The sequence below is a fragment of the Epinephelus fuscoguttatus genome, linkage group LG22 (assembly GCF_011397635.1).
Source record: "Epinephelus fuscoguttatus linkage group LG22, E.fuscoguttatus.final_Chr_v1".
In the NCBI taxonomy this organism is placed as follows: Eukaryota; Metazoa; Chordata; class Actinopteri; order Perciformes; family Serranidae; genus Epinephelus; species Epinephelus fuscoguttatus.
The window spans coordinates 29,612,226-29,684,314 of NC_064773.1; the positions used below are offsets into that span (position 1 = coordinate 29,612,226).

The 72,089-nt window shown below is 42.1% G+C and overlaps 1 protein-coding gene and 1 long non-coding RNA gene across 2 annotated transcripts; one reads left to right on the top strand and one right to left on the bottom strand.

The window, feature by feature from the left end:
- Window positions 1-1,434: 1,434 nt before the first annotated feature.
- Window positions 1,435-60,523, bottom strand: LOC125883207 (alpha-N-acetylgalactosaminide alpha-2,6-sialyltransferase 1-like). Its single transcript, XM_049567425.1, has 8 exons — window positions 60,374-60,523; window positions 59,888-60,050; window positions 16,998-17,160; window positions 3,821-3,959; window positions 3,625-3,728; window positions 3,084-3,167; window positions 2,398-2,497; window positions 1,435-1,635 (listed from the first exon to the last, which is right to left on the bottom strand). Exons 1-8 carry the CDS (start codon window positions 60,521-60,523, stop codon window positions 1,435-1,437), a joined length of 1,104 nt encoding a protein of 367 aa, XP_049423382.1.
- On the top strand, window positions 43,989-47,837 carry LOC125882497 (uncharacterized). The gene is made up of 3 exons (XR_007448339.1): window positions 43,989-44,882; window positions 47,336-47,474; window positions 47,767-47,837. It is a non-coding gene; the product is annotated as an uncharacterized LOC125882497 (long non-coding RNA).
- Window positions 60,524-72,089: the final 11,566 nt, after the last annotated feature.

The following is a 72,089-nucleotide window of genomic DNA, read 5'->3' on the forward strand; positions in this document are numbered from 1 at the left end:
TCGTGAGCTTGAAACAGACCAGAAACCAACAGATCAACACCAACTGCATTCCATCAAAATGAAAAACATGGCAAAATGAGACAACATGAAACCATCCTACAAAGGACATATTTTTGCTCATTTCTGCTTGTGTATGATGATATCAGTGATGGTGCCTAGAGGCAGGAGATCGATAAAAGTTAAATTGATTCAAAGACGATCTGTGACCAGTGATCATGTAAAATGCTGTTGAAGCGAACTGCCTTGAAGTAAAAGTCATTGTTAACCCTAACCCAAAACTAGAAATACCACCACCCTTGAATGCCTCAACCAACATGTTGCAGAAAAAAAAAATAGTCTCAGACCTCAGATGTTATACATGGAATAAGCCGGAGGCAATCTTCCAGTTTGCCCAAGTGCTGCGATTAACAATGGCACCATTGTTGCCTTCACTCCCCAAATCTTTTCTAGCTCCTCTTTCAGCTCTTGGTATTTTTCCAGCTTCTTGTGTTCCTTCTTCCTGATGTTGCTGTCGCTCTGGATAGCTACATCTAACACCACTGTAGAGCCGCTGCTCCTTCACGTCAAAAAGGGGTCAGTTGAGGTGGTACAGGCATCTGATCAGGTTGCCTCCTAGGTGCCTTCCGCTGGAGGTGTTTCGGGCATGTCCTACTGGTAGGAGGCCCCGGGGTAGACCCAGAACACACTGGAGGGATTATATACTGTATCTCATCTGGCCTGGGAACACGTTGGGGTCCCCCAGGAGGAGCTGGAAAGCGTTGCTGGGGAGAGGGACGTCTGGGGTGCTTTGCTTGACCTGTTGCCCCCGTGACCCAGCCCCAGATAAGCGGAAGAAAATGGATGGATGGATGGATGGATGGATGGATGGAAGGTTCCCATTTGCCTGCGGGACCCCAAGACCCCCTCGGTTCTGAACATATAGATATACATATCTTTTTTTTTTTTATTATTTTATCAGTCGGCCTGCACCATATTTTATTACAGTGCAACATACGATGGCCAAATGAAACCTAATTGTCCAGCTCCTTAATTTCATAGATGATAACATTGGATATTTTAATACTACACTGACCGCCAAACCACTGTTAGCATATATATATTTAACTGTTATACTGTTTTCCACCTCTAGTCAATCAATTTTAAGTGATAACAGTTGTAAAGTTTTCTGTTTCTACTTAATATTAAAACTAATTACGAAAAACTACTAATATTATTAACATCACGGTTCAGTTTCCAGTGCTGTTACACTTTGTCTACAGAGAGGTGTTAGATGTATTTTGTCCACCACATTTATATCAATGAGAGTCAAATGAATATTAGAATATATAGGAAAGTCTTCCTAAGGTGTAGAAACGTCAGTCACATACTGTCTCACATGGTTTGGGTAAACTGACCTAGATTCTTGATGCCATCCTCAGTCTATCAGTATCAGTGTTACTTCGGCTTTTCTGTCCCTTTTTCTGAGTCCGGTCCTTGATAGAGCCTCAGTATTTTGCTGTCATGTAGTTTTTTCCAAGTCTTCATCTCCAGGATATAGTCGTGATTGGCGTAGAAAACAACACGAGTTTTATCTTTCTGATAGTAGTAGTTATTGTATTTCTTGTAGTCCTCAGTCATGAATCCGTATGCACTCACCTGAAAACGACAAAACAGAGAACAGGGACAATTGCAAATAACTCACACCAAGACATGATTTGTTAAAAGAAAAGTTTGGCATCTTATAGAAATGTGCTTGTTCAATTTTATGCTGAGAGTTAGACAAGAACATCGGTCTTCTCATCTTACAAAATATCACATGGTGGACACGAAATGTTTTAAAATTAATTTTTAGCAACATGAAAACTATGCCAATGCTAAGTCGACAATCACAGTTTCACAAACCCTGTTAATGTGGTTAACGGTAGAATACAATCACAGTTAGGTTAATGGTAGGAAAGATTACGTTTTTGATCAAAATCAAACAAAGACGTAATTGAGGTAAACTTACCTACTTTGTGTCACTAGGTAAAGTACCTGTGTAAAGCTCTTTGTGTAGTTACGTAAAGTAGATCACATCACATCTACCTCTGCTTTCACATGGGACACAAACAGTGATCTCCTGGTTGAAAGTCCGTGTTTGTGTGACCAATCCACCACACTGTTTGCCCATGATCAGGGACTTTTTCACTCTTCATACCAATTTATGTGTCCACCAAGACAAAAGAGCTTCACTGACTTTACATTGGATTTGTTTTTGTGTTGCCAGCTTGTAATTTCAACACATTTTGTGCCCACCACTACGTAATATGCTGCAGATTTCATTTCTGAGACCGGGCTGATACTGAATGCATCATGTTTATGGAGGCATGAACTACAGCATAGACGACATGTGGAGAAGTTTAAGTAATATTAACTTACAGTGTCACAGGTTTGCAGAGCCAGGAAGACAGTGAATGCCCCGTTGGTTGGTCTGACTATTGCCCAGTGTGAACTATTCAGAGAACGAGACTTTAAGAACCTGTGGGTAATAAACAGTGTGATATAATGATCATATGAACTTATATATTATAAGTCTTTCACATATAAGATGAGACAAACAACAACTTCCAAAGTGACCATTAAGTCAAAACAGCTTTATTTAAGGAAGTGCTTTTAGTTTGAGATTCCCTGTCGACTCTTGATTATATTTATTTTTTATATTTATCTCTTGCTTTTATTATAATTATTTGTAATGTTCTAACCAAACCCTAACCACAGCGTTGCCACATCATAAAACACTGAGACAAGAACATTTTGCAGCAGCATGCAAAATCTAGTATTTCCATCAAGCCACGACCTCATTCCTGCAGCACTTGCATGCTGTTTTGTGAAGCACTTTGGGCTGCACCTCCACATGAAAATGTAACATACATAAAGTTATTTCAGAGGTACTCAGATCTTGTAAATAAGTAAAAGTATAAATACAACAGTTTGGAAACACTTACTTCAAAATTGTACTTAAGTGCAGCACATGACTAAATGTATGTTACATTCCACCACTGGTTATTATCATTGTTGTCATGAACCATAAAGAGTGAAAGAGTTGGGTAGGATTGTGAGGGGACCTGTTTTTGATGTATCTGAGGAAATCCTGGTGCAGAACATAGAAGCGGGACTCGTTGTACTGCCCAGAGTAGTACGTCCTTGGCCTGCGGGGTTAAAATAAGACAGTCAATGGCGATAATGAAAAAAAAGTTGCAAAGCTGGCTTTTTTTATCTCCTGTCTGTACGGTGCAGATAATACATTTGGCTGGAGCTTCAACCAAAATCATGCATTGTAAGAATTTCCCTTCTAGTATGATTAAACTGCCTGATTTTTTTTTTTTTGTGACTTCCTGTCTGAGCCACAAAAGGGGCATATAGTGTATGTTTAATATGACTTGTAACCTCCACAAAATGTACCAACTGATGCCCTTTTTCATTATTTTAGTAACTCATGAGTCAGATTTGATTAAAGTCTAACTGTCATCAGGTCACCATGTTTATGGAGACACACTTCCAGGCCCAATCTGATATGTTCCAGCACTGGATATACTGTGTATGTGTTTTAGTGTTTGGGTGTACGTGCTTCCTTCTACTAATAATATATAGAGAGTTGATACTAACTTATTGTTTTTATATGAGCCATTAGTAATCATTTCTCCTCTCAGAAGACCTACGAGCCAATTGTAATCCCTCCTCGCCTCAGGTATCATCACGTATTTTATACCCTGCCAAAAGGAAGAGGATGACAGGTGAGTGTGTATGTGTGAGGTATAAATTACAAATTACAATATTACATATTACATTCAAGCTTTAATACCTCATCATGAGGGGCACCTTTGTATCCGTACTTCCTGGATATTATTAGCGAAGATGTGATGGAGTGTGCTGTGTGAACATACACAGAAGTTCTGTTTCCCACGTCCTCCTCGTAACCTTTGGTGACAGCACTGTTCATCCTGCCGCACAAACAGATCCAAATGTGACAGTGACCATCACAAATTAATTTCAGTTAGCAGAAACTAATTTGTGATACCCACAAAGAATCTGAATCAAGTTTACTGTAAGCTCAAGCATGACAGCGGCTGTCAGTAGCTCTCAGTTTACTTACTTACTTACTTACTCAGTGTACTACATGCAAAAGGCAAATGGGTAAAAATAAATTCATTGAAAGTGACATAAATCTGTCTAATGCAAAAGCATAGTTATTGTGATAACTGCACAGAAACTTAAAGGCTGTTTAACAAAACAAACTGCCATTTTGACATGGCTGAGGTAAAAGTTCATGAGTGTGAAGACCTGTGGGAAAAAACTCTTGTTTCAGCTCACAGTCATCCGTCTGAAATGCCTGCTGAAGGAGAGGTCACATTATTTGGTGGCTGGGCAGAAGGGTCTTTGATGATCTGCTTTGTAGTTCAAAGGGTGGGAACACCCTGGACAGGCAGGGCGGCACGGACTTTCTATTCAGTTGAGTTATGATTGTGTAATGTCTTTGTTGCATTTGGAGGCTGGTCCAAATGAGGCTGTAAGAGCTGAGCAGACGACAGAATAACTGTTGTGTAGAACTGGATGAACTGCTCTAGGTTGGTTGAACAACATTGAATGTGTGTAGGAAAGCAAGTCATTACTTTGAGTGGTTGTGAGGATGGTTGGATGTACTGCCAAATTCAGGGAAACAACATTAGAGGCAGCTTTTGGTAGTTAAATGAACATTACGTTCACAGGCAACAGCTCTGGTGGACATTCCCCCAGTCAGCCTGCCAACAGCACACCTCCTCAAAACTTGGGGCATCTGTTGCATTGCGTTGTGTGATCAAAATGCACATCATAGAGTGGCCTTTTACTGTGACCATCCCAAGGTGCAGCTGTGTGGTAATGATGCTGTTTAATCAGCATCTTGATACGACACACCTGTCAGGTGCCCGGATTATTTTGAAAAAGAAGAAGTGATCACCAGGGCTGCCCCCTAGTGGTCAAGCAGAAAGGTCAAAAGTCGGCAAGATTTCATTAGTCGCTTAGGTGCAGAATCCTATGTGACTGGACCATGTTGGAATTTAATTTGAAAAGACAGACACAGGAAGTGGCCACGCTCAGCAGTCAGACAGGAGTCACGTTACAATCCAGTCACAGCCGACAGATATCTTTCCCTTCTTCTGTAAATATTCAGTCTGATAAATACGGAAATGTTGATGATGTTAGTGCAGGGCTACCCAGAGCTTTACATCTGTCCCACGGACAATAGGCCTACACACTTATAAACAGCTCCTGGAAGAAGATCAGCTCTGCACTCAGGATTTCAGGTAAATAGGCTATACGGTGCTTGTTAAGGTTGCTGAGCAACCCTAGACAAAACCAGCCACCATGCTCTTGAAAGCTAACGCAAAAAAAGCACAAGAGTAGCACTTAGCGCCCGACCTGGTGTTTTCCAGGCAGTTAAAGACGCAGCGTGTGTACGGCCTCTAATTTCCAGGGCTGGTACCTGCGGTTATTCCACAGGCTAGTTAATAACATTACTGGCAGGAAATCCAAAGATCATTTTGAGAAGGTGAAGGACAAACCCAAGGTGATATGTAAACTCATCTTCATTGGTAGACTACAAACATGACATATCATCTAAAACATGAAATGGCTACATGTCCAAAATATATAATTTAACAATTAAATTAATATCATAAACATGTGGGTGACTAGTCGACTAATGGCCCTAATGACAACTAGGTTGACTAAGAATATTGTTAGTTGTGGGCATTTTTTAACAAACATTTTAACAAATTTGCTACCAAAATTTAAGATAAATTCATCTTTGAGTGCATAAAAAGTCTGAGATCTTTAACTTAAACCTGTAGGTAAAACAAAAGTGTTGCATTTTATATTAAATTGCTGAGCTTTCAGTCTATTCGACCTTTGAAGGTCGAATAGACTGAAAGTGAGACACTGCATAGATGTAAGTGTGCGGAAATCTTCCTCTATCGTTAAAGTCCAAGTTGAATTGCAAGTGGTTTTCAATTTTGTCAAGTCTTAAGTTATCAAAGTTGTGACTCGAGTCTGACTTGAGTCTATAGCCCCGTTTCCACCAAGCAGTACGGTACGGTTCAGTTCGGGACACTGTTTTTCTGTTTTTACTGTGAAAAGTTATGGATGGTACGCGCGCTGGCCACCTGGCACTCAATATGCTGCTGTAGTGGTTTGTTTTCCAGACATGTGAGTATCTTTGAGCAGTGAAAGTTATTATTTATTTCTTTTTACTTGTCGGCAGTGATTTGTTTTCCACAGAGCTCTACGTGCGAGCATTTGACTCGCATTTGCGACTTAAAATAGTTTTGTGCGAGCAAAATAAATCATTCAGGAGCTCGCTGTGTGAGTACAGATTTCAACCAGCAGCAGAAACGAAAGGTGAATCCTGCCGGTTGTGGGTTGAATGGGGGTCACAGACAGGAATACGGCGGTCAAATAGCATAAGATAACGGCTTACCGGCGTCAAGAAGTCCGACTCCAGGTCCAGTAGCATAATTTCCTTTTTTTCCTTTTTCGTTGGCGTCATGACGGCCCAGTAGTACCTGGACAACCGAGCCATGGCGGCACACAGGTATGTGGCGTGTCAGAGGAGAAACGAGCTGTTCACATTTCTCTCTTTGTGGCAGGTAACACCCACAAACCTCACCGCACTTTAGGGACTGTTCTTTACTTATGAAGGGACTGTTCTTTTCTTGTCAGGGGAGGAGGGTAGTTGGTTGATTTTTATTTTATTTATTTATTTTATTTTGATCCCCCCTATGTTAATCACTTATTGATGCTGTTTTTGAAGTATGAATAAGTCAATAAGTAATTTATTCCATTGAAATATCACTGATGTATTATAGAAAAGTGATCTATCTTTTTATAAATGACAAAAGGCACATCTGCCTCTTTTTTGCTGTGGTATCGTGATACTACTCAGAACCGTGATACTTTCACTGGTATCGTACCGTGGGTTCCAATTTTGGTACCGTGACAACACTATCTCACACACACACACAGATGCACTCTCTCTCTTCTAATATGAGATAAAAGAACAACTGAACCTTATTTACCTTAGTGAAAGGGTATTCATTTGAATGCAACCATAAGCCAAAATTCTTTAAACTTATTTTTTTGTTACTATGAAATGCACTTTTTCAGTTTGTTTACATAGACAAGTCTAACATGTTCAGTGCAATTATTTTCTATATATATTTATTTTTTTGAACTTCTGGAATTAACTTTTTCAGTTTGTAATCCCGATGCATGTATTTGCATCAGTTCAAGGGGCCTTTATTTTTATATCAGTAAGTAATGCACCTTATTTAAATTGATGTTCATTTGAGATATTAAATAGTTTTTTTGTTTGATATCTTTTCGAAAATGTTTGAGATGCTTGCCAATAATTATCAGTTATCAGTTATCGGTATCAGCCTTTAGGAGCTGAAAGTTATCAGTTATTGGTATCGGTTTAAAAGAAAAGTTATCTTGCATCCCTAGCACAAATGAAATATTTTGAGGTTCGCCTGAAAAAAAAAAAGCATTTTTAGGATGAGTATCTTTGGAATGATGCAGCAGCAGCTCTAAACCTCTATCAAATCATAGTACAATATGTAAACATTAACTCTGCAAAGGTTGATTCTGATAAAGTGAAGCAGAACAATATTAGAGAGGTTTTAGTACAGAAAATTCAGGCGAGCTCTCCAAAATTACACCATGTTTGCATGTGATTTTTGTTATGTACAATCCTATTTCTTCAATCAATCAATCAATTTTATTTATAAAGCCCAATATCACAAATCACAATTTGCCTCACAGGGCTGTACAGCATACGACATCCCTCTGTCCTTATGACCCTCGCAGCAGATAAGGAAAAACTCCCCAAAAAAACCCTTTAACGGGGAAAAAAAAGGTAGAAACCTCAGGAAGAGCAACTGAGGAGGGAACCCTCTTCCAGGACGGACAGACGAGCAATAGATGTCGTACAGAACAGATCAACATGATAAATTAAAAGTAATCCGTATGACACAATGAGACAGAAAGAGAGAGAGAGAGAGAGAGAGAGAGAGAGAGAGAGAGAGAGAGAGAGAGAGAGAGAGATGCAGGACAGACGGTAATGACAGTAGCTTACAACAACATTATTGAAAGTAATAATATTATAGTAGATTCTTTCATTTTTTGTTTCTGTAAATCCCTACTGATGTTTAGGGTATACACATACAACTGTCTGTTCTGTTTTTTTACTCTATTTCCCACTCCAAACTGACCAATATGCACCTACTACATTTGAACCTGTTTCTATTCTGAGCTTTGGAGGCCCGTATCTTGCGACGGCTTGGCCGATTTGATTGATTAACACCTCGTTTGATTCGTTGGAGCCATGTAATGACGCTATACCCACCAAAACGAGATCAGCAGATCAGCAACGCGTTGTGGGGAGATGTCGGCTGCTGTGAGTGGTCATTGTTTTTGTTCCCCCAGAACCTTTTTCCCGCCCGGACTCATTTGAATGAGTGATTTGGAGTATACATGTGGAAAGAGTGGAGTCTCAGCTTTCATTTGAGATGAACGGTGTGTGTTTTGAATAACGTGGTCGAGTTAGAGCCCTAAATATACAGAGTGGGTTGGGATATTGGTGCTGCTGGAGTTAGTTGTTGTTGTTGTTGTTTATTTAGTTGATGTTAAAACTGAGTTTGGGGCATGTAAAATGTTTTTTACAGCCTTATAGCTGAGGTTCTGCTGTTAAATTTGATGGGCAACATCACTATATTCTTCTGATCAGTGTATTGATACACACCAGGCCTTTAGTAGCAGCTCTAGAGGTCCCCCAGTTGGGGGCTCAACAGGGTTTAACTTAGAGCGTTCAGAGCGTGAAGCGGCAGCCAAAGGTGCCAGCGTCCTCTCAAACTTCATGAGCTCTTTACTGTGACATCTGTGCAGTGAGGGAAGAGGAACCTGTAGAGAGATAAAAATGCCAAAATTGTTTGGTCCCCGTGGGTGATAGGGGCCTACCAAGTTGTGAGAATGATCCCTTTAGCCCCTGGACTAATAGGGCCCCATTCTATTTGTTTGTTTGAAGTTCTGGCTGCACTAGTTACCTGTCAGGGGCTGGTGACATCAGATGGTCAGGTGAATAATCTAATAACCTACTTTTATGATGACATTCTTTGGCACATATAAATGCAATTTTGGGGTGATTGGCTTATTTCATAATAATGGTAAACACATACATACATGCCTTTTGGTTTTGTTATTCCTTATTCCATGTCTGCCTATAATTCATATGTGTTTAGGTGTATACATTTTTTAAAGGGAGCAAGGTACTGATGAAATCTTTGCTGCATTGTGTGCAGCAACTGTCTGTGAACATTCAGTCCAAATTTGGTCACATTCTGATAATTATTTCCCGAGATTCATGTGCTAAGGCCCATGCCCTTTCAGTGAGCCAGATGTGCATGCGCTGGTATCCTGATGGTTCAGGGGTTACTCTCCTGCCAAATCCATCCTTCCTGCCAAAGAGAGTGTCTTCCTCACATGTAAATGAAGCCATCGAGTTGGTGGCATTTAATCCATCGGGTTCTTCTCAGAGGCACTTCATATTATAGATGTGTTTTCTTGATATTGGTCCAGTTAATACATACTGAGACATGTTTTGTACTTTTTTCTCTTCTATGAGATGTTTTTCTGTGATTACCAGGATTCTGCTTGGTGCTCTGGTGATTGCCTAATGCCATGCAGCTGTGTGATTGGGAGTGGAGGTTATTTCTGCATGCCTCACCCTGCTTTTCTGTCTTTTCACACACTGAGGAAGACATTGTCAAAACCGGTCTGTGTGTGTTTAATCGCCTGTACCAGTTAGGTATTAAAAGTTGGTAACAAAGGAAAGGACACCAAGTGTTGCTGGCTTTTTCTTGTTTATACAGATTGCTAAGTAAACATACACAAAATAAATAGACGTAATTGCTGGCTTCATAGCTAGGTGTGTTCTCTAAAATTGATCAGACATAATTCTGATGTGAGGTAAGAAGTATAATTACACTAATGATGATTATAATAGTTAGAACCAACAGGTGCCTGCTGACAAAAAACAGACAGCTGACAGAAACAGCATTTACTGCACTATGACAGATTTATCCACTCTTTCCAAATCCTGCCTTGAAGCTGCATCTACAGTTTACAGTCCTCAGTTTGAAGCTCAAACACTCACTTTGTAGCCTGCATTAGTGTGCAGAAAAAAGTCGTATGAACTCGACACCTTCTCCTCCACTCACCAATAGGCTCGCATATTCTCGTCCTCAATGCTGCTTTAACCAGCTGCTACATGCGTTGTCTCCTGTATGACTTTACAGGGATCGTTGTAAACAGTAAGTATAGTGGCTGTTGATCAAGACTTGATCTAATGTGATCACAGAATGGATGGCAACAAAAGCAATGAAATTGTTATTATTGAAGTTAAGTTTCCTTTAACCGTCTCACCAGAAGCTATGAATCTAAAACTAACATCAGTGTTGTGACTGACCCTCAAACAGAATTGCTTGTACCATAGTGACCAGGATTCTGCTTGGTGCTCTGGTAATTGCCTAATGCCATGCAGCTGTGTGATTGGGAGTGGAGGTTATTTCTGCATGCCTCACCCTGCTTTTCTGTCTTTTCACACACTGAGGAAGACATTGTCAAAACCAGTCTGTGTGTGTTTAATTGCCTGTACCAGTTAGGTATTAAAAGTTGGTAACAAAGGACACCAAGTGTTGCTGGCTTTTTCTTGTTTATACTGTTGTTCTGTGGCCGAGCACCTCCAGACATTTTTCTTCTTTTTTGAGAGTGCGTGTTGTCTTTCTTCATTGATTTACTTAGCAACCTGAGCATTCAACAACCTGGAACTGATTATTTATATAGTTATAGCATCTCTTCCTTTAACATTTTATTTTCCTACTTCCACCTGTACGCTGCCTCCAGATTAAATAAGATACAGCATCTTAGCAGTGTTGTCACGACACCCGCATTTCTAACTTTGATAACTTGAAAAATATTGATATGCGATACCATTTATGATATCATGGGGAAAAATGACATTAAGGAGATACAAGTTTAAAAAAAAAAAAAAGAATAAAAAGATAAATATAAGGAGACTGTAATATGACGACGACAACTTTCCTTTTCTTGGTAGCATGGAAAAGCAGAATGACAATGACCTCAGTGGAAACAAAGCTTTTATTTACTTTAATTTCACAGATAAGAAACAATAAATTGTGAAGACAATAAAGCCTCCACAAAAATAGTATTATAAGTCTTGTGTGTGATTTATCCTGTCTTCATATGAGCAAAGGAAATCTCTGCTCATCGCTAGGCTAATTTATACAATGTAAAATGCCATAGGCTTGTGCTAGTAACATTAGCATGTAATATTTGTTTGGAAAACGTGTTTAGTATAAGACAGTTGTTTTGTCGGTGAACCTTGTGAGTTGTATTGGAGCCGAATTTTGTAACGTTACCTTTGCTAAATGTTGCTGTTGTTCCTGGCTTCATATGAGTAGAGGAAAAAGTCTCCTAACCGCTAGGCTAATTTATGCAATGTAAAATGCCATAGGCTTGTGCTAATAATGTTAGCATGTTGTATTTGTGGAGAAAATGTGTCCAGATAAAGACAAGTGTTTGTCTGTGAATGCTGCGAGTCATAGTGAAGCTGATTACAACTGTTTACAGTAGGGATGTCCCGATCACATTTTTTTGCCCCCACGTCCGAGTCCGAGTCATTTGATTCTGAGTATCTGCCGATACCGAGTCCCGATCCGATACTTCAGCAATGCATTAATAAGAAGAAGAAAAAAAAGAGAACACATCCAAGTTGTCCTTTAAGTTTTTTTATTTAAATGACAGTATCCAACATGATACCTTTTTTATATGGCTCTTTTATTAAGTTTTGTTAGTGCAGCATTGGTTCAAACCAAGTAAACAAAATAAAATCTCTTTGTAGCTTTTCAGTGGTGCAGCACAAAATAACCATGTAAACAAATTCAATTTAAATAAATCTTTTTTAGATAAACAAACTAGATGATGTCTGTAAAATAAAATCTCAATAATTCCACATAGTGCAGCATTGTAGAAGTACAACTAAAGCACCTTACTCCACCTCCAAGAGGTAGCTTTACATTCAGTCACAAGTCAGAAAATAAAATCCCATTTAGGCTTAGTGCAGAATTAGACTAACTAGTCTAGTATTAAAATGAGCAACAGAAATGTCAATTCAAAGTGGTGTAGCAGCTTAATTTTAACATGAAATAAAAGATTTCCAGCTTATTGGAATAACACCATTCAAGTATAAAACATCAACATGAATATAAAATTGCAAGGCACTGGTTTGTTATCACCTCTTAAATGTGCTCTATATTGAGCTCAACTCTTACTCTCACTCTACGGCTTCAAAATGAAGTGGATGTTTTGTTTTTTTTAAGAAAATCAGCATCTCTACCTTGTCAGGGGAGAGCCGATTCCTTTTCTCATCAAGGATGTTTGACACTGCACTAAAGAGTCTCTCACTGTCCACTGAGGTGCAGGGGGCACAGAGAAATTTGGTTGCAACAGCAGCCAGTGAGGGGAACTGTGTAGCATGTGTTTTCCAGTAGTCTAGTGGATTGCTTTTCCTAGGGATGGTTTGCTCTGAGAGGTAGGTCTGCACCTGGACATCTGCTGATGTGTACTCACGGATTGGGCCTCTGACTGACACTCTTCTAAGATCTCGTCTAAGACGCTGCCCAGGCTGCTTCTTGCTTCTTGACGAGGTGCCTTGCTCACAGGCTCTGCTGCCTCTGGCTCTTTACTGGCGGCCCTGTTCTCCTCTATCTTCATCACCTCCTGGATGAGGGATTCTTTAGCAAGCCTCAGGTTGTCTGACTTTGTGAAGTATCTAAAAAAAGATAAATGTAACAATGACCCACAATTTAAAAAAAATGTAAGGCAAGACACCACATAGCACAGCAGTTAAGTCGGGGAACTGCCTTACATCTACTTAATTGAATAAAAATCATCTAACCATTAACAGAGCTAAATCTAAATTTAAGAAAAAAAAATAGACATTGGCTTGAATAATTTATACTGGTGGTGACTTATGTGATTTATTATAAAATAAAAATGATTATCATAGCATTCAAATGGTACATTTACTGTACTTGCCTGTCTTTGTATCTTGGATCCACTAAAGTAGCGATGCTGTACAGTGGCTCCTTTTCTACCTCAGCAAAGCGGGTCTCCACTGCCTCTAAAAGAGTACTTTTCATGGTTCTGACACCCTGGTCAGTGGTTTGCTCCTGAGACAGGACATGTCTGAGGGCTGTTGAGAGAATGATTGGATGGATAAATGGTTTACTTAGAACAATATAAAATAAAATAAAAATTGTAATTCTTTAATTAAAAAAAAATAGAAAATAAAACTCAAAAATAACCTGTAATGGCAGGGATTACATCCGCTGCAGTTGCAGTCTCCTTGCTCACATCCCTGGTCAGTTCTTCAAAGGGAGCTAACACTTCAGCTGTCTTCTCCATCAGGGTCCACTGGTTAGCTGTCAGTGTGGCAGGGAGGTTGTGGTCAGCTGCATAGACACTGAGAGCCCGCTTTTGCTCCAGAATGCTCTGTAGCATGTAAAGGCTACTGTTCCATCGAACCTGCACATCCTGCTGCAGGCGCTTGACTGCTATCTTCAGATCAATCTGGATATCTTCCAGACGTGAATAAGCCAAAGGAGAATGTTTGAAATGGCCTATAATCTTCCTGGCGTTAGCCAGTGTGTCTGTGATGCTGCGCTGAGAGAGCAGACCCTCGTGCACGACAAGTTGAAGCGTGTGCGCGACACAGCCCAAACTCGGTACTCCCATGTCATCCATGGCCTTCTTCATATTTCGAGCATTGTCACGCAAAATTACATGGACCCGTTGCTTTTCAATTCCCCAACTGTTCCCCAACTGTTCAGCAAGGCCACACGTCGTAAATTAAAAGTGGAGTCGACCCATTGTGCAGTACAGCTAAGCAGTGACATCGGACAAACAGACGAACTCTATATGTCTGTGGTAAACCCAAAAGCAGGCACCTCTGATGAAAGGGCTAACAGGTGGTCATGTAGCTTGTTGTGAATGGCCGGCAGAGCCGTGTCGGTAAAGTAGTGACGAGAAGGCAACTCATACCGTGGCTCCAGGTGCTCCAGGAGACGGTGAAATCCGACGTTTGCAACCACAGACAGTGGCTGGTCATCCAACGCGATAAATTCAGCTATCTTGACTGTGATCTTTTTGGCCTTTTCGTTGTCCACAGGCAATTTCTCTTTATTTTTCAACGTCTCTTCCAGTGTCGGCTGGCTCAGTGTCTTCGTCTGAGTTGCCACAGCGAACTCGGAGTATTGGGCGGGATGTTTGTTTTTCAGGTGGCGTATCATATTCGTAGTGTTGAATGCAGCTCTGTCCTTTCCACCACGCGAAATGCCCAATTTGCACACATTACAAGTGGCTGTTGCGCTGCCTTCGCTGTCCAGTTTAAAATACCTCCAAACTGCAGACATTTTCACTGTCCCGAGGTGACACGGGGGGGGGGGTATTAAAAATATTTTTCAATACTCATCTGTGTGAAGAAGTGAACATCCAACGTCAGAGTTAATTACTGTTTGCCGAGCCGAGAGGCTGCATGTAGGCTGCATGAAATGTTAAAGCATTTTCCACCTAAATTATTACATATATTTGAGTTATCTACAAGTTTACTGTACTGTTTGTCATCAACTCGCTTTCAAATGTCCGCCACGGACATTTACACAATGTCACGGATAAACATGGGTATTTAAAAACACATTGTGCTCGTTTAGCACACTATTTCATATAGTTTTTATCTGCTGGAGGGTCGCGTAGGGGAGCATAGTGCGACAAAAATAGAAGAGCCGCGTAAAGTAGAGAGTTGTCGCGCGACAGACGGGGGTTGTCGTGCCGCTCCCGTTGCCAGTGGAGCCACTGTAATTGATTAACAGGGTGGCGAGCTGCTACGGGACTCGCGCTGCAGTTAACACTACTAACAGCGTGAGTTAATGTCTCTGCACATGTTGAGCTTCCACCTATGTTAATACAGACACAGGCTAATAAAACAGCTAATATAACATGATGAGTTAGAGTTGTTTGGACCACTTTTGGACTTGTTTGCCCACATATTTGTACCAAGAGGTCTTTGGATCCGTTCTGCTACTATGTCTGCTTCTTCTTCTTCTGGTGGACCAGGTGCGTTAAGTGCGTCTTTACGATGCATACTGCCACCTATTACACCGGAATTGTAACGACAAGCTACATTCACAGACACCGAGTCCCATTATAATGTGTTTATGAGGTCGAACAGGTAGTGCCAAAAGCAGAAAAATCTATATGTGGCGGAGATAATTTATTCGTGGCGCACTGCCACAGATAAATCAATGTATGGGAAACACTGTTAAAAAACCCTGATGGACTTGTAAAGGTAGAGGGTGATTTAAATATGTTATTCCTGTCATCTTAGACGGTCAAAAAATATTAAACATGAACAACTCTCTCCTAAAACCAAAAGCCAGAGTGCTGAGCACACTACAACAGTTCATTTGGGTTCAAAAAAGAAAACAAACAATCGTTGGGTCCAAAAAAATCAGGCGCATGGTCTGCAAAGCAGCTACAGACTTTATACTCCATGACGTCATGAGCTTGAGACTTCTCTGGTTTTGGTGTTCACAGAGAGCAGCTCATGTTAACAAATATTGGTTGAACTTTCCTAGGCCATGGAAACAAAAATACTGGAATTCTTAATTTGGGGGAGTGTTCCCCTTTAAATTATCAAAGTTTTTCCATTGACGTTAAGTATTTTTCTGTTGATTTGTCTGAGCAACACCTTCATTGATACTCTGTGATTCAGTGTCATAACAGAGTCCAAAAGAGCAATATATGTACTTTTTTGTAGGCTCTTTTAAAAAAGATAAGGGTGATACGTTTGAACCAAAGGGAACCCATCTCTTCTCATCATATTTTGATGCTTGGACAGCACCAGGGGGCGGCCTCAACGCTGACATTTAGTTACACACAGGACCCAGGAAGTCGTCGTAGGAGTAAAAGAGGGCCCAAATGGATGAGGAGCCCTCAAAAAGCCTGCAAGGAATAGTTTGGTTTTCTTTGCAGTTTTTTAATTTATAAATAAGTAGTGCCATATCTAAATTAAAACTGACTGAATAAATCAGTATAAAGACTGAAGTTTGTATAAATAAAAAAGTGGAAGCTCTCTGAGGCCGCTCTCACCTGTTGGACCTGTCGACCTTGTCACAAAGCATCATGTGCACTAACTGGTAGAACTGGGGGTTTTTTCTTAATTAATTATGTCTTGGTTATTTGTTCCTGAGAACAGCAGGGCAGGGCAGGAAAGCAACATTTTTGTTTACCAACTGTCACAAAGGAAAAATCATTTAAAACTGGAGCTGCTCCCCTGTTGACTCATGCTGAACAAATTCATCTCTGCCACCCATTATCTTATTATATTCACGGACCGCGACATGCATGCAGTTGAAGAGTTTGTTTTTCCTAGGTGGAATAAAGTTAACAAGTCCTCCCCATGCACTTCCAGGTTCATTGAGTTAGCTGACGAATAAAGCAAATAGTTTTAAAGAATCTTTGTTCTCCATTGTTTAAAATAACTGAGAAATATTTAAGCAAACAGAAGAAGAAGATGTGAGGCCTTGTGACCGACTGTTGGCAGGTTATATCTATGGTTTATATATATATGCCAGTGTCCAGTTAATATGCCCACAAATCATGTCCTTAAAGGGTCCCTGCAATAACTAAATATTACCTTAGGAATTATAGGCAATGCTAGCGCTCCTTATATCCACCACCTCTGACAGGTGTTAAGCAAAGACATTTTAATTGACACACAGATTTAGATCTTCTCCATGAATTACTTGTCAAGTTGTTTTGAAACCTTATTGCCCGTAAGATTGGGCCCCACCAGGTCTCCTTCTTACCGGAAAACGTAGTCGTGAGCATCGATCTCTTTCCCCATCTTGGAGCCCTTGAGGATCCCCCCAGTGCCCACCACAGCACAACGCACACACCCGCCGCTGCCTGGCTTTGGAAGGAGCAGTGGCTCTTTTGGCTTTGGGATCAACTTCACAGCACTCATCACCTCTGCAGAAACAAAAAACATACATCCATAATGTGTTTCAAAATGCAGAACAGTTCACAACAAGAACATTTTCTGCAAGCAGAACTCACTAACATATTGCTAATGGTGTAAGTGGCTGCTATTGTGTGATTATTGAAGCAACTAGAATTAATATTTTCATAGTAACAGTGGATTAAATGGAAATGTGACAGTGGTCGATCAAAGTGACAAACCTCCAGAGAATTAACACCTCAGTCTGCAGCTTCCCTTGACTTTACAGAGCTTTAGAGTTTCAGCTCATTGTTCAGCTGCCCGACTGCAGCTCTACTGTTTGGGTTCACTTTCATGGTGTATTTTCGGCCGCAGCAGGCAACTATTTTAGTAAGAAAACTCTAAAAAGTCTACTGTACACTTCCTGCTCAGCAGCAAATGGCAGTTAGCAACTAGCTGGTGAACATAGTGGAGCATTTATCAGCTAAAGGCATTTTTCTCAGGAGCCGATGGAGACCTAAAACAGAGCTAAAAGAGAGTGAATATCAGACTGAATTTCATCAGGCAGCTCCAAACCGGACTCCAATACATGCTAATGTTGCTCCATGGCTGCTGGATGTGCACATAAGCAAATGTTTGCTAATATGTAGCTATAACGACTTTATGAGGGGGTGATGTCATAATGTTGTATTTTCAGTTTGTTCAGAAGTGGAAGCAAAAAATACTATATTAAAGTGCCTCAGTGCGAAATTCAGAGATTATGAGTTTTCTGCACATGGTTCTCAACATGGCAGTAGCTGAGTTGGCAGCTAACAGTGATAACTCCATCAACAGCACTAAACAAGGCAACAAAACAAGAGTTACAGCTGTAACTACGGTTCTCTGAATTCTGGATGACTGCCAGATGGCGGTGCTTTAGCACTGGATATCTCCATCTCGCATATGTGCAGGTCGAGTCATTATACCAACAAAGTCACCTGTGACCATGCAAAGAGGTAGGACGTTCACCTAGTTTAAAACCCCACGTCATCACGCAATCTGTTCCCACTGAATCTTCTCGCCCAGATTCCAAATGACAGACAACTCTGACAGTCATCCAGAATTCATAGAACTGTAGTTACAGCTGTAACTCTCGTTCTATTTCATTCTTCCTGACTGCCAGATGGCGGTGCTTTAGCACTGGATGACTTATACCAGCAAGGTCATGAGGAAAGCTTACCACACTAAGGGGTGGAAGCTGTTGACAGGACAGCTGCTGCCACAGCTGTAGGGGCAGCCACACTGACACGGTAATAGCAAGCGAAGGCACATGAAGAGCCCCAGGTCGTGGCAGTACAGATGTCTTGCAGAGAGACCCCTTTCAATGCTACCCAGGATGTGGACACACTCCGAGTAGAGTGACACTTCACATTACTAGGGGCTGGCAGGCCTTGCGACCTGTAAGCGTGAAGAATCGCATCCACAATCCAGTTACAAAGTCTCTATCTTGATAGGGGTGTACCTTTCTTACAACCCCCATAGCAGACAAAAAGTTGGTCAGTCTTACGTAAATTGGCAGTGGCCTCCACGTATGTCTTGAGTGCCCGAAGCGGGCACAGCAGCTCAGATGGCTTATCTGACCTCTGAGAAGAACCCGATGGATTAAATGCCGCCAACTTGATGGCTTCATTTACATGTGAGGAAGGCACTCTCTTTGGCAGGAAGGATGGATTTGGCAGGAGAGTAACCCCTGAACCATCAGGATACCAGCGCATGCACATCTGGCTCACTGAAAGGGCATGGAGCTCCCCCACTCGCTTTGCTGACGTGATCGCAAGCAAAAACGCTGTCTTAGCAGATAACCACCTCAATTCTATCTGCCCCAGCGGCTCAAATGGGGGGACACAAGGACCCCAATACTAATTTCAAGTCCCATGATGGCACTACAGTGACTCTCGATGGTCTTAGCCTCTGTGCACCCTTTAAGAACTGACTAACCAGAAAGTGCGACCCCACTGTCTGATTGTCCACTCTCACATGTCCTGCTGAAATGGCAGCGGCATACACTTTCAGCGTTGATGCACATCTGCCGGCATCGAACAATGACTGCAGAAAACGCAGAATGATGGCCACCGAGCAGGTCTCTGGATCCTCATCATGTGTTTTGCACCACTGGGAAAAAAGCTTCCACCAATTTGCATAGAGTGACCTAGTGGAGAGCCCTTGAACTTAACACAGTGTGGATCACCAACTGGTCACAGGACGCCAGGAGTGGATCCTGGCTTCCAATGGCCAGACACACAGCTGAAGGCGATCCGGATTCGGATGCCATATGGGTCCCCCCAGCTGAGACAGAAGGTCTGGTCTCCTCGGGAGGTGCCAGGGCTCCCCACTGAGTATTTTCAGAAGCACTGGAAACCATGGTCTCCCTGGCCAGTTGGATGCCACCAGAATCAGTTTGTGGCCTCAATGTTGGATTCTGTCCAACGTTGCCCAAATTAGGGGGATCGGGGGAAAGGCATACAGGAGGCAGGTCGGCCAAGCGTGAGCTAAGGCATCCTGCCCCAACGGACTGGTAGTCTCCCTTAGGGAGTACCAGAGGGGACAATGTGTTGATGTTTCCGAGGCAAAAACATCCACTTCTGCTCTGCCATATAGGCTCCAAATCATTCCCACTACGTCTGGGTGAAGTCTCCAGTCTTCCTGATTCGGCCCTTGTTGTGACAGCACATCGGCTGCACTGTTCTGCATGCCTGGTATACGTACGGCCCTGAGGCTCAGGAAGTGGGGAAATGCCAATGTAAGGAGCTGCTGTGCCACTCGCAGACCTTGCCTGGACCGAGTGCCCCCCTGATGATTGACGTGATATACTGCTGAGGTGCTGTCTGTCCGGATGAGAACATGCTGGCCCCTTAGTACTGGAAGAAAATGTTGCAGTGCTAGATAAATTGCCCTGAGCTCGAGCACATTTCTGTTCTAACCTCTGCTGCGCATTCCATCGGCCCCTGATGGTCCTGCGCTGCCAGACTGCACCCCAGCCTAATAGAGAAGCATCCATCTCCACCACCTCTCGGCGGGAAGGAATTACCCCCAGAGGTACCCCCTTGGTCAGGTAACTCACTCTTCTCCAAGGCTTCAGAGCCTGGCAACATAAGCTGGACACCCTGACGTTCCTGCCCCTGTGCCACTGGGGATCCAGGCGGAGCCCATTGACCCAAATTTGAAGGGGACGTAAGGACAGAAGACCAAGAAGAATCACCATGGATGCTGCTGTCAGCATGCCCAGCAGCCTGAGAAGGAGGCCAAACTTAAGCTTGCCCCTCTGGAAGCAACCTATGAGTTGCAGAATAGCCTCCACCCTCTTTTGGGAAAGAAAGGCTCTCATTAGCCGTGAGTCGAGTGTCATGCCCAGGTAATCCACTCTCTGACTGGGTGTAAGCTTGCGCTTGCTGAATTTCACTGTAAGGCCCAGCTGGCTCATATGGCCAAGCAGCATGGCTGTGTCTCTGATTGCCTGCTCAGCTGTTTGGGAAATGATTAGCCAATCATCTAGGTATGGTAAGACTGTCAACCCTCTGGCTTGTATGGGAGAAAGGGCGGCTGCCACGCACCTTGTGAATATGCGAGGGGCCAGTGAAAGACCAAATGGCAACACTTGGAATTGGCAGGCCTGTCCCTGAAACACAAACCTCAGGAACTGCCTGTGGTGTGGTGCAATAGGCACATGAAAATAGGCGGCTGTGAGATCCACTGACACAAACCAGGCCCCCTCTGTCACTGAATGCAGAACATCTGCCACCCGTAACATTCGAAATAGCAGAACCTTTAAATTGGTTTAAACCCCTCAGGTCCAGGATTGGACGGAACCCGCCATCCTTCTTCAGAATCAAAAAATATACTGAATAAAACCCACTGAGCCGTGTATGCCCTTCTACAGGCTCGATGGCTTCTTTTTCTAAGAGGGGATTTTGCGGGGTCGTCGACCACAGTCATTCTGACCCCACCGAAAGCGGGTAGCCGGCGTCAGGACTGTCGTGGACAGTGTGGACACCACCCAAGGGTCTGTGGTCTCCCTCTCACAGTAGCTGAGTTGCTGCTGGGAGAAGCGTCCGACACCGGCCACTCTGACCTCAGGTTCGCCCCCCACGGCTCCTAGAGCCTTTGGGGGGCGACCACTGGGGGATGGTCCTCTTGGCACCTGGAAGGTTGGCCGGGAAGAAGTATGCCGGCGCTGATCATAGTGCCCCGTATTGTGAGAGGTTCTAGGCTATCCACCTGGGCTGGCAGGTGGATGGAAGTGGCTGTGCCGGAAGGCAAGGGACCCAGGCCCCGCTGCAGACCAGCAAACCTCTGCCTCGCCTGATCTGCCTGTGCACTGCAATCCAGTGCCTGCTGAGCAGCAGGCCCAAAATTCTGACCTGGAACCACTGGAAGGGTGCGGAGGGTGCGATGACATGCCTCCGACAGGGGGGACTGTGCCAGCCAGACCTGGTGGCGAGCCAGTGTCACTGTTGACATCAACCTTCCAAGCTCCCTAGAAATGAACGTAAAAGTCTGAAGGGATGCATCACCAAGGGTCTGGGCAGAAGAGTCTACACCAGACTTTTGCAGGGTCTGAGACAAGGCCAGGATGAGGTGAGAAAGGGAGTTATCAAGACGCCCCATGTATGCTGCTGATGATAACTTTTAGTAAGGAGATGATGTGTCGGTCGACACTGAGGACGAGGACAGCGGGCATCAGGTGTAAGAGCCTCATCTGGGGAAACTATTAAAGAGGCAATGGTAGGCTAAAGTGGGTTCATACGGTCTAACCCATAGCTACCTGCCTCCTGCATAGCAGCTAAGTTCCTGCAATCACTGGTGTGATGCGAAAACCGTTTAGGGTCTGCCCAACACTTACGGAGCTCCTCAATATAAGGTTTAGAGGGAGGAACTCAGAAGGCAGAGGGCTGTGGCGTCTGCCTGAAAAAGGCACTTGAAGGAGCTGCTGCCACCGGAGCTTCATCCAGCCCCAGGCGTGCTAAAGCCATCCTAATGGATGGCTTCATTGTGGCACGACCAACGTTAGTTCTATGCAATGACCCAGCATCGGACCCTTGTGAAAAAGCCCCCGAGGTCATGGAGGCTGTGTCTCTGTTCACATCTTGAGCTTCCTCCTCCTGTTCCGTAAACAAACTGCAGGATGCTGCAGTAGATAGCACATCATCCTCTTGACAAGGCGAGCCTCTTGTGGCGGAGTCACCACTGGGAGCTGGCCCCCTATTATCATCAGGTTGAAGATTGAGGAGGAGCTCTTTAATCTGGGCAAATTCAGATGACAGAGTGCCAACCTGAAGAGCCAAAGTGTCCACCCTTCTCAGTTTTTTTAGGAGGACCATGTGAGGGCATGTTGCGTCTCTTTGATGCTGCCAAATTAGTCATACTAGCAGCCGGCAGTTCGGTCTTATTTTCTATTTCTGCAAGTCTAGTCATCTGTATTGGCAGTGGCATAAACCTACAGTTCATACAGGGGTTATCAGACACGCCTGCCCTAAGATGTTCAATCCCCAGGCAGGCAGGGCATTTGATCATGACCATCCTCCGTGTGGAGGGGAGCCATACATGAGTTACAGACATGCGAGCCCAACATGTCATTAAATACTTCAAGCAAATAAGGAAAAAAATACAGTGGCGAATACAAATAATTACACAAAATTAGCACACAGTTAATACTACGTTGTCAATAGTGACACACGTTGTCACTGATGGAAAAACAAACAAACAGACAACTGTCGTAGCCTTATAAACAATACTAGTCAGCCACCGCAAAAACACTGTGCCGCTATCCAACAAACTTAAAGGGGAAGTTCAGTTTTTTACAACCTGGACCTTATTTCTGGCATTAAATACGGTTGTTTACTCACCCAGATAAGTTTGGTGTCATTTGGAGTCCTTCGGAAGATATTTAGATCCGCGAGAGCCGCGTACATCCATATGATGGGAATGATCAGGGCACCGACAATGAGGCTCTAAATAACACATTATTTGCCGCGATACTCGTAGGGCTGTACCCAAATATTCGGATATACGAATATTCCTTTCTATGGGTAGGTATTCGTTATGAAAATTTGGTATTCAATATTTGTTTTTTTATTTACTTTTTTTTTTAATAATTCTTTTTTTTTTGGGTGCTAAATGTAGTCTTTTTGTTGTTGGTAAATGTAGGTTATCAATAAAAATCAAAACTGCATTTAACAATTGCAGTGTTAAAAATGTGAAAAAATAGTATCGCCTACCAACAGAGCTTGTGTGCACGGCACGCTTGAGCGCATCTGTCTGAGGCTGTGAATCAATGCCAAGTTTTACCACTATCTCACTATTCCCTCTAACTTGTAGCTGTTTTTTCATTATCTTTTGAATTTAATATGAATTATGGAACCGCATTTGTCAACGTTTGTTTCCCCTGTTTTGTACAATAAATTATTGTTTAAAGTTTCAACAAGTTTCTTTTGGAGCGCATGACACACGTGTGTTTTGAAAATGGCCGCGGACTGTCACCTGCTCAACGCATCAGTACCTTCGGATGCCATGACAGTAATAGCCAGCAATGTCAAAATATCACTTACAGACCGATTTAACAGACAATCGCTGCTGCCCGACCCGCAGGTCCATTTGAGGGTCCCGTGGGTTACGGGTCGACCCGCGCATCACTACTCAGCTCAGTCTATAAATGCTGTACACACAACAGTAAGGCTATAGACATTATATTCTATTCAGGCCGGCAGAACCAGCAGTGCATCAGCTCTACAGTGCACGGCACTGCTGATTAACCATTTTATTGCAGCACAGAGTGTCTGCCAGCAACCAATTAATTGCAGAGGCTTCCTACAACTTGTTTCAACGGTTCCGATTCAATCAGAAGACAAATTAAACAGGATGACTAGCCAATGTGAAAATCAAAAGAAAGCACAGAATAATGTACTGAAGGAGATTGTTGTGCCATCACATTTTTTTGTGGTTTGAGAGCAAAGATCCGGTCGGTGCAAAACTCCGCAATACAATTAGGTCCGAAAAAATCCCGGAGGAGTGCTTCACAAGGAGTCTTTGAAAGGAACCGAGCCTGGCGTAAAACCGGAGAAAGCAGGCAGCACGGCCGCAGCACAGCCGCAGCACGGCCACAGCACCCCCCACCCGCCTGCCTGCCGTGAACGAATATTCGTTATAAATTCTGCCGAAGGTCCGAATGTTAAACAATGGCATTCGGGACAGCCCTAGAAACTCGTTCATTTCACCAATATGTTTTTATGAATCGCTAGGGTTGCTTGTCATCATCATCCGGGTCATTTGTACTGACCTACTAACCTCTGACCTGAATGATGCCAGAGGCAATTCGTAAAGACATCGAAAACATTCACCTTTCTGTTTCTCACTTTTTCTCACTGAGCACTATGTAATAATAAATTCACGTTTTGATTAAGAAGTGCCTCTGCTTTTTGTGCAGTGTGCGGGCCGTTCTGCGATGAGAAGAAACGAAAGAAATGTAAATTCTCATAGTTATTTACTTATCAAGCAAACAAATTCAAGGAAACTAAACAATTTGCATGTGTGTAGGCTACTGACTCAATCGAAAGTTGCAGGCTTTGGCTGGGTCTTCAAGTTTACTTTTGGGACACAAAAAAAAAACAGCCCCCGGTTGATCATAGAAGTGAAATCCTCTGTAGTTGTGAGACAGTCATTTCTGGAGACATCCAGACGTGTATCTTCTGGCCTCAAATCCCACTCGGAGCAACAAAGGCATTCCTCCTCTGTTGGCATAGTGGATCATTATCCACAAGAACACCACCAGTTCTCGGACGTGCAGCCGTTTGTTGTTCTCTGGCCAGCTCTCTGCCCCCGCATCCTCCTTTCAAAGAGCTCCTCATCCGTATACTCTGGCTCAAAACGGTAAGGACGTCCATCATATTCAAAGTCGTTGTCCCCAACCTCAAAATCTGACAAATATTCAGCCATGTTTCAAAAAACTAACAGTAGAAATTCCAGTTGTAAACAGAGCCGTGCTGAGGGTGTGCGGCGGCGCGCACACCTGGATGACATCATTCAGGTCAGAGGTTAGTAGGTCAGTATAAATGACCCGGATGACGATGACAAGCAACTCTAGCGATTCATAAAAACATATTGGTGAAATGAATGAGTTTTCGCAACAGATAATGTGTTATTTAGAGCCTCATTGTTGGTGCCCGGACCATTCCCACTATATGGGATGTATGCGGCTCTCGCAGATCTAGATATTTTCCGAAGGACTCCAAATGACACCATACTTATCTGGGTGAGTAAACAACTGTATTTAATGCCAGAAATAAGGTCCACGTTGTAAAAAACGGAACTTTCCCTTTAACTTAGGCTGGGTCGCGTTGAAGCGTGCCTCCTAAAACAAAAGCTATCTTAGGAAGTGGGAGCACATTCTGATCAAGACAAAGGAGGAGCTGCACACTGATGAGCTCCACTAATTCAACTCCCGCTGCCGCCGCCTCCTCCTCGTCCAGACAGTGAGAGACTTCATTCAACCTTTAAAATAATATAATAAAATAGATTTGGATGTTTTTCCTGACTTGATTATTGATTGCAGCACTGTGTGGTGGTGTTCATGTTACTGTTAAAATTCATACCAGATATACTCTGTAGCGACTTCACAAACAAAGAGTCGCTGAGAGGCTGCAGCCGGGCCTTTCCTTTGTCTGACGCGCTTAACGGGAAAAATCACTGAGATGCGAAAAAAATAAGTTTAACTTTTTATTAACGAAAAAGAAATAATCAACTCATGATACTGTGCACAAACTCATAATCAAAGTGATCACAGTGATCGAAGAAAATAGCGGTCAACAAAAAATACGGCGACCCTGCTCACCCTCTCTCTCTCTCTGGCCACACAGGTGAGCAGGTGCCTATATTAACCTAATATCCCCGCCCATATCCATATGACCTACTTCCCTCATCAACATAATCACAAAAAAAACCTAAATAATATCATAAACAATAACAAACACCAATATTTAAATTTAAACTGTCATACACCTACAAAAATACCTCTGAATTCATTCATGGCTCCTACATTCCAGCCCCTAATTATTAGGTTCTTACACATAATAATTACCCACATTTATATTGATAGAGACATGAAACAATTAAAGCATAATATTCAAAGTCCATAATACATATATTGTCTTCTGTCTTCTTTCTTCCAGAGTCAAAAGTCAATAAAGCCAACAATCAGGCTAAGTCAAAAGGATTTTAGCCATCATTCTATGACAAGTCTGTCAGTCAAAAACAAAGTCAAGCTGGGGTCAAAATGTCACAATGTTCAGCAGCCGCTCCTTATCCACCTTCAGCCTCCTGTAGTAGACAGATCTTTGTTATTGGACGATCCAGGCAACTGCTCTTTGTTCTAATCCGCACCTGACGCACAAATCCTCTTCTGTCTGGAAAGGTTTGAAGAACTTTTCCCATAACCCAGGAATTTCGAGGTGCCGTGTTGTCCATGATAAGCACAACATCTCCAGGGACAATGTTGCGCTTCACCCTGGACCATCTCTGACGCTCCTGCAGTTGTGGCAAGTATTCTTTAACCCACCTTTTCCAGAATAAATCCGACATGTATTGAACCTGCTTCCATCGCCTGCGAGCATACATGTCAGCCTCCTGGCAGTCTCCTGGTGGTAAAGATGGTAAGGTTTTCAACAGCAACAGGTGGTTTGGTGTCAATGCCTCCAGGTCGTTTGGATCTGTAGATGCTTTGGTAATCGGCCTGCTGTTGATGATGGACTCCACCTCACAAAGAACCGTGTGAAGGCCCTCTTCATCCAGATTTTGCACATTTAAAGTAGAGTTTAGGACTTTCCTCACAGACCGGATTAACCTCTCCCAAGGTCCTCCATGATGTGAGCCAGCTGGAGGATTAAAGGTCCATTTAATTCCTTTCTGAAGAAGTGCATTATTAATCTGTGACTGATTCCATTGCTCAATGGCTGTTCTCAACTCACGCTCTGCTCCGATGAAGTTTGTCCCATTATCTGAGCGCAGTTCCTGGACTTGACCTCGTCTTGCTATAAAGCGTCTGAGTGCATTTATGAAGGAGTCAGTATCCAGTGAAGGTGCCACCTCAATGTGAATTGCACGTATGGCCAGACAGGTAAAAATAACGCCATACCTCTTCACAACGCTCTTCTGCTCTTCACTTCAAACGGTCCAAAATAGTCTACTCCAACACGAGTAAACGCGCTCATTTGGAGTCACTCTTTCAGCAGGTAGGTCTGCCATCTGCTGGAACACTGGCTGAGCATTCAGTCTTCGACAGATGATACACTTAGACAGAGCTCTCCTTGTCTGTACCAGCCCCAGTGATCCAGTACCTTTCCGCAGTTTGGCTAGCATGTGGTTACGCCACCATGTCCCACTTCTTGATGAATATGCCTCAGAAGAATGTCTGAGATATGGAAATCTTTAGCCAGTATTATGGGATGTTTAGCCTCTGCAGGCATAGACGACCTGCTCAGCCGACCACCAACTCTCAGAACACCATCTTCGACCAGTGGGCAGAGTTTATAAATGTGGCTATGGCCCTTAACACTTCTGCCATGTTGTAGCCTGGAGAATTCCTCTGGAAACTTCTTCCTTTGGCAGAACCTGATGATTTCCAGTTCAGCCTTCTCCAGCTCCTCCACTGACAGATAACTTGGAACTGTCTCCCTTTTGAAAGCATCCATGTCCTTCCTCAACGAACATCCTCGTTGTATCATATCCAAATCAGACTGTGCAAGCTCAGTGCTCAACTCTTTCCTCTTCTGGCAGCAAGCCAAGAGCCAGTTCTTGAATCTCAATATCCAAGCCACAGATTTTTTCAGACCAATCCAAGATGAGAAATAACTGATCATACGCGTCACAGCATCAATCTCTTCTCTGGCCTGTACAGCATTCACTGCAGCAGCTTTCTTGACCTCAGGGTCATCTGATGGAAGCTGGTGAACATCCTCAGGATTAACAGGCCACACACACTCAGGTTGACAGAGAAAAGGTGGACCTGATACCCATGTCCGATTTTTGAGGAATGCATCCACTTTCAAGCCTCTAGAGGCCACATCTGCTGGGTTGCTTGCAGTGTCTACATACCTCCATTGAGAAGACTGTGAAACTTTGAGAATTTCTGAGACCCTGTTGGCAACAAAGACTTTGAACCTGGAAGTCTCATTCTTGATATATTTGAGCACAGATGCACTGTCTGTCCAAAACACTGAATCCTGAAGATCCATATGTAGCTCTCTCCTCCACAGAACATCAATGCGGCTTGCCATAGTGGCAGCGATGAGCTCCATACGAGGGATGGTAACAGACTTAAGTGGAGCCACCCTAGCCTTTCCCATGACAAAAGCACTGTGTACCTGTGAGTCTTTGCTATGCGACAGCAGGTAAGTCACTACCCCATAACCATCTTCTTGCGTCACAGAAATGGTGCAGCTGTGCCGTGGTTGTCTCTCCAAAGTTTAGTGGTTTCAAGCATCTCATGATGTTAAAATCCTCTAGATGGCACAGTTCCTGCAGCCAAGTCATCCACTCGTTAGCAACTGGTTCAGGTATGACGTCATCCCAGCCAAGTGATCTCCTGCACAGATCCCTTAAGATTTTCTTAGCCGACAACACAACAGGGCTCAGGATTCCAAGAGGATCGTAAATGGAGCTGACAGTTGAGAGAATTCCTCTCCTGGTGAGTGGTCTGTCCTTGATGATGATCTTTAACTTAAAGGTGTCAGACTGAATGCACCATTCCACACCAAGCACTCTCTCCACTGGTAGCTGATCCTGATCCAGGTCCAACCCTTTCATGCCTGTGGCGCGTTGACTTTCAGGTATTGCAGCCATAACCTCACGTCTGTTGCTTATCCACTTCCTAAGCTGGAAACCACCCTTTGCACAGATGGAATCAAGGTCGTGATAGAGAGACACAGCTTCCTCCTCTGAAGACACCGACACCAGACAATCATCCACATAGAAGCAATGTAGGACCTTATCAATCACTTCTTGGCTGAATTGTTCTTCATTATCTTTTGCACATTTCCTGAGAGCAAAATTGGCGCAGCTGGGAGATGAAGTTGCCCCAAAGAGATGCACCATCATTCTGAAGTCACTGAGATCTTGATTTAAATCCCCATCGGACCACCAGAGAAACCTCAACAAATCAGCATCTTCAGCTGGTACCCTTACCTGGTGAAACATGGATTCAACATCTGCCATGATCACCACTGGTTCTTTCCTGAACCTAGTCACCACCCCAATCAATGAACTGGTCAGATCTGGTCCTTGTAGGAGCTGAGCATTGAGAGATGTTCCTTGGAAACTTGCTCCACAGTCAAAGACAACTCTGATCTTCCTCTTTGTTGGATGGTAAACGCCATGGTGGGGGATATACCAAACCTTGCCATCACAGCGTTCCAACTCATCTTCAGGCACTCTTTCAGCATAACCTTTGGCAACCAGATCGTTCATGAAGGCTGTGTATTCTGCATGGAATGATGAGTCCTTCAGAAGCCTCCTCTTCAAGTACTTGGCACGTTGCTCAACAATTATCCTATTATTTGGCATACTGAGTTCCTCATTCCTTAATGGTAAGCTGATCTGGTAATGGCCATTCACTTGCTTTGCTGAGTTTGTAACCAAGTCCATAAACTTCTGATCCTCTCTTGACATTCCAGGTTGCTCATCCACACTGCATTCAGGGAAATCCACCTTGAACTGCTGCTGCCAAAGTTCATCCAAATTCACAACTGACACTCTGTTCACTGATAACTCTGGCTGCTCACAATCCATTGCTTCCTCACTTTCTCCATTTAAAGGTCCATTTACAGTCCACCCCAGCATTGTCCTGATTGCATAGGGCCCACCATTTACGCTGTGAATGACTTGCAGTGGTTCCAAGGCCTTAGGAACATTTATCCCAATCAGCAGCTCAATCCCTGCATCTATCTCAGGCAAATGAACATATTTCAAATGTGGCCATCCCTGAAGATCCCTCTGTCTTGGAATATTCCCACTGTGGACAGGCATACACTCCTGTGTGAAAGTTTTGGGCAGCTCGCAGAAATGATCACAGTTTAAGCCAGCCACCTCCAGTCCTGACACAATATGGCTGCTTACCACCCTTTCCTGTCCCATGGTCCGCAAGAGAATACGTGCCTTCTTTCCTGTGAGGTCCAGCTTATGCAACAGTGCCTCTGTGCAGAATACTGCTGTACTTCCTTGATCCAAGAAAGCATAGGTGGTAATGATTTTGCTGCCCTTCTTCGACTTAACTTGTACAGGAACTATGGGAAGTTTACAATCGTGATCACCAGCCCCAGTGAGACCACTTGACACCAAGGTGCTGTCCACTGTTTTCTCTGATTTCCCTTCTGTTTGATCAGAGTCCTTTACCTTTGCCTTTGGAGGGATATGAAGAACATTTGGATGTAGTAGACCACACTTTGCACAAGAAATACGTTTTCTGCAATCTTTGCTGATGTGTCCTATACACAAACAGCCAAAACAGACACCCCTTTCGTAAGAAGCCTATCTTCTCCTTGTGGGTCTTTTCTCCAACTGAGGACACGAATCCAATGTGTGTCCTCCTCCACAACAAAGACACATCCTCCTTGCCGCTTGAAGTTGTTCCTTCTCTTTGGTTCTAGGCTGAGTTTTATTTTCTACAGGAACTACAGTGGTGGCAAAGCTGGTTCCTTTCATTCCAGAACGAAGCTGTTGCTTGAGTTTGTTTACACCTTTATTTATTGTTGTTGGGGGAGCATCCTGTATATTTCCAAACACTGGGTCAGTCAAGATTTTCACTTGTCTCTCAATAAAATTGGTGATGTCACTGAATGTAGGTCTCTGGTTGCGCCTCTCCTGCAGCTCACAGGCTACAGTTCTCCACTTGTCTCTGAATTTGTAAGGCAACTTCCTTATAATTGCGAGCATATTGGCAGGCAGGTCTAGCTCATGCAAATATTCCACCCCTTCCATGGCATTAGAACAGCCTCTGAGGAAAAGACTGTAGTCCTGGAGCCTTTACCTCCTCTGTTTTGATGGGAGGCCATGAAAGAGCCCTTTCCATATATGCAGCCGCTACTTTCTGTTCATTCCCAAAATGCTCCTTCAGTAGAGCTTTAGCCTTGACATAGCCCCTCTCTGGATTAAAATGCTGGCAGCTTCTAACCAGTTCCTTAGGGTGACCTCTAGTGTACTGCTCCAGGAAATAGAGTCTGTCACTGTAGTTCTCAGTGTTTCTTTCCACACCATTCTCAAAAGCTTTAATAAACGCTTGATATTTTAATGGATCACCATCAAAAATTGGGATCTCTTTCTTTGGCAACGATGAGAGGCATTGCTGTTGTATCAAAAGCGTAGTTATTTCATTTTGCTTCCTCATAATTCCCAGCATATTGTTGTGATCCTCATTTTTTGATCCAAATCCTGCATTCCATATATCTTCATTTTGAATTTGGGTGTTCTCATTAGCACGGTGATTCACTGAATGTTGTTTGGGTTCATTAACTGACACAGGCTCAGAATGAATGAACTGAGGTGCAGTTTTCTCTTTAGGCCTTGCTCCTGGATCCATGTAATCATGTTTGGTTTCCTTTTGTTTCAGTGACATTTGTGGAATAAATGCATTCGCATTAACATTGAGAGCCTTTGGTTTTGATTTTCCTTTTTCCAGGTAAGAGTTCATTCCATCAGAACGCTTGGCTAAAGAACCCTTTCCACTTAGAATGCTCCAAGATCGTAACACATTTAATTTAGCCATGCGCTGCAATATCTTCATCCAATTTTAGCTGCTCTTTCTTTCTCCTCAGCCGTTCCTCCTGCTCCTCCAGTTCATGTTTGTCCTTCAATAGTTTCTGTCTTGCCATTAATGCTGCCAAGTCAGCCTCGGCTTTAAGACGTGCAGAAGAAGCAGTAGAAACAGCAGACTTTCCTCCAATAGCAGAGTTGTTTCGCACATTTGATACACTGTCACTCGGTTTTATGTTATCTTGCATGCCCTCTGTCATGATTATGGCGCAGCCTGAGTTGGTGCCTGATGTTCATCCTCTGTTGGACAATGAAGCACTCCTTCACTGACTGCAGCAGGATCCGATTGACCAAGACTGTTATTTTGTTGTGGCTCCTCAGATTCACTCAGCCACCTTTTAACATCCTCTTCAAATGTGTTACTATATTTCATGATGCCGGCAAACCATTCATTTTGTTTGTTTTTGTTCGTCCTCAGGCAGTAGAGGAATCAACACATTATGTGACATGTTAGCATTCTCACAAAGTTGAATTAAATTCTCCAGATGAGGTTGAACATGTGAGATATTTTCCTTGCTTTTCATAAGCGTTTTCATTTCGGTATAAGCCCTTTTATTTTATTCACAATGATTTTGCGTTCATGCTGAAGTTTTTCTATTTTATTTACCCAGGCCTTGGCTGTGAGTTTAGTTTCTCTTTTCCACACTCCATTTCAACACCAGCATTTGTTTCACTCATTTTTGTACTTTGATTTCACTTTGATTTTTTCAGTTTGTGCCTTTAAAACACATCCATTTCAAAACTTGCAACAACAGCATTTATTGACTCATTTTCTCCATTGATTTCCTTTTCGATTTTTTTCCAATATATTGTTTGTGCATTTAAACCACATCCACAGAAGAAAAGGAAGTTCATCCAATAATCATCATCCCACGTAACAGCAGAGCAGCAGCAACTTCAGAGCGACAGAGCGAAGATTCACACATTTATAGCATGGAGATAAATTCAGCACCAGTATTGCAATAATGATAACGCCGGTGCGCAGAAGGATTCAGTCCTCAATCCATCACGCCATGGTTCCCAATGAACAAACGGCAGTCAATATGCCCGCATTCCTTCCATTAATATACAGCTTCATGCGCACATCCACAGGTGAGCTTACCTGGCTGTAGTTCGCTATGCCAGCGGTTCCAAATCTGTTTAACAGCCAGCGCCTACCTCCGTCTTTTATCCCCGATGGTTGTTTGATTGAATCCTCTTCCTCTTTTGTCCTCTTGATCGTTTGATCCGTTGCGCTGTCCGATGATGTTTCCTTTTAATGCCTTTTTTGTTGACAAAAATGTAGCGACTTCACAAACAAAGAGTCGCTGAGAGGCTGCAGCCGGGCCTTTCCTTTGTCTGACGCGCTTAACGGGAAAAATCACTGAGATGCGAAAAAAATAAGTTTAACTTTTTATTAACGAAAAAGAAATAATCAACTCATGATACTGTGCACAAACTCATAATCAAAGTGATCACAGTGATCGAAGAAAATAGCGGTCAACAAAAAATACGGCGACCCTGCTCACCCTCTCTCTCTCTCTGGCCACACAGGTGAGCAGGTGCCTATATTAACCTAATATCCCCGCCCATATCCATATGACCTACTTCCCTCATCAACATAATCACAAAAAAAAACCTAAATAATATCATAAACAATAACAAACACCAATATTTAAATTTAAACTGTCATACACCTACAAAAATACCTCTGAATTCATTCATGGCTCCTACATACTCCATTTAAAAACCAACAAAGCAAGTCTTAATACATTGTTTAATTTTACATTTAAACTACACACATTTCAACAATTTACAGCACTGGAAATGTATTTTTAAAAAGCTGTGGAAGATGTAAAGGTGAGTCAAGTTTGAATAATAGAAGCTTAATTTCCAGTGCAACATCGTTTTAGTAACTGCAAGAATTATGATAAAATTAAAAATGATAGCTGATTGAATGTGGTCGACAGATTGTAGCCTTGTAGCTCCAGCAGCTGGGAAAAGTCAGTTTTAACCACTACTGCCACCCTGTGGTTAAAATGTGTAATATTGCCTAATGATCACACCAGTTTGCAGAGATCAGATGTGGCGCAACTTGATATGTTTTACATTAGAAATTGTGCTAATGAGTACTGGTGAACATGGAAATAACTGTAATGAGTAGCATCTCAAAATAAATGTTTTAGCTAAAGATTGTTCAGATAATTACGACATAAAAACAAAACAAAAACAAAAAGCAAGACTAATAAATGGAAATTGTATGACGAGTAATACATTTGGACTTCATACATTTTGAAAAATATTGTAGGCATTATTTGACACAGAGCTAGAGGCAAACCACTTTTAGAAGTGCTGCAAAGGGGGAAAACTTATGACAAGAGACTTGGGCTTGCTAACTGTGTGTACACACAGTCTCTCACAGAGGTAGTGCTCTGGTTGGTTCACGGTTAAATGTATACCATTTCATAGGGTATATTGTAGGTGGGCCATCTTGTTATAATACAGTATCTTTGGGCAAGCTCATTCGAGATAAACTGCCTCGCCTGAAAAGTAGACGAGAGCAGGCGGCCGCAGCGGGGGGCGGTGACAAAAAGCTGCGGTGAAGTCGGACAGTTTCCTGACAGCAAAGATACTGTATTATAACAAGATGGCCCACCTACAATATACCCCCATTGTATGAAATGGTATACATTTCCGGTCTCCTAAGTAGGCGTTGTCCCCCATAGCCCAATCAAAGACGATGGAGAACCGCCAATCAAAAACGAGTATCCCCAACCTCGCTTGGTTATTGTAGATTAGCTGGGCTAACCGTTAGCGGCGTCTGTAATAGGTAATAACTCATTAAACGGTCCGTGAAAAAAATATTTTTCCAGCGGATATCTTAGTTACAACATGATTGAGCTAGCAAAGCAGTTTTGTGTTGCTATGTGTGGTATTTATTCAGTTTTGGGAAATCACGATGTCTAGAAAGCATCAGTGGCTGCAGCTGACAGGGACAGCTAACACTAGCAGCTAAGCTAACATCAGGACGTCATCTGTTAAAAGCCTCCCGTTGTCGGATACGACATGAAACTACTCCAGTTAGCTCAATCATGTTGTAACTAAGACATCCGCTGGAAGAAAAATATTTTTTTAATCCAGTATCTTTGGTGAAACTGCACTGATTTCAGCACCAGAGAGGAGCTATCTGTTGCCAGATCTCGCGAGAGTGTGTTGTTGAGACAGAGACAGGTATTGAACAAAGTAAATTTTCTCTTGATTTGTCCGTGTGAAATTTGCCATTTTGGTGTCGGAATGTTCTGAAGATATGTGGCTTGCGATAAATGGGTCCAAAGAATCGGCCATAATCTGTAATCACGTTCATTTCTCCCACTGAAGTCAATGGACTCAGTACCTGCTGTTAGTCTCCTAAAGGGGCGTGGTGGTCGCGAACCCCACGTGACACTGATACAGGAAACTGACTCGCAGTGGACCATTTTTTTTTTTTTTTTTTCTTTATTAACGAGTCTTCAATCAAAACAAGTATACAGTACAGTAGCCAGGGGGTGGGCTATTACATAAATACAGAGAATAAGGTGCACAAATTATATGTTCTCATCGCTTTCTTGTTATTAGAGTCACAAATGCTTTGCAGGTACTGTTCCATTTCCTTTTGGAACACCACAAAACAGGGTTTGGAATGACTAAATTTAGCTCTGTGTATGTGATATTTTCCTAATAATAATAACAAATTTATAATATACAGTTCATTCTGTTTCATACTCTTGACATCATAGATTCCAAAAAAAATATTCTTACAAAATAAAGAGAAATCTGGGACAAGCTTCAATGAGATGTACCATATTACTTCTTTCCAGAAGGTGGCAGTAAAGTGACAATGCCAAAACAGGTGAAACACAGTTTCAGGTTCAGAGTCACAGAAAGAACAGTTCACACATAAATCCTTCTTAAATTTTAACAAATTCTGTTTGGCAGGGTAGTATCTATGGATTATCTTGTAGGATATTTCTCTCACTTTATTTGTAATTAAGTATTTGTAGGGGAGATTCCATATCTGGGTCCAGTTCAAATCATTAATATTAGACCAGTATTGCATGACATATGGGGTAGAGGTGTTATCAGATTGAAACAGTGATCTAATAAGATAATTCCTTTTTTTAGGTGTAACGGAGAAACACATATGCCCCACTGTCGTTAAAATTGGGTCTAAAGGAGGACAAACTGGATTTCCAGCACCTCTTAACAGAGTTAGGATACCAGAGGAACAGCATCCATTACAATTGCAAAGTCTTTTGGGGTAACAGGAATACCATATTTTATGAGAAATTCTGTATAATTTAGCAAATTCCCATTATCGTTGAGCAGTTGGGTGACTAAAATTATGTTCTTATCAAACCATGAATTAAGGAACAGAGATTTATTTTTGTATTTGATATGTTGATTGTTCCAGATAAAACATCTATGTGGAGAGAAATTATGTTTATAGATTAACGACCATGCCAACAGCATTTGTTTATGAAAGTTGGATAAAATAAGAGGAAGTCTTTCTATTTTATAGTCACATAATAACACATACTCAAGGCCACCAATGGTAGAGAAAACAAACTTGGGTATAAAATTCCAAATGGATGTAGGATTATGTAAGAACTGCTTTATCCAGTTAATTTTAAAAGTGTTATTCAATGTAGTAAAGTCAAGAAAATTTAACCCACCAGAATCATAAGTGTTCATAATAACCGATTTTTTCACATAATGCGTCTTGTTTTTCCAGATGAAATTAAATAACAGCTTATCAATGGCACTACAAATTTGCTTATCAACAGATAGGGGAATAGCTGCATAAGTAAGAAGAGACAGTCCTTCTGCTTTTGTTAACAGTATTCGACCTTTCAAGGATAAATCCCTTTGAAGCCATTGGTTTAGCTTTTCCTTGTCTTATCAATTATCAGATCAAAATTTTCAGAGCACCTGTCTGTCTGACTTTTAACAATGGTGATTCCAAGGTAAGTGACCTTGTTTTTGACAGATATGTTGTAAACCAATGACTCGTCACAGTTCTTAAGAGGAAACAAATCACATTTCTTCAAGTTTAAGCGGAGTCCAGAGGCTGCAGAGAACAAGCCTATTGTATGGATAGCAATGGGAACTTGAGAAGCATTTTTTAAGAATAATGTGGTATCATCAGCCAGCTGACTAATTATAATTTCTCTGTCTGCAATAAAGATTCCTTTTAGCGAGCTATTTTTGATGTGTGTAGAAAGTAGTTGAGTGCATAAAATAAATAGATAAGGGGATGCGGACAACCCTGTCGGATGCCCGCTGTAAATTGAATCTTGGGAAGTCCCGCTTTTTAGCCTAAGGGAGCTGTTACCATTAGCGTACAAAGTTTTAACAGCTTTAAAGAAAAAATCACCAAATCCAAATAGATTAATTGTTTGAAAAATAAAATTATGTTCCACGGTGTCAAATGCTTTATAGAAATCTAGAAAGAAAATAAAGCTGTCGTCAGAGCAAAGAAAGGAGTAATCAATCAAATCTAAAACAAGACGAATATTATTAGAGATATGTCTCTTCCTCATAAAGCCTGATTGTGTCTCATCAATAATTGGATCCAAAACATTTTTAAGTCGTTTGGCAAGTACAGAAGCAAAAATCTTATAGTCAGTATTGAGTAAAGAGATAGGTCGCCAGTTATCAATAAGAAGGTGGTCTTTTTTAGGTTTCGGAATCAGCGTAATCAGGCCTTGTATTAGTGTAGGAGGTAGAGCTTCTTGTTCCACACTTTCTAAAAATACCTTAAGTAGAAAAGGGGCTAAATCTTCAACAAATGTTTGATAGAATTCAGCAGAAAGCCCATCACCTCCCGGAGATTTGTTAAGTTTGAGGTGTTTAATTACATGAGTGATTTCTTGTAAAGTTATAGTTTCATCACACATCTCTTTGTCATCTTCAGTAATTTTAGTAATGTTACTCAGAGAATTAAAGAATGAAGTTGCTGACTGATGACAATATTCTGTCTTATATAGCTCACTGTAAAAGTTGGAGCAAAAGGCTGCTATTCTACTGGGATCATCAGTTATATCACCATTAATGTTAAGTTGGTGGATTAAGTTGAGCTTCCCGTGATTTCTTTCTAGATTAAAAAAATACGCCGAATTCTGTTCTCCTTCTTCGATCCATTTCTTTCTTGATCTTACAAAGGCACCTTTAGCCTTATGTAAATAGATTTCATTTAGTTTAATTTGCTCTGAGATCAAGTCAGCATGATCGCTTTCTGACATATCAGCAGGACTTTTCTGGGATAATGATATTATTTTAGAGACCACTTTCTCTTCCTCTAACCTTTGATTTTTAGAAAAGATGCTACCATATTTCCTTAAATATTGGGCTGCTTTAAATTTCAACAGTTCCCAATTGCCACCATAAACATTTTCTACATTTGCTTTATTCCAAAATTCTACTATTATTCTCTTTATGCCTAACTTAACAGTCTCATGTTTCAAAAGAGAACAATTCAACTTCCAGTAAGCGTTCCTAAATATCTTTGTGGAGGCAGAGTGCAAAGGTATAAATATGGAGACAGCATTATGATCAGTTAGTGGTGTTGTAATAATGTTAACTGAGATTTTATCAATGTTTAAATTATTTGAAACTAACCAAAAAGTCTAGTCGCGATTTCCTGGAGGCATTTCTATTACTCCATGTAAAGTTACTGGTGTTATGATGATGGTACCTCCACACATCAATTAAATTAAATCTTTGCATGAAGACTTTCAGGTTTTCATTCACTGCAGTAGAGTTACGTTGAGGCCAGCAGTCCAAGTTATGATCAAGTATCATGTTAAAGTCTCCCCCTACTACAATACCTGAGATAGGAAATTTATCTGAAGCATTCTGAATATGATTTTCTAATGTATCCAGTAGCAAATCATTCTCATTGTGTGAATTATAGCCATATATGTTAACTGTTACCATTATGAATTTTTCAATGTCTACCACTTGGAGAATAAAGTGGCCTAAGGGATCACAAGTAGTCAATAACACAGACCCTGAAAACGTATGCTTTAAGTTGACACCAGCAGAATGTTCAGATCCATGAGCCTGCCACAACTCATTACCCCATTGAGATCTCCAAAATTTTCGGTCATCAGGGACTGAATGTGACTCTTGGATAAAACAAAAATCAGTTTTGTGCTTCTTGGCAAAAAGAAATAGCGCCTTGCGCTTAGTATTGTTTCTTAACCCCCTGGCATTGAACGTAACAATGGATTAAGACATTAATAACAATGAATAGAACAATATTAAGTAAGTAAAAAGAAAAGCACTCAAAAATCCTCTCTTAGGATATGAGCTGCTGTTGTGTCTGCGACAGATGAGTCTAGATCTTAGGGGGCTTATTAAATTTAATTTCCCAAAATGTATATTGGCTTGACTACCAAAACTACCGAAAACACAGAAAGGCGTTACCTTAATTGCCCCTATAAGGGAGGCTATATTTAAATTTAACCTAGTTAAAGGACCAAGATAGTAAGAAGGTGAGAGGAAAAAAAAAAAAGAAAACAAATAGTAATAATAATTAAATTGGGCTAACATTGAAAAATACATCAGATCAAATATTAGCACTCATTTATGATCTCTCTAAAAAACTGAAGAAGTCGCCCATCAACTCAGCGGTTAAAGCCTTGCAAAACAAAACAACAGAGGAGAAAAAAAAAAAAAAAAAAAAAAAAAGGGGGAATAAATCTTGGTTTATCCACCGTCTTTGCTGATAGTTTCCAGCAGCCTTCAGTCCGTACAGGAAGTCACAGACACACTTACATCCTGTCGCGGCTTTATCGGCGTCCACTTTTGTAATACGTCAGAGCAAGTCGGGATGAAGTCGGACACAAAACTAACCGGCATGCATTGTGCGCCGATCGCTGGTGATCGAATCTGCGCAGGACTTTTTTTTTTTTCTTTATTAACGAGTCTTCAATCAAAACAAGTATACAGTGCAGTAGCCAGGGGGTGGGCTATTACATAAATACAGAGAATAAGGTGCACAAATTATATGTTCTCATCGCTTTCTTGTTATTAGAGTCACAAATGCTTTGCAGGTACTGTTCCATTTCCTTTTGGAACACCACAAAACAGGGTTTGGAATGACTAAATTTAGCTCTGTGTATGTGATATTTTCCTAATAATATTAACAAATTTATAATATACAGTTCATTCTGTTTCATACTCTTGACATCATCGATTCCCAAAAAAATATTCTTACAAAATAAAGAGAAATCTGGGACAAGCTTCAATGAGATGTACCATATTACTTCTTTCCAGAAGGTGGCAGTAAAGTGACAATGCCAAAACAGGTGAAACACAGTTTCAGGTTCAGAGTCACAGAAAGAACAGTTCACACATAAATCCTTCTTAAATTTTAACAAATTCTGTTTGGCAGGGTAGTATCTATGGATTATCTTATAGGATATTTCTCTCACTTTATTTGTAATTAAGTATTTGTAGGGGAGATTCCATATCTGGGTCCAGTTCAAATCATTAACAATATTAGACCAGTATTGCATGACATATGGGGTAGAGGTGTTATCAGATTGAAACAGTGATCTAATAAGATAATTCCTTTTTTTAGGTGTAACGGAGAAACACATATGCCCCACTGTCGTTAACATTGGGTCTAAAGGAGGACAAACTGGATTTCCAGCACCTCTTAACAGAGTTAGGATACCAGAGGGAACAGCATCCATTACAATTGCAAAATCTTTTGGGGTAACAGGAATACCATATTTTATGAGAAATTCTGTATAATTTAGCAAATTCCCATTATCGTTGAGCAGTTGGGTGACTAAAATTATGTTCTTATCAAACCATGAATTAAGGAACAGAGATTTATTTTTGTATTTGATATGTTGATTGTTCCAGATAAAACATCTATGTGGAGAGAAATTATGTTTATAGATTAACGACCATGCCAACAGCATTTGTTTATGAAAGTTGGATAAAATAAGAGGAAGTCTTTCTATTTTATAGTCACATAATAACAAATACTCAAGGCCACCAATGGTAGAGAATCTGCGCAGGACTGGCTCATCTCGAACGAACCTAATGACTCGACCTGCACATATGCGAGATGGAGATATCCAGTGCTAAAGCACCGCCATCTGGCGGTCAGGAAGAATGAAATAGAACTGAGAGAACTAACGGTGTTGACCAGAGGAGAACCAGAGGGTGGGCGCGACACTTCAGCACCACCACCGCAAAGAGCATGGATACCAAGAGGCGAAGCTCAATAGAACGCCCCATAGCAACTAATTCCCCCATGGTTTCGTCCTACCGCCGCCATTTTGGACCGTCAGCAGACCGCAGCAGACCCGCTTGCATACAAAAACACACAAACAAACTGAAGTATATCGCTATTAATTATGCTTACAATACTACTCACCTTGTGATAGCTTGGTCACAGCTGCTTTTTCACGTTTTTGTAAAGCAAAATATAGACTTTAAAAAAATACAAAATGAGGAAAAACGGCCGAGATGGCATCGCTACATATTACATCCACTTATGAGAAGATTAACTTAATTACTCCTTCAAAATCACCCCATAAGCCAATCTACCAAAAAAAAAATAATAATAAAAAATCAATATTTTAACTAGAAACACATTAATGGCAACGTCACATAGTCAGGAATAAAGATTTATTTACAGTTTGTACAGTAAGGGGACAGTAATAATAGTAATAATATATAAGCTATTTTAATATGATATATTTTAATGCTAAAGCAGTAATCAGTTCTGATGGTCCAAGAGGCCATATATAGGCCTATATATACATATATATATATCTTCCCACGAAAACTGGAATATTAAATTGATATTAGCGCCCCTAGTGAAATTCAACGGAGCTTCGCCTCTTGGTATCCATGCTCTTTGACCACCGTCCCAATAGACTGCCGAAGTCACGCCCCTTCCGGTAGAGCTCATGGGACCTTAGATCGGAAAAAATATGAATGGCAGTGAATGGGGAGAGCAATATTATCTTTTGTTCCCGTTTGAGAGCGACATGAAATCCAAATACGTTGGATTAAAAACATTGGATTGGATTTAAAACATACATTTTAAGATAAAGAAAGTCATACTTTGTGGTAAAACTGTTGAGATAGGCCTATAAGCTTTTTAATTAGAAAGACTCGAGTACACAGGAGGAGGTCGCGTATGTGACATCATAGCTTTCGCTTGCTTCCTGCAGCTTGGCCTCCCCGCTGAAATTCCACTGTTTTATGATTAATCGATTTATGATTGAAGATGTCTGTGTGTTTTGTGCCAGGTTGCAGTCACTCCAAGCTGCTGGAAGCGAGCGAAAGCTATGACGTCACATACGCGACCGCCTCCTGTGTAGTCTTTCTAATTACGTTTTTTTCAAAAGCTTATATCTCAACAGTTTTACCACAAAGTATGACTTTCTTGACCTTAAAATTTATGTTTTAAATTCATTAACGACATACTTGGATTTCATGTCGCAACTCAAACGGGAACAAAAGATAATATTGCTCTCCCCATTCACTGCCATTCATATTTTTACCGATCTGAGGTCCCATGAGCTCTACCGGAAGGGGCGTGACTTCGGCAGTCTATCCTGCTCCGGAGCAGGGTAAGTTCAGGGTTGAATCTGATCCTATAAAAAGCACCACCCACTGGCCAATCAGCTGTTCGGAAAAAAATGACTCCGCTGACAGAAATGCAGCCCAGTCATGACGGGAAGTTTAATTCATTTGATTGATTTTGATTTGAAAGTTTATTTTGAACATTAAAAAACAAAAGAAAGCAACAACAACAGACAATGAAAAGATTGTTCAAAAAGGAGTGGAAAGAAGTTGAAATGTCATCCCACCCCTTCATAAGAAAGAAACTGATAATTTGCGAACACTTAATAGCACCTACACATTATGTGCAATAATCATTTCGGAGCTGCTCTAACAGACTGACAGCCTGATCCTTGTGCACAGTGTTATAAAAAATAATAAATATAAAAAGGACAGAGGTTTATTCTGAGCTGAAGGTGAATTCTCGCTGTGTAATATTTGAATGTAAAGACAAAAACTAATGTTCAAAGAAATGATTGATGTGCACAAATTCAGTAACTTAAGACAGTCCTGAGTGACAAACTAATATCCAGCAGGATTTAGACTGTGACAGACGGTAAATCTCCGCTAATGAATGCGCTTCGATACAAGCTTTGACACGGACTGAATGAATGAGGAAATGAAACAGCATGCAAGAGAGAGGAGACGGAGAAAAACTCTTTCTTAAAGAAAACCTGCCGTCGAGCAGGTTAGGTTTACAGAGTTAATTGCCATGGTGATTGACTCAGAGTTTGATTTACCTCTCTTTCTGGAACTGAAAACCCAGAGTTTCCCTCATTTCAGGGTTAACATACTCAGAGTGTTCACTAAACCCGCTTTCTGGAAAACACCTCTGCATGGTGCCAGGAAAGAAAATGTTTTTCTCTAGAATTTGGCAACACCCAGTAGCTTGAAAAGAAATAACTTTGCACCATAAAACCAAGCTAATTTCCTAACCACACTGGCCATAGTGATTATTAGAGAATGAATAATACACTTTCTGTCAAATTTAAAGATGATGGATGGTGAGTTGAGATCCGTCAATATGTGTTCTTAACCTTAAGCTATAGGGAGCACTTTTATCCGTATCATGTTTTTCTTTGAATCAATGAATCTAATCTTCTTAATCTCTTCTTAATCGTTTGGGTATCCGCATCACTCCTTCCTCTTGGGTTGAACACCGGGGTGAATGGGGTTTTTTTTTTATTGAAAGATAGATACAATAAAATAAAAAATAAATCACACTCATATTAACTTAAATGTTTCTAGTAAAGAAAATAATGTAAGGGCTTTCTTTTCTTTAACAAGACTGAGGGACTTGAGAGTTTTAGCTCATTCCTCCAATGAGTCTTAAAATATCCGCATTTGTGAATGAAGAAATTTCGCAATAACACACCGGGGTGAATGTTTTGGGAGCCGGGATGTGGGGGGGGGGGGGGGGCCGACCTGATTCACAATATCACGATACGGTGATGTAGTTAAAATAAATCCTCACCATCTTCTTGTTTCCCTTTCTCTTTCTCTCAAACACACACACACACACACACACAATTCACTTTGCGTCAGTTTCTCCAAATCACCTTAGCATATGGGGTGACCATTATGGAGTGAGCTTTTAAGCACATAGGCCTACTACAATCAATAAAGCATAAGTTACCATTCGTACGGTTTTCTTTAAATACAGCTTTTTCCACCGTTCGTTAGTTACTCACACCAAAGAGCGCATTTACAGGAACACCGAGACCTATCATGGACTTTGTTAAGAAAACTTTTACCATCTTTTTTAAACCATTTTCTCGTCCTTTAAGCGATCCGTTAATTTATTATTATTTTCTATTTACAGACATCATCAATCTAACGGACGAAGGTTATCTCATGAGCCCAGAGTATAACAACCTGTCCGACTGTAAGTCTTGTTCTCGTTGATGTTGTTAACGCACATCTCATACACATTTATGCATCTAATACACAATAAATTCCGTTGTTTTTGTTTGTTTTACAGTCACGGTCGATGATCTGGAAGAGTTGAGCGAAATCATTCGTCAAGCGGAGGCCGTGGTTAAAAGAGCTGACCCGGTCCAACCATCGTCTCAGACCGCTCCGGAGCATGCGAAGGACGCTACACGTCCTCCTGTACAAACGCTACATTCTTCTGCACCCGGGAGGAAGAGGTGGCGGACGCCCAGCAGCAGCACCAGCACCAGCAGCAGCACCAGCACCAGCACCAGCAGCAGCAGCAGCAGCACCAGCACCAGCAGCAGCAGCACCAGCACCAGCAGCAGCGACAGTGACGGTCGACCAAGTGTTTCTCGCAACGGTCGTAAAACCGGTGAGTCGAAAAAAACCTTTTATTTTCTTTTTTTTTTTTTTTTTTTTTAAAAAAGTAAAAACGCAGGATCTGTGTCGGCTTCACGCTGCAATGCTACAAACATGAAGTTGGACCATTATCGATACATGTCCGACGTGAAACACGCGTCGGCACATAAACGTTCCCCCTTATCCAACAAACGCATAGACGCCGCACTGACTACCACTGCCTATTGGAGCCGACGTCCTCGCCGGCCGCCATCTTGGATGGGTCTCGCTTCGCCTCCACAGTGCATTCACTTCCATTGAGGAAGGAGCTGTATGCACAAGTAAAATAGAATAACTCACTGAATTTTCAACTGATTTTCACGCGGTTTGGTTTGTTACAAACGGCACACATGTAGTTATTATACAGGATGCTTTCGTACATTAAAAATGCGGGATTTCATGCTTTAATACTTCCTGCAGATAGCAACAGAATGTTATTTAGGTCACAACACAGTGCTTTTATTCACCTCAACCCCAGAGTGCGATGGATTTATATATATATATATATATATATATATATGATATATCTATCTATCTATCTATCTATATATATATATATATATATATATATATATATATATATATATATATATATATATATATATATATATATATATATATATATATATATAGATATATCTGCAGGAAGTATTAAAGCATGAAATCCCGCATTTTTAATGTACGAAAGCATCCTGTATCATAACTATATGTGTGCCGTTTGTAACAAACCAAACCACGTGAAAATCAGTTGAAAATTCAGCAAGTTATTCTATTTTACTTGTGCATACAGCTCCTTCCTCAATAGAAGTGAATGCACTGTGGAGGCGAAGCGAGACCCATCCAAGATGGCGGCCGGCGAGGACGCGCTCAGGCAGTCGATTTTTTTTTTTTTTTTTTTTTTTTTTAACATAATACAAATTTATTTACAATATATACAACAACAAACAGCAGGTAGGGCACAGCATGAAACAGGGCATTTGAATGGATACACACACAATAACAGCAGCAACACCAATAAATAAACTTTTGCGAAGGATAGCACTCCTAGGATGGTGTAATCAAACATGGATGAGACAAACTGACATGCAAACCAAAAATTGAGTAAATACATAAATAAAAAAGGAGGGGAAAAAAACAACAAACAAACAAACAAACAAACAGACAGAGAAAAAAACAAACAAAAGAAGACATATGTAAGGACAGAACTTAGGGGGTCACTTCAAGCAATTTTAAGTTATCAATAATGTTCCAGAGTTTTTTCCCTTTCTTTTTCATAAACTTCAGCGATTTATAATACACAGTTAGCTCTCTTTTGAAGACCATCAGCAGTGGTTGTGTTTGGATGCATCTGCACTTATGGATAAAAGCTTTCCCCAAAATAAGTAAAGTGTTCAATAAAAGTTCTGAGTTCTTATCCTCCCTTAAAATTCCAAATGTGATATCTCTATTGGTGAAGTAAGAGAGAGAGGAAACTTTGGGCTCCAGCCAAACATACATTTCATTCCAAAAGGTGTTACTGAATGTGCAGGAGAAGAATAAGTGATCCGTGGTCTCTATGTGCTCATCACAGAATAGACAGTTTTTGTTATCTATGTTAAATCTTTGACTGAGAAGATTGCTTGAGGGGTATATATCATTAAATACTTTGAAATGAAGTTCTTTGGCTTTAGGAGATAGAGGTATTTTTAAGAAGTTGGTACGCAATTTTTTTAAGGCAGATTGACAGAAAACGTGAGAGCCAAAATTCCGGCTAGACTGTGAAGGATATAAGGTGTATGTAAAGAGACCACGGATTACTTTATTTGGCAGAGTCCCACCTGATAGATCCCGTCCATCAAAAGTCAAAGAGGGGAGTTGAGCAGGGGCAGCCATATAGGGAACTGTATTTTTAACCATCTGAAGAAAAGCTGCTGTGATACTTTTAATGACTTTTAACGACTATATGGTCAGTTAGTCGCTCAGGCAGTCGATGCGGCGTCTATGTATATATGTCTATGAACAAACATACATTGCATATGTGATATAGGTCCGATGTGAAACACGCGTCAGCTCATAAACGTTCCCCTCTATCCAACAAACGCATATTTCATATTTATTACTTGTTTTATTTCATTAAGAATACAATTTGAATAAAATAATGACTTTTAAAATGATCACTTTGCACTAGATGCACTCCCTTTTATCCACAGCTCATTTTCATTCACGGCTTCTCATTATTATTATTATTATTATTGTTATTTATCCCCGTTTCTTGTATTTTGTACTTGCCTAGTTTCTTGTATTTTGTACATGCCTAGTTTTTCAGGTTTAAATTTTGAAATCTTTATCCGACTCTTTCCCCTTGACCGCTGTAACACCGGAATTTCTCAATTATGGGATCAATAAAGATGTATCTTATCTTCTCTCTTCTCTCTCTCTCTTTTTCAGCAAAAAGACCCAGAAAATGTACGCATAGTTTCAAATGTGCGATCTGTCAGAGGGAGAGACAAGAAATACATCTTCTCGTCGGTACTACGCTAAGGACCATGAGCGATATCCTCTTTGTGATGGGCCTTGGTGTTTGAGCGTAAGTTTTGTTTTTTATTTTTAGTTGTAGTTTTGTTTTCTGTAACCACGGATGAAAGCAACCGCCGTCCCTCAATAGGCCTACTTGATGATGCATGAATTAAACCAGAATGTATTAAATGAAACTCAGGAACCCGCTCAATCTTTATGTGAGGAACAAGAAAGTGATATAGATATGGGATATATATCTAACCAACAAACGTATATTTCATATTTATTCCTTGTTATTTAATTTAGCATACAATATGAATAAAATAATGAATAATCTTCTCTCTCTCTATTTTTTTTTTCAGCAAAAAGACCCAGAAAATGTACGCGCGACCTTGTCAGAGGGAGAAAGAAGAAAATACATCTTCTCGTCGGTACTATGCTAGGCCTTGGTGTTTGAGTGTAAGTTTGGGTTGTTGTTGTTGTTGTTTGGTTTTTTAAAATTTTGTTTTTTTATTTTCTGTAACCATGGATGAAAGCAACCGCTGTCCCTCAATACTTGATGTGATGATACAAGAATTAAACCAGAATGTATTAAATAAAACTCAAGAACCCGCTCAGTCTTTATGCGAGGCACAACAAGATGTAGAAATCACCGACCCACTCACAGACATCAATATGGCTATCGCAGATCTTGATCATTCTCAAAGCATTTTAAACACCATAAATCAATGTCAAGACTTGCTAAATCAAATACCCTCGTCCTCTTCAAACGATCATCTCAATCAAACGAGCGTCTTTAACGCCATAGACAACGCCGTAAATCGTTTAGAAAATGTCCAACTCGCGACGTCCGACCGTCAAACTCAACAGCGAGGGGGTAACGTAGAGGATGTTCGTTCGGAAAATTTAGAACATCAACACACATCACAGCGAGAAAACTCGCCTCAAAATTCACCCTCGTCGAGGGTGGTGACGCGACCTAGATTTAACAACGTTGAATCCAGCCATCCGCTCAACATCAACATTACCGAACTACATCGAGGTACGGCTGATTTTGGTGAATTTTACGTCAGGGTGTTTACAGAGATGGCTCAAGCGGTGACGAACGTCATTTCACAAGTCGAACGACAAGATGCGGTGTAGCTCGAGTTGAGAGGCGATACTCTGCCTCAAGGCGCGTCCTGCTTCGTGAGCGGAGAGGAGTTTGATTTAACTCACTTACAGTCTTTCCTAGACCGCATTGTGCAATCTAACACGGCCGTTAAAACCGACGGTAATTTGGTATTCACCTTCCAACTCGTCAAAAACCCCCGAGGCGGCGGTCGAAGACTCTTGTCTAATACCTTAGACGGCAAGATTATTAAAAAAAAAGCGACGGTCTCTGCGGGTCGTAATCAACGGCCACGACAACCAACTTTGTTTTGCGATTAATTTGGCTCACCTGCTTTACCCCGATATCGTCGATAGCAAAGCATTTGCGCTCGGCAGAGACTTTCAAAGTAAGGCTGGTTTGAACGATCAGACCGCAGTAACGTTCGGCGACATAGCGAAATTTGAAAAAGTCTCAAACTGCAAAATTGTAGTGTTCTACAGAACCGACGACGCTCGAACGCTCTCTAAATTTGCGACCGATTCACCGAGAAGACAAAAGACGGCGAGAGCGCCGACCCGTAGTTTGCGTCGACTGTAACAGAACGTGCCATTCCGCGTCGTGTTTAGCCAAACACAAAGAGCCCATAAAGAGGCCCGTGGCTAAAAAATATGTCAGTAATTGCGAGCTGATTAAAAGATGCAAAAAATGCGACATGCTATACTACATCGCTATGAACGGTAACGGTAAACAACACGTGTGTCCAAAAGTCAAATGTAAAATCTGCGGCGTAACCGTAGAAAAAGACGAGAGCGAGGAGCACCTGTGTTACATACAGCGTTTAGCCGTCGAGACAAAACATATGGAGAACTTGATTTTCTACGATTTCGAGACATACGTAGACTCGTCGGGAGCGCACGTCCCTTTTCTGGTGTGTACGAAAACCCTCGATGGCACAAGGTGGAATGCTCAGGGCGTAGATTGCGCCAAACAGTTTATTTTGCATTTCAGACGACCCGTGTACAGAAAATCGCTCACAACGCTAGAGGATTTGACGGATACATTGTGCTCAACGGCATGCTGTCTCTGAACCTGAAGCCCGAGGCGCTCGTGATGCAGGGAAGCAAAGTCGTACATTTCACCGACCCCGATTACGAACACAGATACATCGACAGTCTCAGTTTCTTGACGTGCCGTCTGTCGGCTCTGCCCAAAGCCCTAGATTTTCCCGATAAAAACAAGGGTTTTTTTCCCCATTGATTTAGCTCCGAGAATCATTTAAAGTACGTAGGCCCCTACCCCGAGCCAGAGGCCTACGGCGTCAAACAAATGAGCAGAGAGGGCAAGAGAGAATTTGAAACGTGGTACGAGACGGTGCGTCACGGCACGTTCAATTTTGAGAAAGAAGCCGTCAGCTACTGTCAAAACAACGTGGATATTCTCGCGCGAGCCTGCAACATTTTCAGAAAAGGTTACATCGACGAAACGGGCGTGGACCCTTTCAGTTGCACCACCATCGCTTTGGCTTGCATGAAAGTGTTTCGCACAAATTTCCTACATCCTGACACCCTGGCCATTCCTTCTCCCAACGACTATCGAAGACATCGCAAAACCTACTCAAACGCTGGCGTTCAGTGGTTAGAGTGGGTGGCGAATACCGAGGGCATCTTTATTCAGCACGCGTTGAACGCGGGTGAAAAACAGATCAGTCGCTACTTTGTAGACGGTTACGCCGAGGTCCGAGGCGTGAAAACGGCTTGGGAGTTCCTGGGTTGTTTTTATCATGGTTGTCCGTCCTGCTTTCAGCCCCACGACACCTGCCCTCTGACGGGCAGACCGTTTGACGAGTTGCATGCCTCCACCGTGGCGTGAATACAGACGTTAGAGTCCGTCCACGGTCTCAAGGTGAACGTGATGAGAGAGCACGATTGGCTCGAGTTGAAAAAATCCCATCCGCCTCTGAGAGACTTTCTCAAGCGTGCCAAAACCCCCCGACCTTTGTCACCCCGTGATGCTTTGTACGGTGGTAGGACGAGCGCCGTAAGGCTGAGGTACATGGTGGCGGCGAACGAAACCGTACACTACGTGGACGTGACATCCTTGTATCTCTACGTTAACTGTGTCTTTCCCTATCTTCTAGGACACCCTGAAATAGTTTACCGAGATTTCAAAGAGCCGCAAAACTACTTTGGGTTAATCAGGGCCGTCGTCTACCCTCCTCGAGGTTTGTTTTTCCCCGTGTTGCCCTACAAAACACCCTCGGGTAAACTGGTGTTCACCCTCTGTCGAACGTGCGCCGATCTTAATTTTCAGGCCGGCTCGTGTACCCACGACGATGAGGGCAGGGCGTTGACGGGGGTTTGGGTCACTCCTGAATTTAACAAAGCCTTGGAGTTGGGGTACCGCCTAGGTAAGATCACAGAGGTGTGGCACTTTGATAGACGCAGCGACGACGTATTTGTAGAGTACATGCACACTTTTCTCAAGGGTAAACAGGAGGCCTCGGGCTACCCTGCTGAGGCCTCGGATCCGGAGAGTAGACGAAAGTACAGACTACGGGGCAAATCAGGGCATTTTGCTGGACACGGACAAAATTCAATCGAACCCGGCTAAAAGACAGGTGGCTAAGCTCTGTCTAAATAGCTTATGGGGAAAGTTTGCCCAGAGAAGAAACCTGAACCAGACCGTGCTCGTCAGGGAACCGGAGTTTTTCAGTTACATGTTTTCAGAAAAACACAAAGTCAAATACTTTTCCTTCCTAAACGAGACCACGGCTCTGATTCAGTGGTGTCACGGCGATCGGTATATCGCACCCCCCAACAAGACGGACAACGTGTTTATCACGGCATTCACCACAGCCTACGGCCGTCTAAAGTTATACGACTATTTGCATCAATTGCAAAATTGGGTACTTTACCTCGATACCGACTCTCTAATTTATGTCGGAAAAGAGGGAGAGAAGGGGCTCAAACTGGGTAATTATTTGGGAGACTTGACCGACAAGTTGGGGGGCGACACCATACAGGAATTTGCGGCGGCGGGTCCTAAAAGTTAGGCCTACTTGACCAGAAAAAACAAACGAGCCGTGCTGCGGGTGAAGGGCATTACTCAGATGCAGGAATATTGTGAAAAAAATCAATTTTGACAGCGTCAAAGAGCTGGTAGAGGGTTACCTGCAAAACCACCATACGGGGAGAGGGAGGAGGAGGAGGAGGAGGAGGGGTTTATCGAGACTCTTCAACACGGTATAAAGAGGGATAAAAACGGGTTTCTGCTTAAAAACTCGTCATTTTTAAAAAGGTTTCCTGTGGTATTTGACAAGAGACAACTGCTTTCCACAGGTGAAACTTTGCTGTTTGGCTATTGAAATGTTTTCCGCAGACCACCAGCCGATTGACTTTGATCCTAGACTGCGAGTGCCTTTCTCATGTCAGATTGTGGGACCCAGTGGTTGTGGAAAAACTTTTTTTGTAAAAAGTGTATTGGAAAACTGTCAAGATGTTTTGTCTCAGGTGCCTGAAAATATTGTATGGCTATATACTTCGTTCCAGCCTATGTACGGTGAACTGCAAAAGATGAATAAAAAGATTAAATTTGTCGAAGGCTTGCCTGATTCTTTTGATGATGAGAACCTGTTTCCCCCCGATCAAAGTCACTTGATTATCCTGGACGATGTCATTTTTCAGGCCTCCGACCATCCCGAAGTAGTCAAGATTTTTACACAATACAGACACCACAGGAACATGAGCGTCATGATGTTGACGCAAAATGTTTTTCATCGGGGCAAACACAGTCGGACCATCAGCTTAAACAGTAATTACCTGGTCTTGTTTAAAAACCCCAGAGATAGGTTACAGATAAATATATTGGCTCAGCAAATTTTTCCTTTGAAAAAAACTTTTTTTCAGAAAGCTTTGAAGATGCCACCAGAGATGCTCACGGTTATTTAATCGTAGATCTCACCCCAAATTGTCCAGAACAATACAGACTGAGATCGGGGTTGTTACCGGAGCAGTGGCCCGTCGTCTATCTACCTAAATCACGGTCTTCCTGAATCGTCATCATCATCATCGTCGTCATGTCTGCGCGTTTAAAAAGGAACGCTCCTTTACTGCGTGCTTTGTGTCACGCCACGCCTCAGAGGCGTAAAGATATTCTTAACCACGGCTCTTCCGACTTTCTTCAGTCTTTGTGCGAACTCTCTTTAAATGTTTTGAAAGGAAACATTCCCCTGACCAGGGCTCAATATCAAAAACTCAAAAGGCAAAAGAAAATTATTAAATTGCTGGCAAATAAAAAAGCCAGCCTAAAAACCAAGCGCCGAGCTCTGATGACCCAGTCCGGAGGGTTTCTATTGCCTCTGCTTTCGGCGGTTGTGCCCATCTTTGGACAGCTTCTAGGAGGACTAATTAATAGGCGCTGATCAGAAAGCGCAACCGCAAAAATGCCAAGTATATTGTGAAGAAATTAGTCAAGAGCCAGGACGGGTGGACTCCCAAGGGCGAATTTATTCACGAGGGAAAGATTGTGAGAGGTTCGCATATGATTGACTTGTTTAAAAACCTATCAGTCTCTTATAAAAAGAAATCTCCAACGCCCAAGGGATGGACGGGGTTTTTGAATACGCTGACGGAGCTCAACATACTGATAAGCTCGGTGACCAATCCTCGTGCTCGCGCTCAATATCGTCGACTCAAAACCGTCGGAGGGTGGCGTGAAGGAGAGCGAGCAGAAGAAGAAGAAGAAGAAGAAGGAGAAGAGCAGGCCGTAGCGCCGGTCGAGAGGGAGAAAAAAAAGCGGAAAAAACAAGATTTAATTCCATTTGCGGAGGAGGAGGAGGAGGAGGAATGGGTTACGCTGGTAAAAAGGAATGAAAGAAAAAAGTGGAAAACGGCCGCTCATTGGATTAATTATACGGCGTGATAATTACTTTAATAAAAGAGTAGTACAATAACAACAACAACAACAACACTGAAGTTTGTCTTGTCTTTTCTTTTAATTCTTAAACAAGTTGTAACAATCTTTGAACATTTCTAGAGAACAGGCAGTGTGGTAAAAAGAATCTGCTCGTTGAATCCTCATACAACGTTGATATTTTTTCACAAACTTTGATACCATTTCATCATTTTTTACGACGTTGTCGTGATACAGAGATAGCATGCTCTCAAAAGGTAGCCCGCATTGCCCTATGACATAAATAATAAACACAATGCTGTCCACAGGCAGTCGACGCGATGTCTTTAAGTTGTCTTTTCTGGTACAGTAATTTTTTCTTACAACGGCTTTTTAAAAACTGTAACACGGTTTTCGGGTAATACACAAAGTCGGGCAGCAGTCCGAACGAGTCGAAAAAAGTGGCGCTCCCATCTTGGTCCAGAGTGAGCGCTAGCCAGTGTTCTCCGGGCTGATGACTGGGATGCGTGTTGACGATCATGTAGGCGGGACGTCTGAATGAGCGCGTCAGCGCCGGTAGTTGGTCCGAAGCCCACACGCCGCAAAACGCATCTCCCAGTAAATGTCGCATGACGCTTTCCAGTTGGTGGTTATTCATATTCTTTCTTTCTTTCTTTCTTTCTTTCTTTCTTTTCTCAATAATAATCCACCAGCACTTGACGTTTGGAGTTGATCTCCAAAATACTCTCATAACACACGTACACGATGGTTGTATGCGGCAGGGGAACTCTGAATCTCATTTCCAACCTCAAGCACCCGTTGGAGACAGGGGACAAGGCGTCTGCGTCTTCGGCCGCGTTGAGATTAAACACAAACAACAAGTAACCCTGGTTAAAATCCTCCCTGTCGATGCCCAGCGGCAAATCTTTCAGGTGTCTTCCCGTGTCCCGTATACATGTCGTAAAACTCTCTGACCGACTGGCCTTGGTCGAATTGAGGCTGGAAAGCTTTGGCGGGCACCTGTCTGCCATCCTGACAAAGGGCCAAGTATTCCACATCGTTGTGAGCAAAGTTGAAAGGCAACAGGTCACTTTTTCCCATAAAGGCTTCGTGGTTCACCATAGCCAACACTACATATTTCGGCATCATGCCCAAAAAGAGATTTTCTTGATTACATACTCGAGTATTTTCCTGGATGGAGTAAGTTTTCACGTTGACGTGGGACAAAGGATAGAGCGCGTTACCCCTCAACAGGGCCGCCGTGTGACCCAGACGCGCCGCGGGGGAAACGGTCATTGTCTTGACAAACAAAGAAGCGCCCGATATTTTTAATTTAAAATTAGCGTTAGCAGCTTGCATGAGACAGAAGGCGTCGCTAGCGCGGGTCAGTTTAATTCTCAGATCCACAGAGTTCAAGAGAAGCCTCTCACAGAAAAGTATGTTGGCGTGGAGAGGGCCCAGCAGGTGAAGCTCGCGGGAATTAGCGGTGAACCGAGCTCTCTTCACCAGACCTTTGTTAGGTCCGTTATTTGTCACCACAGAATCCATTGAGCCTGTTGTGTCTTTGTAAAATAACCTGGCAGTAAACTGACTTTTTAGAGAATCTTCTGAAAAGTTGAGGAGGGTTTCGATCATGGCTCTGTACGGGTGAGTGGCGCTGGATTGCAATATCAATCTGTCGCCGAGAATAACGTCGCACTGACTGAAAATGGTATTCAGAGGATAATTCACGAGGCCTACGGGCGCGTCGTTATCCAGGTTTGTACCGTCCACTTTGGTAATTTTCAGTCGCAGGTGTAGCAAGGTGTCGTTCAAATCCATAATGGCCGATAAAGGCAAAATCTCTGCGTAGAGCTTTTCGTCTATAGACAGCTGCGTCATGGGGGCTGAAAATAAATCCAGCTCCACCATGCTGCACTCGGCCGATTTGTGATGTAAAAGAGCCATGTTTTTTGTTTATGTTTTTGTTTTGTTTTGTTTTTTTTCCCTAAAAGATATCGCCGGACCTTATCGCCGCTACTGCTGAGGGGCTCCGGGTAGACTTGTTTCCCTTAGCGCCTCTCGTGCCGACTGACTTGTCCTTGGCGGAGCGTTGACGTTTTTTAGATCCTCGTGAAACGCGCTCCCCCGGAGGTCTCTTTCTCGCTCTTCTGGCCAAAACCATAATACCCCCGGATCCTTCTTGAGACGTCTGATCAGAGTTTCGACCCGTTATTTTACCTACGGCGTGGCTTATGACCTCCGAGGCTATGTTTTTAGTGGCCGACCTGAGGTGAGGCTTAGTGATGGCAAAACCTTTTTTCACAATAGGGGACACGAAACGGAATAATCTTGAAAATATAGACCCTATCCCTCGTCCGTACATGACGGGGGAGCCGTAAAAACCGGGGAGGGCTCTGCCCGCTTGGTTTTCATAGTAGCTCACAAAACTACGAGGATCATGGTAAGGGGTCATGGTTTCAACCAGGTCTTTGCGGGTCTGAAATGGAGTTTCACAATAGTCTTGCCAAAGGTAAAGTTTACCGGCTTATTTTGATCGGTCTTAATCTCAACGTGGATTCTTTCAATGTGTTTCTTGACGACCAGTAGATACGAGGCGGGATTAAAACACTGCATGATGACGTCTCCGTACGTCCCTTGTATAGGGACGGTCCTCAAGAGCGGAGCGTAGGCGTCGCCTACGAGCTGATGACTTACCACGTCGCTGTAGCAGTAAAGGTGGTAATTCCCCGCTTTTATATCGGCCGGGTGGGGCGCCAACCTGGCGTCGAACGTGAACCATTCTCCCGATTTCATGCCCAATATGTAAGACGCGGGCCGAAAAAAGAGGATACTGACCACCTGCCTGAAATTCAAATCTTTTTTGGATGTTGTTAAACGCTAAAAAGATGTCGCTGTCGACGACTCTAAGATGTGTGTTTAGTTCGGCCCTGAGCTGCTCAAAGTTGGCGTAATATCCCCCTCTGAACCTTCGACGGTTGACTACGGTCTCCCTGTCAGGTGTCGTGGGTTTCTTTCTCCACTCAAAGTAGGCCGTGTCTTGAGGAATGTTATGCCACGTGTGCGGGTACGAAATCTCCGTCAAGGCCACTTGCCACGGGCCCTCCAAGTCAATGTGTTGCGCCAAGTCGACGTGGAAACTGGAGCCGGTATTATTTTTAAATACGTGCGCGCTGGCATTGGAGGGCAGGGTAATGTAAAACCCCTCGCCGCCTGAGATCTGAGACATGATGAAATGAAATGAATACGAATCTGACGTACGGCGCACTCTTATAGATTTTTCAGCTCGCCGACCTTGACCCAGCTGTTGAATTTCTTGGGCCAGTTTTTCCAGCGTACCAGCGCTTGTTTTTCTCCACCGACGACGCGTCGGTCCAAAATTTCTTCCACCGCGTAGCTCTTGTCTCGCGGTATCTTTACTTTTTGCAGCTCTGCTTCGTAAAACGTACTCCGGATAGGTTCTCCGTCATAATCTTTCAGTTTGTACATGGGGGGTACTCGGGGTACGCACTCGGCCACCGTAAACACCTCGTCGGTATAACTCTGCTCGTATTTCTTATCAAACGCGCCTCTCACTTTAGATAATCTCACGACATCTCCCTGTTTAAAATTCATCTTTGACTTTTCTTGGAAGCTCAGGGGGATCGAGCCGTACAGGTTTTGAAAAACTTGCAGGGTGTTCTCGGACGTCACTTGCATAGGCGTCATTTTGATACTCGTGTGATAGCCGTTATTATAGCTTTTAACCAAGTCCTGCAGGACGTCTACGTACCTGCGGGTGTTTTCGGCTGTAAAATATCTCCACATTCTAGTTTTCAACGTACGGTTAAATCACCGAGGCCTTCAGATCACTGGCCGTGGCGAAATGTTTAATACCGCGTTTATCCATCAGCGCCTTAAAAGTCCTGTTAAAGAATTCTTTACCCGCGTCCGTTTGTAACTTTTCAGGGGTCTGACTGTCGTCTAAAACAGAGTCAAACGCACATACATACATTTAAGATAAATGAGCTATACACGGTTACAAACAACAACATAGCATTAGGCTAAAGCAGACGAGAGCAGAGGTCCCGTGGATAATGCGAATATAATAATGCAACCTTCTCAATTCTGTCAAGGTGTCCGCAGGTATGAGACAACACACTGCGTCTACAAACAAAGCGTACAGAGTAACCAAATGGCTTACGTTTGAGGCATTCATCTCTTTAATGATTTTGTAGAATGCATCGGCCACCGAACCGTCTTTTACAAGTTGCAACGTGGACCGTACCAACACATCCCAGGGTGTATGTACAGATTGGGACCTAACTATATCCAACATGCATTCCAATCGAGTTACTTTAACGTCCCTGTTCAAACCTGCATGATTCACAGTCATTTTGTTTTTAATAACCTGATCCAAAACACGGATTAAATGACAAATGACCGCGTGTTCCTCTACACGCGTTACGAGTTTAGTCCAGTAGTGACCCATTTTCACTCTATAAGCCAAAACTCCAGAGCTTGGTCTACGATTTCAATCTTTTCCTGGTCCCCTTCGGTCATCGTGTTGTAAATCTTGGCGATTGAGTGTTCGATGCGTCTCATCGTCTTAAAGTCATGCAGCAGGAAATCACAAGCGCCCCGGACCCGGTACTCGGACACGACGAGCGTTAAGAGCTCGTTGGATGGTAGGGATAAACCGACCCGTCCAAAGTCTTTCCATCAGCTGGGAGTGGTGTACCTCGTAAAAATAGTCCGGCGTCTCTTCCAGACATTCGTGCTGACACTGACTCGGATGGTTGATTTGACACCCGTTGCAGATTTCCTTTCTGTACCGGGCCAAAACATACAGCAGCAGTTTACTCACTACGGCTCTCACCATATTCAGAAATGCCACAGACAGCACCGAGTCCGTTTCATCGTGCATTCCTTTACAAGGAGGTCCGGTTCTTCACGGGCCGTGAAGAAGAAGAACCATCGCTGTCGGGTGAATCGGGCGTTGTTGGAGTCGATGGAGGAGGGCCTAGGAAAGCCCTGGGAGGGCTGCAGTGGCGGAGAAGGAGAGGCCCAACGCCTCAGCGACGGCGGTGCCGAAGAAGGCCTGATAAGGCCGGCCTCTGGCGATGAAGGAGCTGGTGAAGGCCTGATAAGGTCGGCCTCTGGCATTGAAGGAGCTGACGAAGGCGGGAGAGACATGTTTTTCAGAGTCCGTCGGTCGTTTTTTAACTAGTCCGTCCCAGTCGTAGCTTTTTTACACGTATTGGTACGGAGGGAGGGAGAGAAGAGAGGGAGGGGTTTTTGAAAAAAAAGGAGGAGTCTTCTGAAACAGCGTTTTTTTCACAAGCATAATGTCTCTAGAGCTCCGACTGCTGGCAAAGAGTTCCTTAATATTTTCCGCATTTTCCTCCATCATTTCCAACCAGTCTGTGAGAGGAATGCGTAATGACGCCGCATTCAGAACTGAAATACTCCAAAACAAATTCGTCCGGGTGTTTGTCTTTCAGCGACACCTGACGGCTGGCTCGATAGAACCATCTGCCCGAAGCCGAGCTTTTTGTCTCCCACACGGTGCTGGCCACAATTTTTTTCTCTGTACCTAGCAGGCTTTCTTTCAGGCCGTGCGAGGAATTTGCTTCTCTCGCGTCTCTTGTCTCGGGCGCTCTAAGATCAGTCAATCCCACCATATTTAACACACTCCAGTCTATTGAGGTGAGTGTTGCTTGGGCCACAAGAGATCCAAAAGTTTCCCCTTTCTCCAACTGATAGAAACGCACTTCGTTAGCTTTATAGTTGAACTTGTAACCCCACGCACCTCCGGCATCTAAACTCCATTCCTGCATAAGAGCGGAGGCCGGAGGCATCTGAATGCGTCCGATGTGCCTGACACGTTTCTGGGGAGCTGGCCACGATTCACGAAAACTCGTCACAATGGTGCCGCAGATGACGTTTCTCTCATCATCGTACATCATTTTCCCTCCTCTTCCCGGGGTTTCTTTTTCATTCGCCGCACCATTCCAACGCTCTCTTGGCCATGTTTGTTTTCTCCTAGTTTATTGTTTTTTCTTGAATAAAAATCCCGAGTCTTTTCGCTCTCTTTTAAACACATTTGCTCAACGCAGCTTCTTAGGACAGGGGGGTGGCGGGGTCTGCGGATCTCAACAGTGATTGGTGTTTGGTGTGCCATCTAATAGCATAATATTGACGGATCTCAACACACACACATACACACACACACACACACACACACACACACACACACACACACACACAGTCTCTTAGCTGACAGAAGGTTCCAAAAAGGGAGGGGTAAATAATGAGCGGGAAAAACCTTATGATGATGTCACACATCCGCACTCAGGAGGGAGGGGAGGGTGGGGCGGCTTGGAGGGGGCAGGAGTGGGTGAAAGATCACCATCCATCATCTTTAAATTTGACATAAAGTGTATTATTCATTCTCTATTATTAAAAACAGGTTTTACATACTTGGTGCCTGTGTCACACAGACACACAGAAACACCTACCGTCATAGGGAAACTGCATAAAACCAAAGGGATTGTTAAAATGTGAAAGCCGGTTCCACTCGCTCATGTTGATGTTGTCCTTGTGCAGAAACACACGTATGTTGGGAAGGAAAGCCTTTTTGAAGCTCTCATCCTCAGAGTTTCGCAGAGACTCAGCACATGTCTGAAAATGTAGGATAATAGATTGAATTAAGACATAAAGTTAAAAATAACATAGACACTTTAATTTGCACCATGTTCATGGTGATTTAATGAAGCCCCTGCTCACAGCTGAAGAAACAGCAGACATGAAGCCAAACAAGAAGCTCTAACAAAGAAAGTCTGATTAATAGCAGTAATAGCTTTAAAGGAAAAATCAGACTGAAAATCCATGCAGGTCAAACCAGAGACACACAGCTGAACATGTGGCTGTGCAGATTACCCACTCCCACAAAGGTAATGCATTTATAATCATTATACTGTCTTGTCTTCTCATAGCATACTTACCCAGGGTCTGGGTGGAGCATCCTGGTTATAAACATCATCGAAATCCCACTGAGGGGCTTTCTTGAAGGAATTTATGTAGAGGATGGGCATGGCAGTCTCAGCCACAGCAGCATGTGTAAACACAACAGGTGGTGGAGTCAGGTATCGCATTTCATCCTGGAGGTCATACGTTTCCTCATTTCCTTGTCCCTCTATGTCTAAGGAAGTCCTCAAGCTGATGTGGAAATTTGACAAACACAAAGAGAGAGATGCAACAATAGAATAGAATAGAAGATATGTTTTTATGCAACTTAAATGCAAAAGCTGTTTCTGGAAATATTCTGAACCACATTTCCTGAAGACAAATTAGCAACTAGAAAATATTAGAAAAGTTCTTTTCTTTCCTCTCAAGTCTTTCTACAACCCCAATTCCAAAAACGTTGGGACGCTGTATAAAATGCGTTAAAATGTCATTAAAAACGAATTGCAGTGATTTGCAAAACCTTGTTAACCTACTTTCAATTGAACTCAGTACAAAGACAAGATATTCAGTGTTCAAACTGATAAACTTTATTGTTTCTTGTAAATATGCACTCATTCTGAATTTGATTCCCGCAACATGTTCGAAAAAGCATGGTTCACCACTTTGTGAAAAACTACGGAGGCAAATAGGCCGACAGTTTAAGAACAATGTTTCTGAGTATGGGGTTCCATTTGTGCCAAAAATATGTCGACACGCGCACTGTCTATGTCTATTAAACACTGAACTCTCCTTGTGTCATTTGACTTTGTCATTACATCGTGTCGTCATGCTGTGTCATTTGACAAAGCGTTGTTATGATGGGTTGTTTGACAGTGTCATTATGATGTGTTATGTTGTGTTGTCTTGCTGTGTATTATACTAAGTGTTGTTTGACAGTGTCTTTACGTCGTTACTATGTGTCGTCTTGATGTGTCGTTTGACAACGTCGTTGCTGTGTGTCGTTACTGCGTGTCGTTGCTATGCGTCCTTACTATGTGTCGTTTGACAACGTCGTTGCTATGCGTCGTTACTATGTGTCGACTTGATGTGTCGTTACCGCGTGTCGTTATGCGTCGTTACCGCGTGTCGTTGCTATGCGTCGTCTTGATGTGTCGTTTGACAACGTCGTTGCTATGCGTCGTTACTGCGTGTCGTTGCTATGCGTCGTCTTGATGTGTTGTTTGACAACGTCGTTGCTATGCGTCGTTATTGTGTGTCGTTTGACAACGTCGTTGCTATGCGTCGTTACTATGTGTTGTTTGACAACGTCGTTACTATGCGTCGTTGCTATGTGTCGTTTGACAACGTCGTTGCTATGCATCGTTACTATGTGTCGTTACTATGTGTCGTCTTGATGTGTCGTTTCACAACGTCCTTATGCCTGGCTACCGCGGTGGCACCGGGCGCCCCTTTCCCGACTTACCCTTTGCGGTCGGCGGAGGAATCACGATCTGCACATTAACTTCACCTATAGCACTGGCGAGGGACACAGTCAGTACACACACACACACACACACACACACAATTCAAGTCCCCCCGCTGCAACAGGTGACACGGAACCATAAAAATACTTAATTCGATTTAACACTGGTTTTACAAAAATATGAACATACATGGATAATATTACACATAGGTTTTGAGAATGTTCACAAAAATACAAGATTTAAAATAAAATACATGATAATATGTGGAACACATTGACACAGCTACACAATAAACATTAGTCAGAGTGATCAGAATTTATTTAAATGTTACAATACAGTAATGCAATAAAATAATAATCAAGGGGCATCATTGTTAATCACTGCTTTCACACAAAATTACACTGGAAACACAGGGCCAACAGTCACCAGTGTCCACTCAACTTCAAAGTTTACTGAGCACCTCATGTAGTTGGGTTTAAAGATACCATTTCATTTCAAAAGTAACACAAATAACAAAAATATTGATTAGACTGTATTTCACTCCAAATAATTCTGAACTGTCGTCTTCTTTTGTATAATGTTCTTTGGTATAACAAGAAAGTAAGCAACGATCTCACACGCAGTGAAAAATCTTCTAAAATACTCTATGTTTTTATTTCCATCCAAGTCAGATGCACAATTTTTCCATGTGTCTCTTGGGTTCCTCCTCACGGACTGAAGGATGAACTGAACTAGTGTGGCCCAAGGATGGCGCTCACACCAAAGTGGTGACGTCACAGTTACCCACAGCCACCCTGTGGTGAACAAACAAACCGTTAACAGCAGTGTTTAAGACAAATTACACATTTCCAAATGGAGTTTCATCATCAATTGACACAATCTGTATCAAAAGACAGGAAAGGACATAGAAACAAAGGTAGCACACATCACAGGACCCATCAGTCTTGTGGTCACACTCAACTTGGCCCTGAACAGACACTCCACGGCAAAACCTGCAGAGGGAAAAAAAACTATATAGCAAAATCAGTCTCCAAAACACATGTACCATACGTACATGTGCAACCAGTGTAGTGTAACAGGCTGGATTTGACAATTCCACTTTCAAAGTAAAAGCCTATAGTTGTTAGATGAACACATTTCAGCATTCAATGCACATGCAACAAGTATTAGCGACAGAGTGAGTGACACAATTACCGCTGAAAATAATGACACAAATATGAAGTACAGGGCATTACCTTGTGGCCGACAATTTAGGCGTGGTGGTATGGTACTATATACAGTGCCTTGCAAAAGTATTCATCCCCCTTGAACTTTTCCACATTTTGTCATGTTTTAAGCACAAATCTATATGTATTTTATTGGGATTTTATGTGATAGACCAACACAAAGTGGTGCATAATTATGAAGTGGAAGGAAAATGATACATGGTTTTAGTTGTTTTTTTTTCTCTAAATAAAAAACAGAAAAGTGTGGTGTGCAAAAGTATTCACCCCCCTTTACTCTGATACCCTTAAATAAAATCCAGTGCAACCAGTTGCCTTCAGAAGTCACCTAATTAGTAAATGGAGTCCACCTGTGTGTAATCTAATCTCAGTGTAAATTTACAGCTGTTCTGTGAAGGCCTCAGAGGTTTGCTAGAGAACGTTAGTGAACAAACAGCATCATGAAGCCCAAGGAACACACCAAACATGTCAGGGATAAAGTTGTGGAGAAGTTTAAAGCATGGTTAGGATATGAAAAAATATCCCAAGCTTTGAAAATCTGACAGAGCACTGCTCAATCCATCACCTGAAAATGGAAAAGAGTATGGCACAACTGCAAACCTACCAAGATAATGGCCGTCCACCTAAACTGACAGGCAGGGCAAGGACAGCACTGATCAGAGAAGCAGCAAAGTGGCCCATGGTAACTCTGGAAGAGCTGCAGAGATCCACAGCTCAGGTGGGAGAATCTGTCCACAGGACAACTATTAGTCATGTACTCCACAAATCAGGCCTTTATGGAAGAGTGGCAAGAAGAGAGCCATTGTTGAAACAAAGCCATGCAGTTTGCCACAAGCCATGTGGGGGGCACAACAAACATGTGGAGGAAGGTGCTCTGGTCAGATGAGACCAAAATTGAAGTTTTAGGCCTAAATGCAAAACACTATGTGTGGCAGAAAACTAACACTGCACATCACCCTGAACACACCATACCCACTGTGAAACATGGTGGTGGCAGCATCATGCTGTGGGGATGCTTTTCTTCAACAGGGACAGGGAAGCCAGTCCGAGTTGATGGGAAGATGGATGGAGCCTAATACAGGACAATCTTGGAAGAAAACCTGTTAGGAGTCTGCAAAAGACTTGAGACTGGGGCGAAGGAAGAATGGGCAAACATTTCAGTCTCTATATGTGTATCGCTGGTAGAGACTTGCCCCGAAAGACTTGCAGCCGTCATTGCAGCAAAAGGTGGTTCTACAAAGTATTGACTCAGGGGGGTGAATACTTTTGCACACCACACTTTTCTGTTTTTTATTTAGAGAAAAAAAAAAATTAAAACCATGTATCATTTTCCTTCCACTTCATAATTATGCACCACTTTGTGTTGGTCTGTCACATAAAATCCCAATAAAATACATATAGATTTGTGCTTAAAACATGACAAAATGTGGAAAAGTTCAAGGGGGATGAATACTTTGGCAAGGCACTGTATATAGTACCATACCACCACGCCTAAATTGTCAGCCACAGGGTAATGCCCTGTACTTCATATTTGTGTCATTATTTTTCAGCGGTAATTGTGTCACTCACTCTGTCGCTAATACTTGTTGCATGTGCATTGAATGTTGAAATGTGTTCATCTAACAACTATAGGCTTTTACTTTGAAAGTGGAATTGTCAAATCCAGCCTGTTACACTACACTGGTTGCACATGTACGTATGGTACATGTGTTTTGGAGACTGATTTTGCTAGTTTTTTTTCCCTCTGCAGGTTTTGCCATGGAGTGTCTGTTCAGGGCCAAGTTGAGTGTGACCACAAGACTGATGGGTCCTGTGATGTGTGCTACCTTTGTTTCTATGTCCTTTCCTGTCTTTTGATACAGATTGTGTCAATTGATGATGAAACTCCATTTGGAAATGTGTAATTTGTCTTAAACACTGCTGTTAACGGTTTGTTTGTTCACCACAGGGTGGCTGTGGGTAACTGTGACGTCACCACTTTGGTGTGAGCGCCATCCTTGGGCCACGCTAGTTCAGTTCATCCTTCAGTCCGTGAGGAGGAACCCAAGAGACACATGGAAAAATTGTGCATCTGACTTGGTGGAAATAAAAACATAGAGTATTTTAGAAGATTTTTCACTGCGTGTGAGATCGTTGCTTACTTTCTTGTTATACCAAAGAACATTCTACAAAAGAAGACGACAGTTCAGATTTATTTGGAATGAAATACAGTCTAATCAATATTTTTGTTATTTGTGTTACTTTTGAAATGAAATGGTATCTTTAAACCCAACTACATGAGGTGCTCAGTAAACTTTGAAGTTGAGTGGACACTGGTGACTGTTGGCCCTGTGTTTCCAGTGTAATTTTGTGTGAAAGCAGTGATTAACAATGATGCCCCTTGATTATTATTTTATTGCATTACTGTATTGTAACATTTAAATAAATTCTGATCACTCTGACTAATGTTTATTGTGTAGCTGTGTCAATGTGTTCCACATATTATCATGTATTTTATTTTAAATCTTGTATTGTTGTGAACATTCTCAAAACCTATGTGTAATATTATCCATGTATGTTCATATTTTTGTAAAACCAGTGTTAAATCGAATTAAGTATTTTTATGGTTCCGTGTCACCTGTTGCAGCGGGGGGACTTGAATTGTGTGTGTGTGTGTGTGTGTGTGTACTGACTGTGTCCCTCGCCAGTGCTATAGGTGAAGTTAATGTGCAGATCGTGATTCCTCCGCCGACCGCAAAGCGGTAAGTCGGGAAAGGCGCCCGTGCCACCGCGTAGCCAGGCATAAGGACGTTGTCAAACGACACATAGCAACGACGATAGCAACGACGTTGTCAAACGACACATAGTAACGACGCATAGCAACGACGTTGTCAAACGACACACAATAACGACGCATAGCAACGACGTTGTCAAACAACACATCAAGACGACGCATAGCAACGACGTTGTCAAACGACACATCAAGACGACGCATAGCAACGACGTTGTCAAACGACACATCAAGACGACACATAGTAACAACGCATAGCAACGACGTTGTCAAACGACACATCAAGTCGACACATAGTAACGACGCATAGCAACGACACGCAGTAACGACACATAGCAACGACGTTGTCAAACGACACATCAAGACGACACATAGTAACGACGTAAAGACACTGTCAAACAACACTTAGTATAATACACAGCAAGACAACACAACATAACACATCATAATGACACTGTCAAACAACCCATCATAACAACGCTTTGTCAAATGACACAGCATGACGACACGATGTAATGACAAAGTCAAATGACACAAGGAGAGTTCAGTGTTTAATAGACATAGACAGTGCGCGTGTCGACATATTTTTGGCACAAATGGAACCCCATAAGCAACGACACGCGGTAACGACGCATAGCAACGACGTTGTCAAACGACACATCAAGACGACGCATAGCAACGACGTTGTCAAACGACACATCAAGACGACACATAGTAACAACGCATAGCAACGACGTCAAACGACACATCAAGTCGACACATAGTAACGACGCATAGCAACGACGTTGTCAAACGACACATCAAGACGACACATAGTAACAACGCATAGCAACGACGCTAACTTCCTCCGAAGTCGTCGGAATCTGGTGCTTGGGCAGTGACTTGCGGCGTCAGACACCAATGAAAAAAGCCGTCCGAATATGTCGGGTGGGAGGAGGGGTGGATGGGTCCAACAAACACGGACTTTGACCTGAGAGAGCGGTGTTCACGTCCTGTGAGATTCTAAAGCCAAACCTTGTTGTTTTTTCTGAAACCTAACCATGTGTTTTTGTTGCATAAACCTAACCACGTGTTTTTGTTGCCTAAACCCAACCACATGTTTCTGTTGCCCAAACCTAACCACGTTTTTGTTGCCTAAACCTAATTACATACGTAGTAACATATGCTGCAGATGACGTCTTTTTAAGAGACATCCCTGCTTATTCCAGTACGACAAAGCCAATCCACATTCTGCACGTTTCAGCAGTGTAGCTTTGTAGTAAAAGAGCACCAGTACTAGACTGGCCTACCTGCAGTCCAGACCTGTCTCACATTAAAAATGTGTGGCACATTATGAAGCACAAAATCCAGCAACTGAGACCCCGCACTGTTGAGACACTGAAGTTGTATTTCAAGCAAGAATGGAAAAGAATTTCTCTCTCAAAACTTTAACAATTACTGTCCTCAGGTCCCAAAGGCTTACTGAGTGATGTTAAAAGGAAAAGTGATGCCACACAGTGGCAAACATGCCCCTGTCCAAACTTTTTTAATGTGTTGCAGACATCAAATTCAGAATGGGATATGCAGATGTATATGTATATGATGTATATGCACAAAAAAGAAACAATAAAGTTTATCAGTTTGAACATTAAACATCTTGTCTTTGTACTGTGTTCAATTGAATGTAGGTCAAAAAGGATTTGAAAATCATTGCATTCTGTTTCTACTGATGACTTTTACACAGCATCCAAGCATTTATTAGAATTACTGTTGTAGACTTAGTACAACTTACCTGGTATTTCTTGCGTAATCTCCCCATGATAAAAGTAAAATTAAAACTGAGATCACCAGCAGCAAAAAAAACCGTCCCCGTCTTAACTTGAGGCGTGCCATCCCTGAGACTGAGTGTTTGTTTTCCCTCCTGGTTTTTGTGCCAAAGTGGAAAAGGCACCTGCAGCATCTACTTCTTGTCACAAGACGTTACTGGGCAGGGCCACCGCATAGTTTACTGCTACAGACTACTGTCACACATCTTGTCACACACCTTCACTTTGGTACAATATCTGATTATTACACAACAGAGGGGAAGTTTTGCACAAAAGACTTTACAGTATCTCTTTGTCACTTTATCCTTTCAGACATCTGCATCAAAATTTGTCACAATATTGCCCAAAATGTGTTTCATGCAACTCCACTGGAATGAATAGACACTATCTTGGTGTACAGTTGTTATTAATTAAATCTATGGCTGAGCTGAGCGGCCTTTCTGGGGGCCTGAAAGCAAAGGAGAAAGGAAGTTTCCCTTTAAAATGTCTGATTAAAGTCTTTATTCTTAATTCAGTTTGTGGTAACACAAATTAGAATAGTTACTGAGGAACTAATGAGAAACTAATGAGTAGTTCCTGAGGAACTAAGGTACACAAAATTAGAGCAGTTACTGAGGAACTAATGAGAAACTAATGAGTAGTTACTGAGGAACTAAGGTAAACAAAATTAGAGCAGTTACTGAGGAACTAATGAGGAACTATTAATTAGTTAATGGTCAGTTCTTCATTAACTCATGATCAAATTTCAGAGGAGTAATTACTGAGGAACTAATGAGGAACTAACTATTAGTTAATGGTCAGTTCTTCATTAACTCATGATCAAATTTCATAGAGGAGTTAATCACGACTTAATGATTAGTGAACTAGTTACTTCATCAGTACAGAATCATTACTCAATAACCTGTCCATTAGTTAACCTTTTTATGTCCTAAAGTAAAGTGACACATAATGAGTAGTCTTTCATTAGTTCATCAACATCTTTACAATTAGTTCTTTAACAAAAAAAAACAGATAGCAGGATTCTTGAGAAGGGTTTTATTCATTATTTTCAGATCATGTACACATTAATATGACCATCCATTTTATTCTGTACAATGATGCCTTAGAAATAAATATGATAGTGTGTCACATTTTAGGTAGGCTAAGCTTGAAGAATTTATCATGGGGGCTGCGTGTAAAGTACTGTATACTGATCACACCGTTGTTCACAGTACAGTTGTTTGAGATGCACAAAATTTAAAGTAGTTACTATAAAACAAATTTGGAACTAATGATGAACTAACTATTAGTTAATGGTCGGTTCTTCAGTAACTCCTAATCAAATTTCAGAGGAGTAGTTACTGAGGAACTAATGAGGAACTAATGATGAACTAACTATTAGTTAATGGTCAGTTCTTCAGTAACTCATGATCAAATTTCAGAGGAGTAGTTACTGAGGAACTAATGAGGAACTAACTATTACTTAATCATTACCCACCCTTTTTGTGTACCCTAAAGTAAAGTGAGACATCAAAATGAGTAGGTAATGATTACTGAATCAAAACCTACTCATTTTGATGTCTCACTTTACTTTAGGGTAATAATAATTAATATATTATTGCTCTCCCCATTCACTGCCATTCATATTTTTTCCGATCTAAGGTCCCATGAGCTCTACCGGAAGGGTCAAAACGTAGCGTTATCTCTACAACTAGCTAATGTTAATCCATTGTCTCACTGCTTGACTGAGCACCAGTGTAAGCTAACATTCACTTAATATATGACATCTTACATTGAAATGCCAAGCCATAGACACAAGTTAGCATTCATCTGTAGTCTAGACACCTGACACAATATTCTGAAACTCTGAAAGTGAGAAAGTGTATTAAACTAGCTAGATAGCTACTTACATTAATTTATAGCATTGTGTAAATGTGGCTTTTTTTTTTTCTTCTTTTTTTTGGGGAGATGACCGACTCCCTCCTAAAAACTTGGATGTGAGTCGGCAGCCAGTGCAATGACTGAAGTGACGCAGGCAGACAAGACATTTGCCTATAGATGAAATGGTATAGTCCACTTTAGGGGTGTCTGAAATTGTACTACAAGCTTCGTCTGTTTACCGCGGAGTGGTAAACAGACGATTACTGATAAGAAAGAAAAATGTTTCAACCCCAACCCCTCCCAATCTGTTATTTTGACCTCTTTTAGGGGGGATGAAGTCCTAACGGGGGGGTTAACCCCCCCCCCCCCCATAATTTGCAATTCCTTAATGACAAATCAAAATGGTACCACTTTACTTTGGGTCAAAGAATTTATTCATTACACTGTCATAATGGTGTCATAACCAGTGTTGGGGTAAGTACTCAAAAAAAGTAATGCATTACACATTACTAATTACTTTTTTTCTTTTTTTTAAAGATATTTTTCTGGGCATTTTAGCCTTTAATTGACAGGACAGGTGAGTGTGAAAGGGGGGGAGAGAGAGAGGGAGTGACATGCAGCAAAGTGCCACGGGCTGGACTCAAACAGCCTTGTACATGGGGCGCCTGCTCTACCACTAAGCCACCGACGCCCCACTAGTTACTTTTTTTAAAACTAATGCATTACGTTACTTAATTACTCACTGTTGGAAGTAATTAGTTACACTACTAGTTACATTACTTTTGGATTACTCCGTCACATCACCTGAGATGCACCATAACTTAATTGCCAATTAACTAAATAAAGTTAAACCTTATATATGCCCAGATCAGCCCAAATCCTGAGTCTAATAAGGAGGACATACACAAAATCTCTCTTTTATGCTCTTTAATACAACAAAGGCGACAACAAAGTTGTGAAAATCAGCCCAAACACAGAAAAATGTGTTAAGAACAAGCCTACAGTACTGGCAGTATACAAAATGTCTCAAAATAAAATTATGATTTAAAACTTTAATTGGAAACTTTTATCATCATTAAATGTCTATTTCTATTTTGAGGCCATGAGATACGCATAGGCAAACTGAATTTCTTTACAATACAACAACATAAGTTAAAAGAGGTCATCCTTCCAACCATCTAATGCAAACATGAATTTGTTCAAAATAATATCAATAAATAAAATAAAATACTGGCCTTCATAATCATATCAGACGATGATGAGAATTCAAGGGAAACAACATCGCATATGAAATGTAATTTGAGCTGTGCATTTAACAGGCCAAACACACTCAACTTACTGTAGCTCACTCACCAAACTAGGACTTTACAGCACATTTTTCCATCTTACTGAACATGCTTATCAAAGAAGTGGTTACACCTCATGAGGAGGAGTCTCTCAAATTGTTTGTCAGACAACCTGTTCCTCCTCTGAGTCAGGATTAGACTGCCCAGGCTAAAGAGCCTCTCCATCGGTGCACTAGAAGGTGTCGCTGTGTTGAATTTCATACATATAGTCTTTATTGTGGGGAAACGGATCAGAATCTCCATCTCTGACCCCAACTTCAAATAGTCAGTGACTGCTGGAGATGGGGATCTGTGGTGTATGTACATCCTGCTCATCGTGGGGGAAAGCACAGCATTCGATGGTCATCAGTGTCCTTAAAGCATCTCTCCTCTCCTCTTCTTTCAGCCACTGCTCTTTAAACTTTGGCAGTGTGACAGCTGCAAGGAGAGCTTCTTTGCTGTCCAACACTGACCCAAATCAAGTCTTGATGGCCTGTGAATGCAATATAGAACGAGTTGATGAGCTTGGCTATGTACAGTGTACTTTGCGCTGCATAGCTCAGCCGGAAGCATCATGTGAGTTAATGAGGTACAGTAACATAGGCCTATCTGCGGATTCACTACAAAAAAACATAATGATAGATCGAAATATATTTAAAAAATAAAACAATGTATTTAGCTTTCATATTTAAAATTATAGAAACATACCTACCTGTACTATGGCATTAGGCAGACCCGCTGTCATCCGGAAGAGCCCGTTTTGCAGTGCCAGTGTCTTTGACATCAAAATTGCCAACTTTGGCAGGAGACTGCCAAAGCTGGCACGTACTCTAAGCTCTCAAATGTTTTGTTTAGCTCAATTATGTATCTTCACATAACACTGGTCCAGGTAGCTTGCAAAAGTTTTCCTGTCTGATGGCGGCGGCCGTCCGCTCCTCGTTACCTGTGTTTTGCTCAGTATTTGTTTCGAAAAGACGCGATTCCACTGTTGAAACAGGCAACATTGCCTCCACAATGTATGCCGCTACAAGCCTATTTATCTCTGCTTTTGTTGATAGGCCTACCTTTTGTTGAAAATCAAGCCTTGGCTGCTTGGTTGGTGTCGGCTTATCTTCAGCGTCACTCCGCGGGTCTTTAGCTACTAGCTTTATGTTAGCATGTTGCCTTTGCAGGTTCTTGAAAAGATTTGATGTCGTGTTCGCAGTGGTGGAGAGTTGTTTATGGCCTGGGCACAGTTTACACTTTACCGTAACATTCTGCTTGAGATCCAGCCAGAGTCACAGTCAGGTCACGTGAGTAAGGTCAGAC

Excerpts from the sequence above, each read along its gene's own strand:
- LOC125883207 (XM_049567425.1), bottom strand. The coding sequence starts at position 60,523 with ATGCGATACCTGACTCCACCACCTGTTGTGTTTACACATGCTGCTGTG. Across the intron at positions 60,051-60,373 it reads ATGCTCCACCCAGACCCTGG|ACATGTGCTGAGTCTCTGCG; the intron begins GTAAGTATGCTA and ends CTACATTTTCAG. Across the intron at positions 3,960-16,997 it reads GCTCACGACTACGTTTTCCG|GATGAACAGTGCTGTCACCA; the intron begins GTAAGAAGGAGA and ends TTTGTGCGGCAG.